Below are 72,089 nucleotides of genomic sequence, written 5' to 3'. Positions count from 1 at the left end.
ACCCGGCTTAGAAGTCTAGACCAAATTTGGAATGCTACATTGACCACCGAAGTGACCGTGAGAAAATCTTACAAAACTAGTCATTCTTAATTTGATTTCTGAAATAATTAATATCGTGTATTTTAAAAAAAACTAGAATAATAAAATGATTAAACCTTAAAACAGAATTATACCACAGTGTTAAAACCTTATATTCAAAATTGAATAACCAATAAAAGTTTGAACCCACAAACTAATAACTTATTAGCCTCAAAACTGTCTGAGTCCTCCGCATACTGAGCCCAACATCTAAAATTTCGAGATGTACTTGAAAGGGGAAACAAAAGAGGGGGTAAGCTATACGAGCTTAGTGTGAGATCAAACTAACTAGCTACCAAAGCAGAAATAGATATAGTAAACCTGAAAACAGTTTAGCAGCGGAATATACTTATAGAGCGACTATAACAAAGTAGACCATATGTAACTTTACAGTCATATAACTTTGTTAGACATAATATCAAAAATTCTCAGAAGTCACAAACTGACCTAAGCCTTTTTTCCAGAATCAGAATAAGTTGGGCCTTAGCCCATCACACAAGGTTTCTTTAGACACAGTGCCTTTCAGTCAAATAGTACAATCAGACTTCTCAGTCAATCAGACAGTCAAATAATTCAGTCAGACAATCAAATAGATATTGCAGTCACAAAATCACACAGACACATATGAGTGCAAATGAATTATAAAATAACCCACCCATCCAACCAACACACCATCTCCGTCCAACCCGAAACATCCTATGGGGATTTAATCAACCCATCCATCCTTGCACTCCAAATAGGACCTCGAAAAGCTCATCCAACCTTATACTTAACAGAACGTCATCCCGGGTTGCCCAGCAACGATGATCATCAATATTGTCCTCGACCCTCAGGGAATTGGGACCGCTCACGACCCTCTGGGTATTAGGGCTATCAGTAAGCTATACGGTGCCATGCGGAAGACCGCGATACAAACATGCAGTATAGCTGCCAGATTAGATGTGCTACGCAGCAAGGCTAGCGTATAAGCTGTACCGTGCAATGCAATGAACCGCGGTACAGATGCGTAGTATAATTGCCAGATCAGATAATGGTACGTAGTGTAGCTAACGTACATGCGGTACAGTACAAGGATGTAAACTACTATACCGTTATCAGTAATGTCTACGACCCTTAGGATATTGGGACCGCCCATGACCTTCTGGGTATTATTAAGGGCTTTCAGAATGCAAACAAACTGCCAAATCATAAATCTCCCTTCTCTTCAACATCCCACCCAAAAAGATTTATGCATATGTATGTATTTATGTATGCAGTTAGATGTACACAATTCAGAATATAAATTCAGACAGTCAATCAAATGCAGACACACACATCCGATCAATCAGTTACAGAATCAAACATGTGTACCTTCGTATCTCGAATCCAGTATCAACTTATCTTACAACCAATCATAAATGCACACATATCAAGCCCAAAACAAAGTCATAATTACCCCTAGTAAGGCTTTGTCGGGGGTTGGAACACAGAGTCCCATTTGCACTTGCATTTGACCTAAAACCTAAAGTTTGGTGAGATAAGGCCACACGCTCGTGTGCTCTACCCGTGTGTAGCAGTCAAAGCCGTGTGGGGGTCCAAACGCCCGTGTAAAGGGTAGCACATGGTCGTGTGACAGAGGCACACGCCTGTGTGGTGCAGAGGCACGACCGTGTGATCAGGCCGTGTAAAATACTGTCCTATTTCACTAAGTTCAAGTGTAGAGTAGACATGGTCGTGTGAGGGTCTCACACGCCCGTTTGGCCACCAGACACGGCCGTGTGTTCCAAAACACACGCCTGTGTAGAATCCTTAATTCCCAAGTCAGTCACACGCTCGGGTGGACCAAGGGACACAGCCGTAAAATTTTCGACAAAGATCCTTAAGACAGCTACACGGCCGTGTGGTACCAAAATTGGCTGAAACCCTAATTTCCCAAATCCACACAGTCGTGTGCCACGGTACACGCCCATGTAGCCATCGGGAAAGCCATGAAACCACCTTAGAATAGCCCCGAAAACACCACTTTGGCCACCAAACCGTCCCCAACTTTGGTACTATCGAAACCACATTAGAAAATGGACTATCGCACTTCCTTTCAGCCTTCAAAACTCTGAAACTAGAGAATCAAAGCATTCTCACGAAAATCCGAAATAACACTTGTAAAACAAAATATAAGTAAATTAGTCAGAGTTGAATCCCACACCTGTTTCGATGACGAAAAAAACTACAGAGGAGCAGAAAATCAAGGTCCTTCGACCCCACAACACCATCGATCCCAAAAAGCAAAAAGAAGAACACAAGAACAAAAACCAAGAAGAAACAGAACAGCAAATAACGTGCCAAGTAAAAAAATAAAAATAATTAATAATAACACTAAAGACAAATAAATAAAATAATTATTTTAACTGAAATCAGAAATAACTAAAAATGTTTTCTAAAACGCCCACACAGGGACTTGAACTCAGAACCCTGAGACAAACCAACAAACTCACAACCACTAGACCAGCGGGCCCATTCTGCCACTAAACTGCACAGCTTAATTTATGTGGGCAACCTTTCCACTATCCCGACACTCAAAACCCAGAACTTCTAGGCCCAAAATTCGGGACGTTACATCCACATCCATGAAAGACATCATCATATGCATTTAAACTTAGACTAATGTTAGCCAATTTCAATAGCCATTTAATAAATGTATCATCAACCATATTTGACACTTAAGAATTTGGACATACATTAACATCATACATGCACCACTTAAACATCCGTAGCCATTCCAATGGCTAAGTCACAAAATATTACTTACAAGCCTTCATTTATGCCAAGTAGCTTATACATGCCATTATACCAAAATGAATCATTTAGCTATACCAAAAGGAGATTTGTGGATAGTGTGATCTTGCTCCGACTAAATCCTCTAACCTTCGCAAGCCTTACGAGCACTATAAAACGAGGAAAAGTAAAACAGGGTAAGTATTTTCATGCTTAGTAAGTTCACTTAATGGAAAGAAAACTTACATATCATAATTATTCAAATAAGCATACATACGCATTCATTCCATCAATAATTTTGACAAGTTACCTAAATACATTCACTCATTAAACAAGTTAGTCATATACATCATGAAGTACTAAAACCAACATAGATGAGCACACCATAATATAAACTTTCATACCATTTCACAATTTTTATTTTTTTTTCAAGATTTCCTATCGTTGAACTTTTGTAAATCTCAATGGAGACTCGGGTAGTATACTCGAGGTATACACGCCAATCGTCCGTCAATTTACATCCAGAGTGCTCATTGAGCACATATTCATAGAGCACACTCTCAAGCTACATTTATAAAATAGGATTACTAGTCCAGGCTAAATCCCGTCTTTAGCATTTGCTCATAAGAGCTTATTTAGGATTACTAGTCCACGCTAAATCCCTTCGATAACGTTAGCTCTAATGAGCCTACTATGGATTACCCGTCCGGGCTAAATCCATTTCATGACATTCGCTCAAGCTCAGGATTACCCGTCCGGGCTAAATCTTTTCTATGTTATTTTTGTTCAGTTCAAGGAAATTATTATAATCCATCGAAATACAATGTTCAACCGGGACAATGACATTTTATTCATGTCTTGCATCTTATGATTATTTCATAGTGTATATGATTACATATATATTATCTCAATCACACAATTCAATTAAAACATAATTACATACCAAATTAAATTACACGAAATTACCTTGAGAATGGTTCGTATTCGAACTCAACTATTCTGATACCTTTCGTTTTCCTCGATCTAGTTTTGTAATCGATTGTTTCGGGTCTATATAAGAAAATTCAACTATCAATTCATCATTTTACACATACATTTACATTAATTTGCGTCCTAAACAAAATTATCATTTTGTCCTTAACTTTTTAACATTTTACATTTTAGTCCCTAGGCTCGTAAAATGAAATGTGCTCAATTTCTTGGTAACTCAAGCCTAGCCGAACCATATACATGCTCATATTAGCCTAAATTTTCCATTAAATCAACTTTTACTACCCATTTTACAACTTTGTACAAATAGGTCCTTTTATGCATTTCCATAAAAAATCACCTAGTAAAAGTTGTTTATTATACATCAAACTTTCATTTTCTACCATAAAACATCAAAACACATGAATTTCATGCATTGGTAAAATTTTAAACATGAACCCTACTTCAAAATAGTGGTAGAAATGGAAAGATCGGGTGAATACGACTCCAAAAATGTAAAGAGCATTAAAAACATGGCTAGATACACTTACAATCAAGCTTGAAAGTTGAACAATCCCTAGCTATGGTGAGCTTGAGATTTTCGGGCAAGGGTTGAAGAAGATGGACAAATTTTTGGCTTTATTTTCCCTTTTTATTCTTTTATTAACCAAATGACCAAAATGCCCTTTTTGCCTTTCTTTGAAATTTTATTCTCCATGTCCATTTTTTTCCACTAACTTAACAAATGGAGTAATTACCATCTAAGGGCCTCTAATTTAAAATCTCATAGAAATTGGACACCTTTAACATATAGAACTCAAGTTTTTCACTTTTACGATTTAGTCTTTTTGACTTAATTGAGTGCCCAAACGTCAAAATTTTCGAACGAAATTTTCATGAAATCATTTTGTGAAACTGTATACCATAAAAATTTAATAAAAACAAATTTTAATGCTTTAGATTCATGGCCTCAAAACCACTATTCTGATTAGCCCCAAAATCGGGCTATTACAACTCTCCCCCCTTTAGGGATTTTTGTCCCCAAAAATCTTACCAGAAAAGAGGTTTAGGTACTATTTTCTTATAGCCACCTCAAGTTTCCACGTTGCTTCCCGACTCTATGCCTTTACCACAATATTTTACTAGGGCTGTACTTTTATTTTTCAACTGTTTCACTTCTCGAGCTAAATTTTGATCAGTTCCTCACCATACGTCATATTCGGTCGAATCTCAACCTTTGTCGGAGAAATCACATGTGAAGGGTCAGATCAATACCGCCATAACATAGACACATGAAACACATCATGAATATTTTCCAAATTTGTCTGTAAAGCCAACCGATATGCTACTAGCCCGATTCTTTCAATCACCTCATACGACCCAATAAAGCGTGGATTCAACTTGCCTTTCCAGCCAAATCTGAGATCTTTCTTCCATGGAGATACTTTCAAGAACACTTTATCTCCAATTTGAACTCAATTTCTTTTCTTTTCAAATCGCGTATGACTTTTGTCTATCCGAAGCTGCTTTCAAACAATCACGAATTACTTTCACCTTTTCTTCGATTTCTTTAACTAAGTCAACCCCCATGAATTTGTTTCTCGCTAAACTCTGTCCAATATAGAGGAGTTCGATACTTACAGCCATATAATGCTTCATACAGTGCCATCTTTATGCTTGATGGAAAACTATTATTGTAGGCAAATTCAACCAACGATAGATATTTCTCCCAACTACCTTGAAACTCTAGAACATAACATCGTAGCATGTCCTCAAGAATCTGAATTACTCTTTCGAATTAACTGTCGGTTTGTGGATAGAAAATAGTACTAAAATTTAACTTCTACCTAAGGCTTCTTGCAACTTCTTCCAAAATCGCAAAGTGAATCTTGGATCTCTATCTGAAATAATCGATATAGGCACCCCGTGCAATCTCATAATCTCAGCAATGTACAATTTAGCTAACTTATCAAGTGAGTAGTCAGTACGTACCGGTATAAAATGAGTCGACTTCGTCATTCTATCAATAACGACCCATACGGTATCTTTCTTTTTCGGGGTCAAAGGCAAACCCGTTACCAAGTCCATTGTAATTCTATCTCATTTCCACTCAGAAACCATCACTGGCTGAAGCAGACCTAAAGGTACTTGGTGTTCAACTTTCACTTGTTGGCAAACCAAACATTTCAAAACAAACTCGGAGATATCTCCTTTCATACCCGACCACTAATACATTTTCTTCAAGTCATTATACATTTTTGTACTACTAGGATGAACGGATAAACAACCACTTTGTGCCTCTTGAAGAATTTTCTGAATGAGTTCCTCACCTTTCAGCACACAAATCCTATCTCGGAACATCAAACAGCCATCGAAATCGATACAAAAATCTGAGTCATTGCCCAATTCACATAGAGCTATCTTAGCTTGTAATTCACTATCGCACTTCTAAGCTTCGTAAATCTGTTGAAGAAATGTTATTCTAGCTCTCAACTTGGCTAGAATTAAACCATCATCTGATAAGGTAATCCTCGCGTTCATGGCTCTCAAGGTACACAAAGATTTCCTACTCAGGGCATCTGCGACTACATTCGCCTTACCCGAGTGATAATCAATCACCAAATCATAGTCCTTCAGTAACTCAAGCCATCATCATTGCTACAAATTTAAGTCTTTCTAAGTCATCAAATATTTCAAACTCTTGTGATCAGTGAAAACATGACATTTCTCATCGTACAAATGATGTATCCAAATTTTCAAGGCAAAAACTATGGCAGCCAGTTCCAAATCATATGTTGGGTAATTCTTCTCATGTGGCTTCAATTGTCGCGAAGTATAAGCTATCACTTTGCCCTCTTGCATTAGCACACATCCAAGACCAATCAATGACGCATCATTATAAATCACAAATTTCTTTCCCGGCTCGGGTTGCACTAAAATCGGTGCCTCAGTTAATAAGGCTTTCAATTTCTCAAAAGTTTGCTGACATTTTTCGGACCATTGAAACTTGACATCTTTTTGCAACAATCTCGTCATAGGAGTAGCAATCATCGAAAAACCTTTGATAAACTGGCAGTAGTAACCGGCTAAGCCCAAAAAGCTTTTAACCTCGGATACATTCTTTGGTGGTTTCCACTAAACTATTACCAAAATCTTACTAGGATCAACCTAAATACCATCGCCTGAAATGATATGTCCCAAAAATCCAACTTCTCTGAGCCAAAACTTACTTTTACTGAACTTAGCATATAACTATTTTTCTCTCAAATTCTGTAAAACAGTTCTCAAATGCTTAGCATGCTTGGATTCATCTCTAGAATAAATCAGGATATCATTAATGAACACGACCACAAAACTGTCTAGGTATGGTCTAAAAATTTGGTTCATAAAGTTTATAAAAACTGCAGGAGCATTCGTCAGTCCAAAAGGCATAACAAGAAATTCATAATGCCCGTATCTTGTTCTGAAAGTGATTTTTGGTACATTCGACTCCTTATCTCTCAACTGATAATAGCCCGATCTAAAATCTATCTTTGAAAACACTGTTGCCCCTTTCAACTGATCAAACAAGTCATCAATTCTTAGTAATGGATACTTGTTCTTTATGGTCACTTTGTTGAGATGTCGGTAATCGATGCATAGTCTTATAGAGCCATCTTTCTTCTTTACAAAAAATACTGGTGCACCCTATGGAGAATAACTTGGTTTAGCAAAACCTTTATCTGTCAATTCTTGCAACTGAACTTTCAATTCTTTCAATTCAGTCGAGGCCATCCTATACGGAGCAATTGATATCGGCTAGGCACCAAAGACTAATGCAATACCAAACTCAATTTCTCTAGTCGGAGGTAACCCTAGAAATTCCTCTGGAAATACATCTGAATATTCACAAACTATCGACACTGATTCAATTTTTAGTTCAGACTTTTTTGTATTCAGCACATAAGTTAGATAAGCTTCACAGCCTTTTCTCATATATTTTTGAGCCAACATAGAAGAAATCACAACAGGTAGTGTATCTGACTCATTTGATTCAACCCGAAGAATTTCACCATTTTCACATTTTAATTAAATAATTTTCCGTCTACAATTTACTATAGCATCATGTAGTGTCAACCAATCCATACCCAATATAACATTAAACTCATCAAATGGCAACAACATTAAGTTAGCCAAAAAATAGTGACCTCGAATTATCAAAGGACAATTCTTGCAAACCCTATCAACCAGAACATATTTGCCTAAAGGGTTCGACACTTTAATCACATATTCAGTAGACTCAACAGATAAATCCTTACTAGATACTAACTTCATGCAAATATAAGAATGGGTTGATATAGGATCAATCAACACAACTACATTAGTATCATAGAGAGAAAAAGTATCAGTGACAACATCAGGTTCCGAGACCTCTTCCCTTGCACGTATGACATATGTCCTTACTGGACTCTTACCTCAGATCTGGCTGCTGAATCCTTTGCAGTACCACGACTACTACTAACATTCCCCGGGTGTCATGGAGGTCTACCCCTCAAGGTGAGGTTACTCAATATAGAAGTCTGTTCAGTCTCCTTCTCAGCTCTTTCCGGACATTCTTTAAGAAAGTGATGAAGTGAACCACACCTGAAACATGCCCCACTTTTCATCCGGCATTCACCATAATGTAATTTATTACATACATTACACCGTGGCTTTGGGTTCCCACCACTCTCTACACTAGCTGCTGAGGGAGACGAAGTCCTCGATTTAGAGTGTTTGGAACTTCTTTCCTTTCCTATATGTCCCACTGATGAGGTAAAACGCTCATGATAACTTCTTGATTTCTTTGAAGTAGAGGGTTGTGACTTACTCATGAATCTTTTACTTGGAATCTGGGTTTCCCTTTCGGCTTGCTTCTTTTCTATACTTAAATCGTCAGCCTTCTTGGCCTGACCAGCTAGCATGGCAAACTCTCTTATTTCGAGAATCCTAATCAGTAGTTTAATGTCTTCGTTCAGTCTTTCTTCAAAGTGTTTGCACATCTCAACTTCGGTTTAAACCCATTCCCTGCATATTGGCTCAACCGAACAAAGTCTTAATCATATTATGACACGGTCAAATCTCCCTGTTTCAGCTCTAAAAATTCTTTTCTTTTCTGATCTAAGAACCTTTGGCTGATATACTTCTTTCGAAACTCCTTTTGAAAGAATTCCTACGTGACATTTTCCCTCGGTACAACTGAAGATATAGTTTTCCATCAATAGTATGTTGTGTCTTTCAGTAAAGATATCATACATTTCAAACATTCTGCGGGTGTACATAATAATTCCTTGAAAACCCGAATGGTGTTCTCTAACCGAAAATCGACTTTTTCTGAACCATCATCGGTAGTAGCTCTAAACTCTTTTGCTCCATATTTTCTTATTTTATCAACTGGAGCCTTGTTAATCCTTTCGAGCTCAACACCCCGTGGCATCTCAAGATAAGGTTGCGAGACAGGTGGGGGAGGTCATGGAATAGTGGGGTTTGCTCTCATGTATTCACTAAACCATTCATCCATCATTTCAAAAAAAGCTGCTTTCGCCTCTTTGCGACCCCTATGACATGGGTCTTCTACTACTACTAGTTGCGGCTCGTCGTACAGAAGCTTGAGCAGTGCCCTCAGCTTCTTCAGACTCATCTCGAGCTTGGTTGGAAGACATATACTATATGAAAATACATTTAAAAGTGGTCAGGAGTTATCATACTATCACAATTTATATAATGGCATGTATAGCTAAACTCGTAATGGCTATGTTAGTCCAAGAATCGACTAAACCGTAGCTTTGAGACCACTAAATGTAACACCCCTTATCCGTATTCGACGTTGGAACAGGGTACGAGGCATTACTGGGCTTAAACTCAAACAAACATTTAAAGTCAAGACACAAATTTCCACTCAAATTAAAACTTTTCATAAATATTCATTTCGTCCCTAAAACGAGCCTACAAGACCCAAAACATACATTGAAAGTGGTTCTGGACTAAATCAAGAACTTTAGAAAATTTACAACGTTAGAAAGTTTTTCACCAAAATAGGGGTCACATACCTGTGTGGCTTGGGACACGCCCGTGTGGGCAGGCCATGTGATCTTACACGCCTGTGTCCCTAACCCATGTAACTTTCTATTTATGATGTCATCAAAAAATTGAAGTCACACGGCCAAGCCACACGCCCGTCATCAAATAATTTTTTTTATATTTTTTCATAAAATAGGTGTAGACTTCACACGGCCAGGGCACACGCCCATGTTCGAGGCCGTGCCATCCACACGGCTGAGACACACGCCCGTGTCTCTGCCCGTGTACTCAATACTGAGCATTCTGTTTTGCAACAATTAAGGGGCAGGAGACACACGGCCAGAATACACACTCAAGCGGCAAGCCGTGTGTCACACACGACCTAGACACACGCCTGTGTGTCTACCCGTGTGGACAAAAATAAGGCTATTTACCAAGCCTTTTTGCCACCCTTTCATGCACTACCTACACAACAACATGTAATATCATTCCAAGTATAAACATACAACCAATTCAGCTACAACCAAGGGATCCACACATCATTTACATACTTAAGAATTTGGACATACATTAACATCATACATGCCCCACTTAAACATCCTTAGCCATTCCAATGGCTAAGTCACAAAATATTACTTACAACCCTTCATTTATGTCAAGTAGCTTATACATGCCATTATACCAAAATGAATCATTTAGCTATACCAAAAGGAGATTTGTGGATAGTGTGATCTTGCTCCGACCAAATCCTCTAACCTTCGCAAGCCTTACGAGCACTATAAAACAAGGAAAAGTAAAACGGGGTAAGTATTTTCATGCTTTGTAAGTTCACTTAATGGAAAGAAAACTTATCTATCATAATTATTCAAATAAGCATACATACGCATTCATTCCATCAATAATTTTGACAAGTTACCTAAATACATTCACTCATTAAACAAGTTAGTCATATACATCATGAAGTACTAAAACCAACATAGATGAGCACACCATAATATAAACTTTCATATCATTTCACAATTTTTTTTTTCAAGATTTCCTATCGTTGAACTTTTGTAAATCTCAATGGAGACTCGAGCAGTATACTCGAGGTATACACGTCAATCGTCTGTCAATTTACATCCAGAGTGCTCATTGAGCACATATTCATAGAGCACACTCTCAAGCTACATTTATAAAATAGGATTACCAGTCCAGGCTAAATCCCGTCTTTAGCATTCGCTCATAAGAGCTTATTCAGGATTACTAGTCCACGCTAAATCCCTTCGATAACGTTAGCTCTAATGAGCCTACTATGGATTACCCGTCCGGGCTAAATCCATTTCATGATATTCGCTCAAGCTCAGGATTACCCGTCTGGGCTAAATCTTTTCTATGTTATTTTTGTTCAGTTCAAGGAAATTATTATAATCCATCGAAATACAATGCTCAACCGGGACAATGACATTTTATTCATATCTTGCATCTTATGATTATTTCATAGTGTATATCATTACATATATATTATCTCAATCACTCAATTCAATTAAAACATAGTTACATACCAAATTAAAGTACACGAACTTACCTTGAGAATGGTTCGTATTCGAACTCAACTATTCCGAGACCTTTTCTTTTCCTTGATCTAGTTCCGTAATCGGTTGTTCTTAGTCTATATAAGCAAATTCGACTATCAATTCATCGTTTTACACATACATTTACATTAATGTGCATCCTAGATTAATTACCATTTTGTCCCTAACTTTTTAACATTTTACATTTTAGTCCCTAGGCTCGTAAAATGAAATGTGCTCAATTTCTTGGCAAATCAAGCCTAGCTGAACCATATACATGCTCATATTAGCCCACATTTTCCATTAAATCAACTTTTACTACCTATTTTACAACTTTTTACAAATAGGTCCTTTTATGCTTTTCCATAAAAAATCACCTAGTAAAAATTGTTTATTATACATCAAACTTTCATTTTCTACGATAAAACAACAAAAAACATGCATGTCATGCATGGGTAAAATTTTAAACATGAACCTTTCTTCAAAATAGTGGTAGAAATGGAAAGATCGGGTGAATACCACTTCAAAAATGTAAAGAATATTAAAAACGGGGCTAGGATGCACTTATAATCAAGCTTGAAAGTTGAACAAATCCCTAGCTATGGTGAGCTTGAGATTTTCGGGCAAGGGTTGAAGAAGATGGACAATTTTTTCGCTTTATTTTCCCTTTTTATTCTTTTATTAACCAAATGACTAAAATGTCTTTTTTGCCTTTCTTTGAAATTTTATCTCTCCATGTCCATTTTTGTCCACTAATTTAACAAATGGTCTAATTACCATCTAAGGGACTCTAATTTGAAATCTCATAGTAGTTGGACACCTTTAACATGTAGAACTCAAATTTTTCACTTTTTACGATTTAATCCTTTTGACTAAATTGAGTGCCCAAACGTCAAAATTTTTGAATGAAATTTTCACAAAATCATTCCGTGAAACCGTAGACCATAAAAATATAATAAAAACAAATTTTACTACGTTGGATTCATGGTCTTAAAACCACTGTTTTGATTAGCCCCAAAATCAAGCTGTTACATCAACTCATGCAATGCCATGATTCATATCTTTGATCAATACTTGAATTCATTCAAGTTTCACTTCTCAATTCATCAATTCATATTTCATTTCTCATCTCATAATCATTTCTCATCTTTTCCATTTCTATATTTTCTCATCTCATATTCATTTCTTATCTTTGCTATTTCAATATCGATCACAGAAATTATTATTTTACTTTCCCCTATTAACACGACTCGGACTCGGATGGTTACACGAATCTAACCAATACACCAGTTTGGCACCCAATGCCTTATTGGATAAATTCAAAGTAATTACTGCGCCCAACGCTATATAAATTGACACCTAGTGTCTTATCGGTTAAATCAAAGCAAATTGGCACCTAGTGACTCGTCGACTCGAGGTCGAAGTAATCCCTAAACTCTTCCTATCCTATGGCATGCCATCTATATCCGACTTAGTCCGATACAGTTAATAGGGTTTTATTTCACTTTTCAGTACAACCAATATCTCAATTTCACATATATACACATTATCACATATAAACATATATTCAATTCAATCTCCATATATATATTCAATAAATACAGTTTCAAAGTACAAAAGTACTCACCTCAAATGTTTACCATATGCAACAATTCAAAATGTAATAATTTATAATTTAGTTCGGATTATAGAAATACAAACCATGAATTCCGAGCTATTCGACGTTGATTTTATCCTTCCCATTTTTACTTGAGGATTCCAGTATGACGTTAGCTACGGAATAAAACAATTAAATCACATTAATATTACATATTTCAATTTAACATTAACTTTCAATTTTTACACTATATTTTGCTTATTCTTCAATTCAGTCCTTAAACCGAGACTAATTTTAATCTCCACATTTAAACTCGAATTTTTATACTAATTTCACTCTAAGCTAAATTTGACTTCTTCTTTTCCAATTCGACCGCTTAATTTCAAAATTTTCACAATTTAGTCCCTATTCTCAAAATCAACAATTTATTCCATAATTTAGTCCCTTTTCCATTTCCAACTTAAAAATCTATCTGTTTAATCCCGAATACTTAAACTATTCAACAATGTTAACATCTAAAATTTTGAACAATACTAAAAATTACAACATGGGTCGGGTACCCTTAGCTACCAAGATTACAAAAATATGAAAATTACTAAAAAAAAAAAGAGACTAAATTGCATTAACCAATTTGAGCTTGAACCTCAAAATTTTCTAGCCCGTGCTTTTCCTTGTTATTTCTTTCTTTCTTTTTTCTTTTTATTTGCATGTAACGGAGAATGAAAACATTCTCTTTCTTTTGTTTTGATTTAATTATAACTATTATTATTAACTATCATAACATATATATAAAATAAGTTAACATATATATAAATGTATATGTGTATAATCATCATTAATGCCGTCCACTTTAATGAAACAATGGCACAATTACTTCCTTAGTCCCTTTAATTTATTTCAATCTATAATTTAACTTTTAACTTCGATACGATTTAGTCCTTATACCTAAATAACTCCTAATTCATGCAAAATTACTTATCTAAAATTTAATTAACTACACAACTAACTTCGTAAATGTTTAATAAAAATATTTACAAGACCGGTTTACGGGAACAGAGTCCTGAGATCACGCTTTCTGACACCCCTGACTATTGAGTTGTTACATTCAGAATTTAATAACATTAAAACTTCTTATTATATCTTATTCAATATAACTTAATTCATTACCATTTCCTTTCACTTACACATATATTTGTCATATTGATTATTGCTTTATATTTTTCGTTAATCTTTGATAAATGCCCAATGTAGACTTAACATAACATGCAGGATATGTGAAAATAATGCAGAGTTGCACCAAAGTCCAATAACAAAACAAAGTGGCACCGAAGTGCAATATCAAAACAGAATAGCATTGAAGTGCTTTATCAGAATAGAGTGGCATCGAATGTTTCCTAATGGCATGTCATCTACATCCCATTAGTTTACATTTTGTCTATTTGGGAAAATATGTCAAAATTAGCTTCATTTTTACATCTTAGAACAAAAATTATATACTTTTGAATTCTTTTCAATTCAGTCCTTGTTATAAAAATTCAATAAACACTATAGTAGTATTTCTTTGAAAAACGAATTGACTTATAGTATTCATATCCACTATCGGAATATTGTTACATTTCCTATGTCACTTTTCCACATTTACTACTTAGTCCTTAATTTCATAAAATTCAATATTCATCTCCATGACACTTTAGTTCCACTTAGCATTCAAACTTACTATCATAAACACTTCACTAAAATCCCCCTTAATAATTTACTACACATCAAATTTTTGTCATTTTGCTATCTAGTCTTCTTTGCATAAATTTCACTTCACTTAATTTTCAATCTTTTTTATTTGGTCCCTACTAGCATATTTTCATTAACCACCATACTCTCACTTGATATTCACTTCACTTCTATATATCACTACACTTGAATGTGTTATTCCAAAATCTTACACTTACTCACTTTTGTATATTTTACAATTTGGTCCTTTTGAATATGAAATTCCAAGTATCACTAGAAATTCACTTAAATATCACTTTATAATTAATTTACTAACACTTAACACTTCATTTAAGCTCTTTATCATATTATTTCATTTCACAAATAAACTTTTGTACACTTTTCAATTTATTCCTTTTATTATAATTTTAATATACTTAGTTTATTCACTTTGTTGTTGAAGTCAATTTCATATATTCACTTCTTTCTACAAGAATTTCATAATAAATATTAACATTTTCCTATACATAGATGTAATTAAATCTTAAGAACATTAATATAACAATTAAAATATAATTCACACATAAATTCTAATTTGGTAATGTAAGATTCTTGGTGTAATACCTTTCTTTTATTAAGAATTCACTATTTTTATTTAATTATCTTTCTTTCTCACTTTAGTCACTACCTTTACCTTGTTTCCAATACTGTCATTATTTATTCTCTCTTTCTATTTATGAACACATCAAATACGAATCAAAATTCATACTACAAATTATTTTCTTCTATCTCTACTTCAATTAAATTGAATTTTATAAAAAAAAACCAGAATTTCTTACATTGTCTCTTTAATCTCTTCACTTTCTTCTTAACTTTCTCCATTTCCACTTCTATTTTTTTTTCTTCCAAGATGATAATCTAACTCTCTAAGACCTCTACTTCACTTTTCCTTTTTGGCGGCTATGGAAAGTCTCATAAATTTTGGATAAAAATGGTGAAATTGATGGAAAAGGACTAATTTATAAGAAAAGCAAAGTTTCTCTCCTCTCCCTTTTTCATTATTGTTGGAAGAATGAAAAATGAAAACATTCTTAATTTTTCCTTTCTTATATATTAACTTAAAATGATATAAATATCTTAATAAAATTATTAAGATAATATTATATAATTTCATCTAATCAAAATTTAACATCTAGCCCATAATTATCATGATATTTGAGAAAAGACAATTTTACCCCTTAACATTTTCTACAATTTTTCCATTGAATCACCACCTTATTTGGTAAAATTACTATTTGATCCTCACATTTCTCCATTTATTCAATTTTGGTCATTGTTTACCAATTTTGTGTCACAAGAACTTTTAAGGTATTTACACTTTTATCCTCTAACTTTTCTAAATATACACTTTAACCCCTCAACTTTTGAATATTCACACTTTGACCCATCACTTTTCATTTTTTTAGAATTTAGTCAGTACTTCAGATTTATTTCTCTCAACATACGAGTCTGTTCAATTTCTTCCTATATGCAACTAACTTCTTTATTAACACTAATAATTTCTATTTTATTTCCTTCGAAAATTTTTTCCTCAGATTTTTAGGTTGTTTAGCAACCCTAATTACCCTAATTAGGTCTGAGCATAAACTCTATAAATAGGCATGTTAAGTATCATTTGAGGAAGCTTGACCAAGTGAGTCGTTTTAGTATTTTAGGGTTTTAGTTTAGTTTTTATTTCTTTTCAATTTAGTCTTTTTTATACTTTGTTACTATTTTAACTTGGATTTGATTTCAATCCAAGGATTTTATATATTAGTTTTTCATTATTTTGCTGTTGATTCCAATTGCAATTGAGGTGATCTTCGTGACTGTTAAATGAGATTTCGCTTCTGAGCTCAAATCAATATAAAAAAACAAATTTATTCCTCTACTCCTTGCTTTTATTTAATTTTTTGTTTTGCATGTTAAATATGCGTTTAGAAATTATTGTATTTAGATCCATGAGTAGCTAATTTCCTTAGGAAGATTAAAAAACAGATGTGTAAATCATTAACAAATGAACGAGGGTTGAAATCTGGGTTAGTTGGTTTAAATTATCCGCGATTAAACCCTAGGAAGTGACGCCCTAGGAAGTAAATTAGGATAAACGAGATCGAGAGATAAGTTTATCGAGTACCTTATAATTTATCCCGGTCAAGAGGTAAACATGTATTGGTCGATTAGATAATTAGTTAGAGGTTGAGAGGTAATAACTTGTTAATTAATAGTGAACTCGATAAAACTCGATAAAACTTATTAACATGTATTGGTCAAGACATTCACATTTTGTTGGGTTCGCCATTTTTAGCTACATCTATATTGACCATTAATCTCGAAAAGAACGAATTAATAATGAAGATCAATGTCAAAATAGAAGTATTTAAATGTGGCCATGATTCCCCATGTAACACCCCTAACCCATATCCGTTGCCGGATTGGGGTTATAAGGTATTTCTAGACATAACACAGTTTGATACAATTACTCAATTCAAAAATATTTATATAGAGATCTAATGCTTAACTTATAACCCGATACAATTCATTTCATAATCATTTCACTTCAATGCTAACCAAAATTTGTATATCATTCTCCCAAAACAAGCATATTAAATAATACACATATAAAAAATGAGTTCTAGTCATATGAAAATATAGTCGAATACATTTCAATACCAAAACATGATATAAAATATACTTTTCAAAGATAATTTAATCATCGATTATGGATACATATGTATATTCAAGACACAAATTCCATGAACCATATTTAAAAGAAACATATAATATATCTTCCATCATATTCGGTCATTACAATATATCCTTTATTACCAACTCATTTATAGCACATTAACCTAACATAATAACCTAAATTTCATATATAACTTTTCCTAATATAAACCGCGTCCAAGTTGAGCAAACATATTTATACATGTATTATGACCATTTCATTTATCAACCAATCTCAATATGCACACACACATCACAAGTTCTAATCATCCAAGGCATAAGGCATAATAACTAAAATAGACTCAAACCATTATTTAACCAAAACATACTCGAGCATAGAAATTAAGCCATTTTCGCATGCCTTTATACATAAACCAAAACACAACATTCTAAAACGCATTCTAGCCTATACATGCCATAGTTCCAAAATGTAACTTATAAAATAGCGAAGACGGTTGATAGTGTGATAGACTTTGCTGACGACCCCTGAGCTTATAACTTGAATCCAAAATCTATAAAACAAAATGAACATGAAAACACAAAGTAAGCTATAATAGCTTAGTAAGTCATAAGCAAATAAACATCCCAATGATATAATCAACTCATTTTAAGCTAATCCAAATTTCATTATCATTATCAAGCTTAACCTCAAACTTACAAATGAGATAAGTAACATATTTTCATACACAAAATTTACCTTGGCCGAATACTCACTTAATCAATTTAACCTAATGTTATTCATCTTTCAAAGCCAAAATGTATTAATATGATCAAACATACACATACGCATTTATATAAGCTCAAGAACCATAATATAACATCATGTAAATATACCACTTATATTGCCGAATATACATGATCACATATATGCACATATCCAAGAATCAATTCTACAATATTCATACCATTTATTTACAAGGCCAAATACACATACTAAATTCACATGAAATCTTCATTTGTATCACATATAATTAGTAACAAATATCAAGTTACTTATTTACCTTATCTCAAGTAAACAACAAGCTAACTCATACCTGATCGTTTAGTTCGTTAAACGTATTCAATTACCACATCAGCATAAAGTCTTTTAGGCATAAACTTATAATAATTCACCGGAATAAAGCCTGCTAGGCCTAAGCCTGTATCTCGCACTGGCACAAGGCCTGCTAGACTCAAAGTCTGATTTTATACACCGGTAATAAGCCTGCTAGGCATAAGCCCAATTTAATTCACCAGCACAAGGCTTCCTAGGCTCAAAGCCCGAATATCACTATTATAAAGTTGTCTCATTAACAATTCATATATCAAAAATTCCAGATATTCCATATAGTTCATACAGATTTTCAAATGTTATAACTTAGTCAAATTAAACTCAAATACATTATTTCCAAGCTTAATCATATTCGGCTAACTTTACTACAAATGTATGAATTCTAAATCAGCATTTAAACTAAGTTAAATTCAAAGTTAACGATGTTTAATAGCTTAAAGACTTACCTCGGATATCGACGAACAGTATTAATCGATTATTCGACTATTTTGGTCTTCCCCCGATCCAAATCTGATTTTCTCTTTTCTTGATCTAAATTAATATAAATTAAACTTATTAAATCAAATATTCAATCAAATTCATCCAAAAACACACAAATGGGCAAATTACACTTTTACCCTTGATATTTCACATTTTTCACAATTTAGTCACTATTGCATAAAACACAAAATCTCACAACAACATAGTTAGACCGAATCTTCCTTTTACTCATACTAGTCCATATATTTCATTTATTTTACATTTTAGTCCCTTAATTTATTATTTTTGCAATTTAGTCCTAATTACTCAAAATCATCAAAAACTCCAATACAAAACTTGTTAATCTAAAACATATCTTTCATATTTCATCATCAAACAACAAAAATCACAAGCTCTCATCAATGGCATAACTCAAAATATTCATCAAAATAAAAAATTTAAGCATGGGTCGGATAGTACTCGAAGCAACGATATCAAAAACGTAAAAATTATAAAAAAAAACCGAACAAAAACAAACCTTGATTGAGCTTGAATAAATGTCGAATCCCTAGCTTGTTTTTCTTTTCTTTTTTTTCAGAAAAAAAATAGAAATAAACACATATTTTGGCTTTATTTTATGTTTTATGATATATATTATAGTTTATTATAACTTAAAGTTTAATTCATAATTATAACCTTAATGAATTATTATAAAATCTTTATAACATAAACCTATTACCTTCCAACTAATATACAAATGAGCAATTTACAACTTAAAGACTCCAATTTAGAAAGCCATTAGCACTTAGGTCCCTTTTAGAAATAACCACCAAATTTCCCTTTTACGTGATTAAGTCCTTTTATTTAATTGGATACCTAAACGACAAAATTAAATCATGAAAATTTCACAGATATAAATTCAGACAAAATAAACATAGAAAAGAATTTTTAAACATTTTTCTAACTCGGAAACTACCATTCTGATTAGGGTCTAAACCGGACTGTTACAACTCTCCCCCTCTTAGGGAGTTTTGTCCTCGAAAATCTTACCGGTGAATAGGTTCAGATAACGTTCTCTCATTGCATCCTCTGGTTCCCACATTGCTTCCTCAACTCCGTGTTTATGCCACAGTACTTTAACCAACGGAATTTTCTTATTTCGCAATTCTTTAATCTCACGAGCCAGAATTCGAATCGGTTCTTCCTCGTACATCATATCGGGCTTAATCTCAATCTCAAACGGACTAATCATATGTGAAGGATCAGATCGATATCTACGAAGCATCGAAACATGGAATACATTGTGGATCTTTTCTAGCTCAGGTGGCAACAACAGTCTATACGCAACCGGCCCAATCCGCTCTATAACCTCATACGGCCCAATAAATCTCGGGCTTAATTTTCCTTTACGACCGAATCTGAGTATTTTGTTCCATGGTGAGACTTTCAAAAATACTTTATACCCAATCTGAAACTCTATATCTTTTCATTTCAAGTTCGCATAAGATTTCTGACGATCTGATGCTGCTTTCAGACTTTCACGGATTACTTTCACTTTCTGTTCAGTCTCTCTGATCAAGTCAACCCCGTGTATCTTATTTTGACTTAGCTCGGTCCAATACAATAGTGTACGGCATTTACGACCGTATAAAGCCTCGTAAGGTGCCATTTTGATACTTGATTGGAAACTGTTATTATACGCAAATTCAATCAGAGGTAGATATCATTCCCACATACCTTCGAACTCGAGAATGCAACATCTCAACATATCCTCAAGTATCTAAATGATTCACTCAGACAGACCATTTGTTTGCGGGTGGAAAGCAGTGCTGAAATGCAATCTCGTTTCGTACCTAATGCATCTTGCAGTTTCTTCCAAAATTGTAATGTAAACCTCGAATCTCTATCCAAAACAATAGAAATAGGCACACCATGTAATCTCACAATCTGAGAAACATATAATTCAGCCAACTTATCAAGCGAGTAATTTGTACGTATCAGAACAAAATGAGCCGATTTAGTTAATCTATCAATAATAACCTAGATTGCATCTTTCTTGCTCGGTGTTAACGGTAAACCAGATACAAAATCTATAGTAACTCTGTCCCATTTCCATTCTGGTATCATAATCGGCTGAAGCAATCCAAAAGGTACCTAATGCTCGGCTTTTACTTGTTGACAGATTAAAAATTTTGAAACAAAGTCAGAAATGTCTCGTTTCATACGATGCCACCAATAAAGTTGTTTCAGATCATTATACATTTTCGTACTACCTGGGTGAACAGATAACCGACTACTGTAAGCTTCGTTCAAAATCATCTAAATCAACTCTGAATTCCTCGAGACACATATTCGGTTTCAAAATCTCAAACAGTCATCAGCATCAACTCGAAACTCTAAATCAGTATTTAAATCACATTGAGCTCGTTTTGCTATCAACTCATTATCAACCTTCTGTGCATCACAAATTTGTTGAAAAAATAACAGCCTTGCTTTCAATTCAGCTATTATCTAACCATCATCAGACATAGCCATATGCGCATTCATTGCACGTAAAGCAAACAATGATTTTCGGCTTAAAGCATCAGTAACAACATTAGCCTTTCCCAGGTGGTAGTCAATCACAAGCTCATAGTCTTTTAACAATTTTAACCATCGGTGTTGTCTCAAATTTAGATATTTCTGAGTCATCAAGTATTTCAGACTTTTGTGATCAGAATAGACATGATATTTCTCACCGATAGATAGTGGCGCTATATCTTTAATGCAAACACAATAGCTACCAATTCTAAGTCGTGTGTCGGATAGTTTCTTTCATGTGGCTTCAACTGTCTCGAGGCATAAGCTATAACTCTATCTTCCTGCATCAGAACACAGTCCAAAACATTTAAAGATGCATCACTATAAATAACAAATTCTTTACCCGATTCTGATTGAACTAGTATTAGAGCTTTGGTTAAAAGGGCTTTCAACTGATCAAAACTTTTCTGGCATATTTTTGACCACTTGAAATTAACATCTTTTTGTAGTAGCTTGGTCATCGGGGTTGCAATCATCAAGAACCCTTTCACGAATTGTCTATAATAACCAGCAAGTCCCAGAAAACTTCGGAATTCAAAAACATTCTTAGGAGATTTCCAATCAAGTATAGCTGAAATTTTGCTTGGATCAACCCGAATACCTGATGCTGAAACAACATGTCCCAGAAAGCTAACTTCATGTAACCAGAACTCACATTTACTATACTTTGCATACAACTGTTTTTCTCGTAAAATCTGTAACACAAGTCTCAAATACTCGGCATGTTCGATTTCATCACGAGAATAGATCAATATATCATTAATGAATACAACCACAAACAGATCCAAATACTGTCTGAAGATCCGATTCATCAAATCCATAAAAATAGCAGGTGCATTAGTAAGTCCAAAAGGCATAACCTAAAACTCATAATGTCCGTACCTCGTTCGGAAGGCAGTTTTTGGCACATCTGAGTCTTTAACTCGCAACTGATAGTAGCCAGATCTCAAATCTATCTTCGAAAACACTGTAGCCCCTTTCAGCTAATCAAACAAATCATAAATCAGTGGCAACGGATAGTTATTCTTTATGGTCACCTTATTGAGCTGTCTATAATCGATGCACATTCTCATAGTTCTATCTTTCTTTTTCACAAATAACACAGGCGCACCCTAGAGGGAGAAACTCGGTCGTGCGAAACCTCTATCTATCAACACTTGAACTGAGCTTTCAATTCTTTTAATTCAGTAAGTGTCATTCTGTACGGAGCTATCGATATCGGAGTAGTCCCCGGTACTAATTCAATGCCAAACTCAACCTCTCGAATAGGTGATAAACTCGATAATTCTTTAGGAAACACATCTGGATACTCACACACAATAGGTACTGATTCAATCTTTCTTTCGGATACTTTACTATCAAGCACATATGCAAAGTAAGCTTCACAACCTTTTTTTACATATTTTTGAGCTAACATCGAGGAAATCACTGCCGGTAAACCATTTAGATCATTAGATTCAATCCGAATAATCTCATCATTTTGGCACCGTAAATCAATAATCTTTCTCTTGCAGCTTATAACAGCATTATGCAAAGTCAACCAATCCATACCCAAAATTATGTCAAACTCATCAAATGGCAACAACATCAAATTAGCCGGAAAGTACGAATCTCAAATCATCAGGGGGCAATTCTTACACACTTTGTCAACCATAACACACCGGCCTAAAGGGTTCGACACTTTAATCACAAACTCAGTAGACTCAACAGGCAAAGTCTTACTGAATACTAAAGTCTCACACACATAAGAATGAGTCGAACCAGGATCAATCAATTCAATTACACTAGTATCATAGAGAGTGAATGTACCAGTAATAACATCTGGGGATGAAGCCTCCTCGCGTGCGCGAATAGCATAGGCTCTGGCAGGTGCACGAGCCTCAGATTGAACTGTTGTATCTTTCATCCCTCTCTGGCTGCCACTCACATTACCCGAATGCTTGGGTGGTTTGCCTCGTACTGACATATTACTCGGTCTCGCGTTTTGAACAGTATTTTGCTCGACTAACATCGGACAATCTTGGATAAAATGATCCATCGATCCACATTTAAAACAAGGCCGATCATGCAATCTGCAATCTCCAGAATGCCATTTACCACAATGCTTGCACTCGACTCTATTTTGTTGAACATTGCCAACACTATTGAAGTGGCTCGTGAACTCACAGAGGGTTTATCTCGATCTCGTCTAGAAAAGCCCGTAATATCCTTAAACCGACTAGAGTCATCTCTGAACTTCTTCGATGCTGAGTGAAAAGTCTTACTCGATGATCTTTTACGGGAATCTCTGGCTTCAAAATCAGCTTTTCTTTCTTTTTCTTAAGCTCTTCGACTTTGCAAGCTCACTCAACAAGTACCACGAACTCTTTGATTTCAAGTATGCCAACTAGCAATTTAATGTCTTCGTTCAAACCATATTCAAATCTTTTACACATGATAGCTTCGGTTGAAACACACTCACAGACATATCGACTGAGTCTCACAAATTTCTGCTCATATTCTGTCACAGTCATACGACCCTGTTTTAATGCGAGAAATTCTTTTCGCTTCTGATCAATAACTCTCTGGCTAATATATTTCTTACAGAACTCAGTCTGAAAGAATTCCCTGGTCACCCGCTCTCTCAGAACCAATGTTACTAGGGTATTCCACTAGTGATATGCTGTGTCTCGAAGCAAAGATATGGCACACTTCAAACATTCATCTAGAGTACAGGACAACTCATCAAATGCACGGATAGTATTATCAAAAGAGAACTCAGCCCGCTCAGCATCATCATCATCAGTAGCTTTAAACTCTTCAGCCCCGTGTTTTTTGATTTTATTAACATGTGGCTTATATAATCTCAGTGGATCACTTACTTGAGGTACATCATGTATCGAAGATGGATTAGTCGGGGGTAGAGGTTGTTGGATAGCCGGGTTAGTCCAGATATATTGAGTAAACCAATCATTCATCATTTGATAGAAGGCTTGTTTAGCCTCACTTTCTTGATTACTCGAAGTCGATCGAGAATCAACCGGCATTGTCCCTTGCACGGGAGTGGGCGCTACACTCTCGAAATCATCAGCTACAGCTCTGTCGGGATCCATTTACTATATGCAAACACATTTTCAATTGTCAAAAGTCATCACACTATCACAGTATATATTATGGCATGTATAACTAGACTCACACGCGCTACGTTAGTCCTAGAATTGACTAAACCGTAGCTTTGATACCAATAAAATATAACACCCCTAACCCGTATCAGTCGCTGAATTGGGGTTGTAAGGTATTACCGGACATAACACAGTTTGATACAATTACTCAATTCAAAAATAGTTATATAGAGATCTAATGCTTAACTTATAACCTGATACAATTCATTTCATAATCATTTCACTTCAATGCTAACCAAAATTTGTATATCATTCTCCAAAAACAAGCATATTAAATAATACACATATACCAAAATGAGTTCCAGTCATATGAGAATATAGTCGAATACATTTTAATACCAAAACATGATATAAAATATACTTTTCAAAGACAATTTAATCACCGATTATGGATACATATGTATATTCAAGACACAAATTCCATGAACCATATTTAAAAGAAACATATAATATATCTCCCATCATATTTGGTCATTACAATATATCCTTTATTACCAACTCATTTATAGCATATTAACCTAACATAATAACCTAAATTTCATATATAAATTTTTCTAATATAAACCACGTCCAAGTTGTGCAAACATATTTATACATGTATTATGACCATTTCATTTATCAACCAATCTCAATATCCACACACACATCACAAGTTCTTATCATCCAAGGTATAAGGCATAATAACTAAAATAGACTCAAACCATTATTTAACCAAAACATACTCGAGCAATTTTCGCATGGCCTTTATACATAAACCAAAATACAACATTCCAAAACACATTCCAGCCTATACATGCCATAGTTCCAAAATACATTATTTCCAAGCTTAATCATATTCGACTAACTTTACTATAAATTTATGAATTCTAAATCAGCATATTAAACTAAGTTACATTCAAAATTAATGATGTTTAATAGCTTAAAGACTTACCTCGGATATCGACGAACAATATTAATCGATTATTCGACTATTTTGGTCTTCCCCCGATCCAAATCCGATTTTCTCTTTTCTTGATCTAAATTAATATAAATTAAACCTATTAAATCAAAAAACACACAAATGGGCAAATTACACTTTTACCCTGATATTTCACATTTTTCACAATTTAGTCCCTATTGCATAAAACACAAAATACACAAAATCTCAATCTTCCTTATACTCATACTAGTCCATATATTTCATTTATTTCACATTTTTTCCCTTAATTTATTATTTTTGTAATTTAGTCCTAATTACTCAAAATCATCAAAAACTCTAATACAAAACATGTTAATCTAAAACATATCTTTCATATTTCATTATTGAATAACAAAAATCACAAGCTCTCATCAATGGCATAACTCAAAATATTCATCAAAATCAAAAATTTAAGCATGGGTCGGATAGTACTCGAAGCAACGATCTCAAAAATGTAAAAATTATCAAAAACCTAACAAAAACAGACCTTGATTGAGCTTGAATAAATGCTGAATCCCTAGCTTGTTTCTCTTTTCTTTTGTTTCGACAAAACATAGAAGTAAACACATATTTTGGCTTTATTTTATGTTTTATGATATATATTATAGTTTATTATAACTTAAAGTTTAATTTACAATTATAACCTTAATGAATTATTATAAAATCTTTATAACATAAACCTATTACCTTCCAAATAATATACAAATGGGAAATTTACAACTTAAAGACTCCAATTTAGAAAGCCATTAGCACTTAGGTCCCTTTTAGAAATAACCACAAATTTCCCTTTTACGCGATTAAGTCATTTTATTTAATCGGATACCTAAACGCCAAAATTAAATCACGAAAATTTCACAGATATGAATTCACACAAAATAAACACAAAAAATAATTTTTAAATATTTTTCTGACTCGGATTCATGGTCCCGAAACCACCGTTCCGATTAAGGTCTAAATCGGGCTGTTACACACCAAATGTGGAAAGACCCCTAACGACATTGGCCAAAGGTACATTTCTAGTTTGATGTGTGTAGATAACAAAAGATCGAGGGAATGCGACAAGTGGAAAGACCCCGAACATAAATTTGATTATTGGACAAACTAAGATAATTGCCAAACGAGCAAAATGGTGATGCATGGAATGCTAGAGCTACCGAATGGGTTTGGTAGCCATACTTAAATTCATAATGAAACTTTGAAAATTATTGTAAAATTTTGTACATTTGAATTTTGATTTTATTTTTGACTTTAATTAGGTTAGGATGTTTTAATTAGAGTAAGATTTCAGCCTTAGTAACTAGAAGGAGTTTATTAAGGACCTATTTGAAATTAGGGATAAAACGGAGGGACCGTTGTAAACTTGAAATTATATATGGTTTTTCTATATATTTTTACCACATTTTTACTTAATAAATGTGTTTATCTCGAGTAATTATGAAATGACCCGAATTTTTCAGTTATTGAAAAAGTACATTTTAGTCTTTATTTCGAAAAATGGATTCGTAAATATTTATTTAAAAATATGTACGAAGTTAAGTGAATAGTTAATTAAAGCTTAATTAAGATAATTTAGCTTAATTAAGAATAATTAAGTATAAGGATTAAATTGAATAAAGAATAAAAGTTTAATTATAGAATAAAGAAAAGTGAAGGGACTAAATAGGCAAATAAGCCAAAAATGGGTGATAAATGTATGGTTAAAATAAGTTAAATGTGTTCAAATATAAATGATACACATGTATTATACATGTGTATTTACTTATTATATAAGTAAAGTAATAATAATTAAAGTTTATTATATTAATATTATTTTATATTAAATAAATAAATAAATAAAAGTTATGACAAGTGTAAGGTGATAAATGAATACATGTGTATTAATAAATATACACATGTATAAATAATAAATATTATAATAGTTTAATAAAAAAACAAAGAAATAAATGAAATAAAAGAAATGAAAAAGAGAAATAAAGCAAACGAAACAGAGAAGAATAGGAGAGAAACAAAGGAAAGAAAGAAAGAAAGGGAGAAAAGGGAAAATCAAGGTTTTGAAGCTTTAAACTTTAATAGGTAAGTCAATCAAGCAATTTTTACTTAATTTTGATGTTTTAAAAGCCTTGGAACAAGGTTTTGATGAAATTAAGTTAAGATTTTAAAAGTTAGTAGATTTCTAGATATTGTTTCTATTAAATAAAATGATGAATTAAGAGCTAAATTGATAGAAATTCAAGTTAGAAATGAAATAAGGATTGAATTGTAAAGTAATTCATAAGTTTTATGTTGTAGGGGTTAATTTGAGGAAATTTCGAAATTAATGAAGTAAGCTGAAATTTTAATAGTTAAATTTGAGTTTGAATGGAATTTTAATAGAAATGGAGAATGAATTAAGTTAGTAAAGTGAATGAATTAGTTAGGACCTAATTGAAAATAAGGTGTAAATTGAATAGAAATTCAATTAATTGTTATAATGAGTGTTGAAAGTTAATGGTATAATTATTTTAATTTTCGTAGCTAATGTTGTCTCGGGAAATCTCGGCTAAGCAAAGACAAGACAAAGACAACGGGAGTTAGCTTGGAAATTATGGTTTCTGTTTCTATAATCCGAACTTAATATTTAATTGTTGAATTTATTATTTAATGTATAGGCTGATGCATTAAAAAGTGAAATTTAATTGTTAATTATTATATTTTGATTGAATGTTATGGTAAGTAATTAATTTAAGCATTATTGTGTTTTATGATTATTGAAATGAATGAAAATGTATATTGTATTACAACTGAATTGTATGTAGATTGATATGGAAAAATGTATTAAATTGAATTGAAATTAAATTACGAATGAAATTGAAAATTTGAAAGTTTACTGAATACCCTATTAACAGTGTCAGGCTAGTCGGATATAATTGGCATACCATAGGATTGGAAATGTTCAGGGATATTCCGACTGTGTGTCGATGAGACACTATATGTGTCGACTCATGTGACTATTAGGATTCGTTCAAGAGGTACTCCGCATCGATCATTATCGTTCGAATTTGTTCCGATAAGGTACTTTGTGTACCGCCATCGTTATCGCTATCTTTATCGTATATCATTACGGTGTATTTTGGCTTGTACCGATGAAACATCAGATACTATCCCCGTGTGTGGGTTGGATCCGTGTATCCATCAGTCCAAGTCATGTTAATAGGGGTAATGAAAAGTATTAAAGATCGTCACATCAATATTTGATCTTAGAATAAATGACCGATCTTGAATAAATGAATATTCTTGATTAACCGATTATTACTATTGACTAACTGTATTGAACGATAAAGATCAATTGGTTGTTACCAAAGAATATTGACTGTTATGGAAATGAGATAGTACAGAATATTGAATGAAAGGTGAATAATATTATTACTGAAATGAATTGTAAATAAAAGTACTGAAAAACTAATTGTTACTAAATAATGGACTATTACTGAATGTCTGAATAATACTGAACAAGAACACAGGTTATTACTGAATAAATATGAAAAATTGACGGATAATGAATAAACATTGAAACTGTATACATTTAATCGAAAGTGATCAACAAGATCTTAGCATTGTATATCAAAAACAAATGATTGAACTATTAGGAGTAATAGATTGAATTCTCAAAGTTCATTCATATGTGATTTATTATTGACATAAGTATCGGTTTATAGAAATACCATTGAGTTCATACTCAGCGTACGGTTTGTTTCCATGCGCAGGTTAGGTTAAAGATAGATCGTCGAATCAGCATCATAAGCCAATCTCGAACTCAAAAAGGTAAAGCATGTTAATTATCGGTAATGGCATGTACCTAGGATGTCTTAAGTGTGTTATATTGGATTGTGATTATAATAGTGAAATAAGTAAATTGATAATTGATAATGATACATGATAAGTGTTTAAAGTTAAGTATTAGATAATATATAAAATGCGTTTAGATTGGTTTAATATTGGTATTTGTATTAGTTATGGATTGAAATTTACAGGATTGGTAAATTTTTAAAATACAAGGTTCATTTTGAGTTCACATAGTTTGTTAAATGGGCGTGTGCCTTGGTTGCCACGGCCGTGTCATAAAGTCAGTTTAGTACACGGGCAGGCCACGCGGACGTGTGTCATGGTCGTGTTTAATAGTCAGTGTTGCACACGGGTTGAGGACACGGGCGTGTCCCATACCGTACGGGCATGTTAAACTAGCCACACAGGCTTGTGGTACTGTTTAAAGGACGAAAAATTTACTAAGCTTTAGGATCGAATCCTGGTTTGTTTTAATTACACTTGTAAAGTACTGTGGACCCATTAAAATTATATTTAGATGGATATATTGCATTTATACTTGTTTATGTGCAAATGTACTGTAATGAATGGTAATACTCTGTAATCCTGTTTCAATAAAGGGATGGGGTTAAGGGTGTTACAAATTATTATTAAAATAAGTGAATTTTACTTAATTAGTAATTTTAGACATGAATTTAGAAAGTATGTGAAATTATGCTTAATTACATGATTTTTATGCATATTTTATATTCATTCATGTTAATTTATTAATGTATGTATTTTTCATAGAAACTTTTTTAATATTTATATTAAATATTTACGAACTTGATTCATAGAAATAAGATCCCGATACCTCATTTTCTAAAACCAGTTGACTTTAGGGATAACCTACTTGTACCTAACTAATTATCCACTTAAATAAAATTATTAAATAATAATATTTTTGTACTCACTCATCAAAATTGTGGTCCTGAAACCACTATTTCCAACGCCACTAAAAAACAGGCTATTATAGTTAGTTTAAATTATGTGTGATTAACCTAGGAAGTAGACATGTACCGAAGGCTCGTCTGAAAAGTGAGAGGGTTTTGGTAAAATTATAGGCTCAAAAAATGGGTTTGGAAAAAAAAAAGACCCGTTTAGAAAACGAGTTGGGGCCTTAGGTAAGGTTTTTTTAGGCCGAGCCCGGCTCGGCCCGAATATGAAAACAGAAAAAAAAACTACTATTTTTTATTATTTTCTTGCTATTTTCTTATTGTTTTTTAACTATTTTGCTACCATTTCACAATTATGTTGCTACTATTTTGTTGTTATTATTTGAATATTATATAACTCTTGTTTTATTTTTTAACTTTGTTACTATTTTTCACATTTGCTTGTTAAGTTACATTTATCTTAGTGTTATTTAAGTATACATATTTTTTTAATGTATTTTCAATTTGTTGGGAAATATTTATTTTAATGTTTTTAATATTTTTGATGTATTATATATATTTTAAAAATTATATAAAAAATTAATACGGGCGGGTCGGGCTAGGCTTGAGTTTTAGTATTTTTATCCGAGTCAGGCTTAGGCAAAATTTCAAGCCCATTTTTAGGCCCGGCCCTTAGACACCTCTACTAGGAAGTGACGCCCTTATAAAGTAATTTAGGACAAACGAGATCAAGAGATAAGTTTACCGAGTACTTCATAATTTATCCCGGTTAAAAAAGTGAAGCCAAGAGCTAATAGCCAGCTAATTAATAGCTAAATCGATAAAACCCTAGTTCTGAAGTTAATTACGATCACTGAAGTCAGTTGGTCTCCTGCCTATTTTATTGGATTATTTTCAATTGTTAAATTGTTCGATTTTTACTGTAAATAATTTTTGGGTTAATTTGATTAATTAATGTTAATTTGATTATTTGTAATATAATTTTAAATCGGTACCATTTAGACTTATTATTGTAAAGAATTAAGTTAGGTTTAATTCAACCTCCTTGGGTATGATCCTCGACATGCTTCCTGAAGTGTTTCGTTGTAACACTAATCTATATTACAATTTGACCAATATGCTTGCAAATATCGCTGCTTAATCTTATATTTTTTTGGTTATAATATTTCCAGTCTAGACGTTCACACGTCTGGTGGAGGTCAGGTCCCTTGAGCATATTGAACTCACATTTTCCACTTGCGACACAACAGCCGAGGATTAATCTCAATTCTAACATACTGCTATTAGCTACATTTCTAACTAAGATCAATTCACCCAGCATAACATTATCACATTCTAATTCTAATTGTACAAAACCAACTTTCCATACTATTTGGAGACCTTCTAAGACAACATATGCTTCTATTTTTGATATCATATCCTTACCAAGCCTCGTTGCAAAACCTTACAGCTTGTGGTCTTTAAACACTCCCCCAACCGATGCATTACTAGTAGAATTTGGGATAGCACCATCTGTATTTAGCTTTACCCATATTGTTTTTAGTGGCGACCAATTCTTGAGGGTAACTTTTGGGTGTTGTAGAAGTTCCTCAGTTCTTGGATTTGTCATACTCCTAGTCCAAGCAACACATGTGTAAATAATATCCTCAATACAACTATGACTCCCCTTAAAAACATAGTTATTTCGCTTTTCCATATAAGCCAACATAGGATAGAAAAAAAGTTGGTCAATCTTCCCTTATGATACTAATCCCCCTCTTATTAGACAAGTTCAGCACTAACCATTCATTGATATCCTTTAAGAAAAAGATGCTACGAAAATTAACTAGAACAACAATATGCCAGATAGCTTTAACCAAAGTAAAATCTCAAATAGCACGTATACCTAACTCGAATATATGGCCGCAACAAGGATAATGAATTTCATCAGCCATATGCTGACCTGTTTTTTATCGCTAGTCAATAAACGGTTCTGCCAAAACAACCACAAGAATGTCTTAACACGCTGTGGAGCTTTCAACTTCCAAACTAGGTTCTAATTCATAGTGGAAACCAAATTAACAGGTGAGTAAAAACTTCTATAGGTTTTAAAAGCAGAAAATGAATCACTACTCAACCATTTCTAAGATATTCTATCAGGCCCTACACTAGGAATAGGAGAATGAGTTGTAGCAACATGAAGAAGTATTTGATTTGGAAAGATTTACTGTAGTCGACTCCAATCCCCATTGCCATATTCATCCATCATATCACAAACTCTGAAAGTCTCATCTAGATGGCTAGCACCTGCATAGAATAATTTAAGAGGGCCAACCTGTCTGATCCATACATCATTCTAGAAATTAACTAACCGACCATCACCAACAGACCGATAAACATTATTGAGTACCTTTGGCCAGAATTTTATAATAGACCGCCAAATAAAGGAATAATTACTCCTTGAAGTAAATATTAGAAGTAGCCCCTGAACATTATATTTCCCCCTCAGAACTTGTACCTACAGTGCTTCTGGATGTGTAATGATATTGTAGCCCAATTTTAGAAAAAAAACCTTATTTTGATCAGCGAGTTTTTTGATTCCAAGACTCCTATTATCTATTCGTCTACAACAGTCCGACCAACTCGGAAGAACAAGTTTCATTGAATCGCTTTTTGATCCTCAAATAAAGCTCTGAGCAAGCTTTTCAATTTCATTACAAGTTGATTAGGGAATATGTGTCATAGCTGCATAGTAGATTGGAATAGTTAGAAGAATTTATTTGACCAACGTAATCATTCCTGCCATTGAAAAATTCATTGTTTCCCATCCATTAAGCTTGCTACGTACCTTGTCCATGACAAAACCAACAGTCTCTGATGTGACTTTTTTGTGAAAGATGGGCATACCGAGGTATTTCTGAAGGTCCTCCACTCTTGAAACTCCAAGAATACCATAAATTTCATTGGCTAACTCCTCTAGAATGTTGTGAGAGAAAAAAGCCTGAGTTTTGTTTTTGTTGATTTTCTTACTAGAAAACCTACAGAAAGTGTTTAAAATCTATTAATAAGTATGACTTGGTCCCTGTCTGCCTTACAAAACAAAATTAGGTCATTGGTCCCTGTCTGCCTTGCAAAACAAAATTAGGTCATCTGTGAAGAAGAAATGTGAAATTGTTGGTCCATGCCTTAACTTCAATAGAGTTTCCTGGTCTTTCTACTTAACATCCATGTCAATAAGATGACCAAGTCTTTCCATGCATAAAACGAACAAATACGGTGAAAATGGATCACCTTGCCATAGACCTCATGTAGGACAAAACGAGTCAGTGGTAACTCTATTCCATAAGATCTATAATGAAGATGAAGACACATAGTTCATAATAACATTAACCATTAGGATGGGAACCCAGCATCAAACAAAGCATCTTCCAAGAAATCTCATCTAATCCTATCATATGCCTTTTCCAAATCTATATTTAGCGTCATTCAACATTTTTGCCCTATAACCATCCTCATGGTATGTATTGTCGCTTGTGTAATGATACTGTTATCTGAGATGTTCCTCTCAATGATGAAGGTTGATTGATTCTGCTTTACAAGATTCATCATTAGTGGTTTCAGTCGGTTAACAATTGCCTTCGTGATGGTTTTATACAAGATAGTACATAAGCCGACAGGGCAGAATTGAAAGATAGTCTCTACTCTTTGAATATTTGAAATTAACACCAATAAAGGTTTGTTAATATTAGGATCTAGTCCATACCTTTCCATCACCTTTCAAACCAAAGAACAAACTAAGCTACCAACAATTCTCCACTGAGACTAATAGAACTTTGCATGGAATTCATCAATTCCTAGTGGTTTGAAAGGTGCCATACTAAAAATTACTTTGTAAATTTCTTCATTTGTAGCTGAGCTTACTATCATGTCACAATCATGAGTTGATAAGTTTGGAAATCTATTGCGACAAAGGACATAACTGTCCATAGTATAAATATTCTGGAAGAAATCAACAACATATTTTTGCAATATACCCTGATCATAACACCATCTTGAATTACCAATTTTAAGGCCTTGAATTTTATTCCTTTGTCACCTTATTAAAGTGCAACAATGGAAATATTTAGTGTTTATACCTCCGTTTGCAAGCCAATTGTCTGTGACTTCTGAAACCAAAGCATTTCCTCATGTTTCAAAGCATTATCTATTTCCTGGCGTAGCTCCAATTCACGAGTTTAAAGCCTTGAGGATGATCGAAGTTCCAAGATTATTTGAACAGGTTTGAATTCCTCAATTAACTCTTTCTTTCGAGCAAAAATGTTACCATAAACTGTCTTATTCCAATCTTGAACTACTGACTAAAGTTGCTCTAGATTCAAAACAATATTACTGCCTTGACTCCAGTGGTTACAAATTAATTCTCCAAATTATGGGTGTAGTAACTTGACCGCGATTTTCGTGTGACAAGTTTTAAATATTTATAAAGAATCGTTCTTGAAACTAACTATTATCACGATGTATGCAAGTGTACCTATCGAACAGTAGTATAGTTTTAGCAAGACCGGATTGTCGAACCCAAAGGAACTAAAAGTACAAGTAATGACTGTCTTTTTATTATCTAGCCTAAGAATAAGAGGTTTTGTTTTAACTAACTAATTATCTAAACTAAGAATTCACAGAAAGTAGAATTGGGGGATTACTTTTGGAAAACGATTGAATTAAGACAATACCTAAGGAAAAATCCACCTAGACTTTACTTGTTATTCTAGCTCCGAATCAGAAGATTTATTCATTTAACTTGTCCCGTAGAGATCCCTAAGTTATGTTATTATCCCTATTCAGGACTAATAACGTCTAATCCCTAGATTGAATAATTGAGACTTTTCTCTAATTAACACCCTAGGGTTGTATTAACTCAATCTATGGATCCCCTTATTAGGTTTCACCTTAATCCGGCAAAATCTTGTCACCCTATGTCTAGGCGCGCAATCAACTCCGCTTAATTATGACAAATGTACTCTTAGACAGGGTCTATTCCTTCTCTAAATAAGACCTTATCTTGAATTAGTATCCTGGGATATCAAAATAAGAATTAAGAACACATAATTAAGAACAAGTTAAATATTTATCATACAATTCAAAAAATAATAACAAGATTCATCTTAGGTTTCATTCCCCTTAGGTATTTAGGGGATTTAGTTCATAACTAAAAAGGAAAACATCTCAGAAGAATAATGAATACAAAACATAAAGAAAACCCAAAACTCTTGAAGGGAAATTGAGGGGAGATCTTCAGTCTTGATGGTAACTCCGGCTTCTGAGATGGATCAATCAGCTTCCCTTGAGCAGTTCCCTGCCTCCTTCTCTCTGTCTCTTTTCTCCTCTTCCTTTAGGGCGTATTTATAGGCTTTAGAATGCCTAAAAACCCTCAAAATTAGCCTTTTTCGAATTGGACTCAACTTGGGCTCGGTAGGGACTCGCCCGTGTGACACACCCGTGTGCGATTACTTCAAGCCATGGTCAAGCCTATTAAATAGGCACGGTGTGTGGTCTACCCGTGTGAATCGTGCTTCGATTCTGCCAAATTGACACAGCCGTGTGGTCTGCCCGTGTGAGGAAGTCCAAGCCGTGTTGATTTTGTACTTTAGCCCATTTTCTCTGTTTTTGGCTCGTTTCTCGTTCCTTTCGCTCTCCTATACTCACCTAAGTATAAAACATGAAATTAAGGCATTAGGAGCATTGAATTCACCAATTCTAAGGAAAAATCATCCATAAAATGCGTTAAGCATGGGGTAAAAATATGTATAAATTACAGTTTATTATAACTGGCTTACTAAGAAACAAAAAGGCCAATATGCATTGTTGGGGGAGTTTTGAATATTAAGCCTCAAAGACACCAGAAGTGGCCTATGATCAGATTTCAATATGTGCAGGTGACGGACACAATTGTTAGGAGCAAAGTTATCCTAGTATGAATTACAGATTACCTTATTGAGTATTTTGAACCCTCTATTCCAGGTAAATCGAGGACCCAAGAAACCCATATCTTACATCTTATTTTTGAATATGAATGATCTGAAGAGTTTACACTCGGTTTTAGTATTACTAGATTCACTAGTCCGTTCCGAATTATCTAGAATTAAATTGAAATCACCCTCTAGAATCCAAGGTTCAAAAATAAACTTGCAAGTGACTCTAGAAAACTCCAAATGGAGTGTCTTTTGTTTGGTTGCGGATTGTTATAAATAGTTGAACATAAGAAACTTGAATGCCCTTGTTTACTATAGATCCTTATATGAATCAATAAAGGATGTAAATCTAAAATATCATCTTCAATATTGCCATTCCATAGAATCCAAATTACCTTAATAAAGCCCATAGCTTCAATTCTGAAAGAATGATGAAAACCTAATTTCTCGATAATAGCATCAGCTTTTGAGTTACTAATATGAGTCTCTAACAAACCCATTAAATTAGGGGAGAAATCTCTTTTATACTCTACAAAGTTGTGAAAACGAGGATGACCAGTCTCTTGACAATTCCAAAAGAATTATTCTATGTCTATACAGAAATAAATTAAAAATAAACAGTATAGCCATACCCGATTGTTACTACCCATCAGCATCAAGACTTCCTACAAGGTCAGAGCACCAGCATGGAATTCCTCACCGTCCCTATGTAAAATGACTAAATCTTGATCAATTCCATGCAAAATCCCCTCCATCATTGGTGACATATCCACTAAAAGTTATTCTGGTCTTAAATTTTTATCATCTAGGGGCTTTGGTGGGCATGTCTTTTCTATGGGTCTTGAAATCAAAATTTCACCTGCCCTAATAACCTTAGCCAGAGGTTCCAATCTCATGCTCGTCCCCCCATCATTCATCTCTTTATTTTCCTTCCCATATCTTGATTTAGACATTCTATTTTCAAAAATCCTTATAGCTTTATTTTTTCAACGATTCAAAGGGCTTTTAATTTACACTGATTGAAAATTGAAGGGCCTGTTGTTATTAGTCAAAACTTGTTGGCCCATTTTTGAACCATCGTCAGAAGGTTGTTGCCCATACATAGATGATGGCCCAGTAGAACCATTTATAAGCTTTAAAGCATTTATATTTGGTCTAAGCCCACTAGAGACTAAAATGACTTTCCTTTTATTCTTAACACCGTTCTTTTTTGCATAAGTACCAAAGTTGGAATTCTTGGTAAGATTCTCATTCTTTTTCTCCGTATTTCTCTCCTGGAAATGATCGGTCCTTGATTTCTTTCCAATCTGAGTATTATCCCTCAAATCATTCCCTCATTGATTATTGATAAGGACATTGAAATTGGAATCGCCACCATTATTGCCTTGATTATTATTTCCCTCATTACCTGTGCTTTGTCCTCTTCATCGCTGCTGATGTTTAACCAATATTCACGGCCCATAGTTTTCCTCTTCAACCTTCCATTGAATTTCATAGGCTTTCGATGGTAACGAATTACGAGATCACTTATCCAGTGGTTGTGCATTCTACAAATTGGGACATGAATCATTGCTATGCCCATAAAGTCCACACCCAAAACAAACATTGGGTAATGATTCATACTCAATCCTTTGTACTTTCCCATTAATCTTTGGTATATATAGCTTCCAGAGATCTAAACAGATAGGCAATCGAGCGAAACGACCATTCTTGGCATTATCGGTGTTTTCGTCAATCTTCAAGACCGGTCCAATTATTTGGCCAATTGCATTCAGAAGAAATTCAAAATAATAGCCTTCCGATATGCCAGGAAATTAGACTCAAACAACTTGAGTGTCCACTTCAGTCTAAATCGTCGAGAAGGTCAATGACCATAGGTGAACAATTAGATATTATCCAAGAATCACCCATGGACCACTAGTTAGCACTTTGTTGTCATCCTCTTCATCATTGAATCACATTAGGTAAAAAGTCATTCTCCAAATCCATAAGTTGAAAATAATGATTACAATTCCATAGAGTTGTGACTTTGTTTAACAAGGCGTTGAAAGCAATCCATTACCCTAAAAGTTTAACAACTATAGTATGTGCCATTTTCCTCTCGATGAACTTATGGACTCTTTTTGAGAAAGTGATCGACGAGATCCCATCCACCAGTTTCGTCATCACATCTCCTTCATGCAGTTCAAAATCCTCTCATTCGCAAATGAAGCAATAGCAGATTGGGAGCCTTTTTGGACACAATGGGCTCTGGTATTTTCCTACCATTTCTGTCAACTGTTGGGCCATCTGAATCCGGTGGTAAATCTGGCTAACTTCTCCCTTTTTAGTAGCACGACCAATACCAAAATTTGAAGACGCGGGACTGGCCCTGACCACAAACTCTGCCACAGACAAGGTTTCACTCATTTTCCCCTAGTGTGATTTTTGCTTCATATACGAATGAAAAATTATACCTTTATAAAAACAATTATATAATTAAGTTGGAATTTATAAAATAATGAAGTGATTTTTAATAGAATGATTATTTATAATCGTAGCCAATTGTTAAAATTTAAAAGTTTCAAATACTTTTATTGAGTTAATTCAACTAAATATCTTAAATTATGACTTTTATTTTAAACTTTAAAATATTTTAATTACATTTTAAACTAACGATGTTATATTAAAGTCCTTTTGTTATTAAAATTGTTAATTTAACTATTAAATGAGAGTTAGATTTTATGTGACATAATTTAAAATTAACAATTTAAAGAAAAATGAATATTGTAAAAATATTGATTTTGATGTTTTCAAAGCTTTTGCAAAAATTATTGCTCACTCTTTCTTTTTTTAGTTTTACTTTATTTTTAATTTTTAATTTTAAAAGTTATGCAACAACATTTTACTTTTATTTAAAATTTTGATTTTAAATTAGGTCATATAAAATTTTACATGCTATTTAATGGTTAAATTAACAATTTCAATAATGGAAGGACTTAATTAATATAACATTGATAATTTAGGATATAATTATAGCATTTTGAAATTTAGGGATGAATTTAAAATAAATGTCATAATTTTGGGATGTTTGATGGAATTATCTCACTTTTTTTCCTTATAAATTTTATTTCATGTAATCTTTTTGATTGAGTTGGGCAAAACTAATATATAATTAATTAATTTGTACATATAATTAGAATAAAAAGGAAATACAGGAAAAATAAAAGTAATTATACCCGTAGATTTTAGAAATATTTTAGAAGAGTGAAATAAGGGATGAGGGTGAATAAGAAATAAATTATTTATTATATAATTTAGTTTTTATGTATTTTTCTAACAAAGTTAGTATCACTAGGATTAGTGGCGCGATATTCAATGAAGAATTCATGTGAAATGATGTCTCTAGGTTGATTTAATTTACTTTGGTGATTATTTTATAATTTTTTGAAATTAAGTGATTGTAATGTAAATTTAATAAAAGTTAGTGAACTTAGTCGTAGTTTATCCAAAAGTTTAAAATATGTAAAATTTTACCCAGTGGTCAATACACACCGTTTTAAAGGATTGAAAAATCTAAAAGACCAGCAACCCTAAATGGCTAAATCCCTAACATTTTCTCTATTTCCAAGTTTTTGATTCTCCCTATTTCCCCCTGTTTTATATCAGTCTTTCACCACCAGCAGCGGCGGAAGCGGCAGCACCTCAGCTCAGATTCCTGAGTCCTCACCACTACACCAGCGGCCTTCTTCTCCAAACCAGAACCAGATCACCGGTCGTCCCTTTTTACTCAATACTCACCGGAACCAGAACTTCCCTTTCTATAATCAACAAAGGAAAGGGCTCTTGAATCTTGGTTTTCTTAGCCCCCCTCTTGAATCGTAGGTAATGTTGTTCAACTCTTCTCTTTCTCTCTCTTTTTTTCTTATTGCTTTTGATGTTTCAGCTCTCTTTTTTTTCAATCGAGTTTATGATGTGTTGAGCCTTTTCAACTCTTTTTGTTTCTGTTGGCTCGCGTCGTGTCCGTAATGGGCTTGAATGAACACGCTGAACCCCGGTTTTATAGTTTGATAAAGTCCTGGATAAAAGACCCCAGTTTTATATTATAAAACTCTTTGTTCAATATATGTATATCTAGAATGCTGATACGGTAATTCATAAGCAATCAAAATTTAACATGACATTAGGTCTTTATGCTTTGAAGGAAGATAATAGCTTATAGTTTTGCTAGTGAGCTTTCAAATGCTTCAATGCCATAAATCAGCCTAACCAAGAGAGAGGAAAACGGAGTGCTTAATGAATGTATCAGTTATGGTTGTAATTGAACACTCTGTTTTTTTCCTTATTTATAGTCTATGAAATTTAATTGAATTTTAACTGTTATTTCTTTGTTGCTTTTAATACCCTTTCACTGTTCATCGATCTTTCTTTCATTATTTGTTTCTTGGAATCGAATGTTGTTCTGGCTAAAACAGTGTAGTTCTTTTTTTGGTGAAAAAACAGCGTAGCTTAAGATAAAGTGATTTCTTTCTTTTTTACTGTTAACTTTTTAGTTTTTCTTATTACAAGGGATCTAGAATTGGTGAAGAGTAAATGGCGTCAGGGGAGGGATTTCTTACAGATGAACAAAGGGAAATGCTTAAAATAGCAAGTCAGAATGTGGAGACTGCTTTACCATCCCCAAGATTGTCCTCATCCCCAAAGTCCCCGACTTCTTTACTTTCTGATCATCAATTAAAGGTTCCTGCTGGTAGCAAGGCGCCAACTGGTGGTATTGCAGTGAGACATGTCCGTCGGTCTCACTCAGGGAAATCCATTCGTGTAAAGAAGGGTGAGCCTTGTTATTCTATGAATTGTTCAAATCAATGCAATTTTTCTTCTTCTCACCTCTTTGGATATTTGGTTTGTAACTTGCTAGCCTTGCAAATTCTATTTGCTTTATAACTGGCTTGCTCATCTTGGGCCACCTGTGAATAAAAATGGTCAGCCAGACATCAAAGGTTCTTAAAAAGGAAAGCGATTTTTATTCGATCATATATTACTATTATAATTATATTATCTTTAACCAATATCACCTCCTTGCTCTACTGATTTCTTTTGCTTTGTAATTTTCTGAGGCTTAGCACAATCAAATTGTCAGGTTCTTAATTTTAATGTACTTATAATCTATTTTTCATTTAGATAAGATGATGGGATCATAATACTGAAATGCTTGCTGTAAACTATAACCCTGTTAACTTCTAACTGATATAAGATCAGTGGTAGGTCGATTGATTTTGGGTTTGAGATCTTTTATAGTTGGTCTTTTGCTTTAGATTGGTCAACAGCATTATATTCTAATTCTTTATGCATTATTTAATTGATTGTAATAACATAATTGCCGCAGTCATGTTTCTGAAGTACTTGCTTTGTAAGTCACAGGGTACATGTATAATGTTATTAAGAATGTGAAAAGAACTGGACCAGGGATTAAGCCGGTCATTCTCTAGTTCCTGGTTCATCAGATTGGAGTATATGTATAATGTTATTAATAATGTTAAAGAACCGAAGATTGAACCGATCCTGCCTCCGGTTCAACTATATGAATATATGTTCGGTTTTAATTAAAAATAATTTTATATTTTAAAATATACAATTGTAACCCATTTACACCTGTTTTGGGGCTGAAGAGAAGGGCTTTTGACATGATATGACCCACTTCTTATATTTCCAAAATTTGTCCCTTCATCTCTGTTGCCATCTGAGAAATCAAATTTTATTTTCTTCCTCTTCCATTGCCTCTGCTGGTGCATCAGGCCAACGAAACATGTCCAAGATTGCCATTGTAAGAAGCCATGGCATCTGCCCTGCTCAGTCTTTGCTCTTCACTCTGACTACCTTATCTAAGAGTTATCTCCTTTTTTCTCCTTTTTTTTATGTGATAACATATAGTTATATTTTTTATTTGGTTTCACTTTCCCCCTAGATTGGAAATTTTTTAAATTTGAAATTTTGTGATTTGTGATAGTATGGCCTTTAGACAGCACAAGAAACTGAAGAGAAGATGAAGATGAAGCCTGATATATTTCTTGGGTTCTTGCTGGTTTTTTGGATTCTGATTTTCAGTTCCTTGCTGATTCTTTCTGGTTTTTTCCAGCTCAACAAATTTCTCGGTATATATAGGATGTTAAACCATCAGACCTGCTGATTCCTGGCGGAACCAGTTGAATTGGCTGGACCTATTTTCTGATCTCTTGTTATTAATCTGTGGCAATAGGTTGTACGTAAACCTATTCAATGGATAATTAAAAAATAAAAGCGATCATATTATCATTTATTTTTACTGCTTCTGGTTTTGGGCTTTAAATTAGCTGATGATGCTATGCTTGTTTGCATCTTTTTTTGTCAAAAAGCTTGTCTTTAAATATGGAGGGCATTACAGAGCTGTTATCTGCCTTTTTCTTGGTAATTAGTTATTTTCTTATTTATTAATTGTAAACAGATGGTGCTGGTGGTAAGGGTACATGGGGAAAACTTCTTGATACTGACGGGGAATCACATATAGATCGAAATGATCCTAACTATGACAGTGGAGAGGTACTTGCAACCTTTTTTTTCCTGGAAAACCATTCTTGTTTATAGGGTTTCTGAATGCCACTTATGCTTATGGCATACTTGGCTTATAATAAATTTATTCATGCTTAATTTCTTTTCCCTTGCTTTTGCTAGGAACCATATCAACTTGTTGGGTCAACTATTTCTGATCCACTAGATGAGTATAAAAAAGCTGTTGTTTCGATTATAGAAGAATATTTTAGCACTAGTGATGTGGAAGTGGCTGCATCAGACCTCAAAGATCTTGGCTCAAGTGAATATCATCCTTATTTTATTAAAAGGCTTGTCTCCATGGCCATGGACAGGCATGATAAAGAGAAGGAAATGGCATCAGTTCTGCTTTCTTCACTCTATGCTGATGTCATCAGCCCACCCCAGATTCGGGATGGTTTTGTGATGCTTCTTGAGTCTGCTGATGACCTTGCTGTGGATATACTAGATGCAGTTGATATCCTCGCTCTGTTTGTATCTCGTGCTGTGGTTGATGAGATACTGCCTCCAGCTTTCATCACAAGGGCAAAGAAAACACTTCCTGAATCTTCCAAGGGATATCAGGTTCTCCAAACTGCCGAGAAGAGCTATCTCTCAGCTCCTCACCATGCTGAACTCTTGGAGAGGAGGTGGGGAGGTAGCACCCATGTTACAGTTGAGGAAATGAAGAAAAAGATTTCTGATCTTTTGAGGGAGTATGTGGAGAGTGGTGATACATTTGAGGCCTGTAGGTGTATTAGGGAGTTAGGCGTTTCATTCTTTCATCATGAGGTTGTTAAGAGGGCTTTGGTTCTTGCTATGGAAATTCAAACAGCTGAACCACTTATGCTGAAACTCTTGAAGGAAGCAGCTGAGGAAGGGTTGATAAGTTCGAGTCAAATGGTGAAAGGGTTTGCTCGGTTAGCAGAGAGTCTCGATGATCTTGCCCTAGACATTCCATCTGCAAAAACCTTGTTTCAATTGATTGTCCCCAAAGCTATTTTGCAAGGGTGGCTTGACGCATCATTCATGAAATCCTCATGTACTGATGGAGAGGCTCAAAATGAAGACAAAAAGTTAAACCAGTACAAGAAGGAGATTGTAACTATAATTCACGAGTATTTTCTATCGGATGATATTCCTGAACTCATTCGAAGTCTTGAAGATCTAGGGTTGCCTGAATATAATCCAGTTTTCCTAAAGAAACTTATCACTCTTGCCATGGACAGGAAGAACAGGGAGAAAGAAATGGCATCTGTTTTGCTCTCTGCTCTTCATATCGAGATCTTTTCTACTGAAGATATCGTGAATGGCTTTGTCATGCTTCTGGAATCTGCAGAAGATACTGCTTTGGATATTCTGGATGCCTCCAATGAGCTTGCCCTTTTCTTGGCTAGAGCTGTCATTGATGATGTGTTAGTTCCTTTGAATCTTGAAGAGATAACCAGCAAGTTGCCACCGAACTGCAGTGGAAGTGAGACTGTGCGAATGGCTCGATCACTTATAACTGCACGCCATGCTGGTGAGAGGCTCCTCAGGTGCTGGGGAGGTGGAACTGGCTGGGCTGTGGAGGATGCAAAGGACAAGATAATGAAGCTTCTGGAGGAGTACGAAAGTGGGGGTGTTGTGGCTGAAGCTTGTCAATGTATCCGTGACCTCGGAATGCCATTCTTCAACCATGAGGTTGTGAAGAAAGCGCTGGTGATGGCCATGGAGAAGAAAAACGATAGGATGCTAGACCTGCTGCAGGTGTGTTTCAACGAAGGTCTAATCACTATCAACCAGATGACCAAAGGCTTCACCAGGGTCAAAGATGGACTCGACGACCTAGCTCTCGACTTTCCAAATGCAAAGGATAAGTTCATTTTCTATACGGAGTATGCCCAGAAGAAGGGTTGGCTTCTGCCATCCTTTGGTTCATCTGCAACAGAAGCTCTGCCCACTGCAGCAGCCTCTTGAAAAGGAAAACATATTCATGTCTCTAGTTTCTCATGTATGATGTTGACGTTCCAGTACCTGTGTTCTTAGCAGTCATCCATGGCAGATCAGATTAATAGGATTAGATGTGGGATGTTCGGATTCCTTCTGATGTTGTCTTGTTTTTAATGGTGTCATCTGATGGAGATTCTTATGATCCCAGTCCAAGCTAAGCTAGCCATTGTGTAAAGTTGGTTATATTTTCTTCTATATTGAAATAGCTTCAAGCTCATGTCACAACCAGCGGCATATTAGGTATTGCCTGCTGGTACTTGCAATATATGATGGTTAGAATGACGCTGTTTACTTCCAAAGGCTCAAATATTTTTGCTCTTTTGTTGTAGCAATTCCAGTTTGATTTTTTCTTTTTACATAGTTATGTTGTAGTTTGATGAGAGGTCAGATATTTTGTAATTTTTGTATTATCTGATTTTGGATTTACTTTAAAATCCGTTTATTATTCGCATTAAATCCAGATATGCATGCTAGGGGCATCTGGATAACATAGGTTCAGGTGTATGCCAGTTCACTACCTTCTCATCTAATGAGGTTGTCAGTACCACTTATGAAAGCGAATAAACAAATGAGCTTATTCCAATTCAGTAAGGGAAGCAAAGGGAAAGCCCCTGTTGAACCAAAACCATTAGGCATCGTACTGCGAGGAGGCCTCTGAAAATTTCTTCCAACTGCTATTCCTATTACTATACAATTTCGGATTTGATTTGAGTAACATTTATCACTCCACTATTCGGGTTGGGGAGGAATTTTTTAGTTTATTTTATTTTAATAATATGGTGATGTGAGCTTGTAATGATAAGAAAGTGAAAGTGATTTTCATAGGTTCACTCCAAAACCAGGAGAAAATCCACGCTAGTGGTCACATGGTGGTCATTACAATATTCACTGACTATCAAGGCTTTCATTCTTCCCATTGGTTCTCCCATAGCTTTGCTAGCCCAGCCATGGCCGTCTGCCCCTTTCTCTGCCTTCAATAATATTTCACCATTTGTTCAAGAAAACAGAGCAAAAAAGCCCACTTGTCAGAACATAGCAACAAAGCAAATGGAAGCTTAGAAGAATCTATGTACTTTATTTTCTCTGGGTTTTTTCCCCCTTCATAAAATGAATTCTCAATGATTACCCAACAAAATTTATTGTTCTTTTTATGGTTGCTGCTTCCAGTCTTTCACCTGAGCCTAGTCATGAAGTGTTTTCATGGCTGAAATCTCTGCCTTTAGCACCAGAGTACAGGCCTACTCTGTATGAGTTTCAAGATCCAATTGCTTACATTTTCAAGATCGAAAAAGAGGCTTCCCAGTGTGGAATTTGCAAAATCATACCGCCGGTACCGCCTAAGTTTTTTCTGAAGTTGAGAATTCAGATTTAAGAGCCTAATTTTTTTCTGAAGTTTCCAAACCCTAGAAAATCCAATTTTGTACCTCTTTTTTCTGGCTATTTTTTTTTCACCGCCCCTTTCAATTAAGTCACAATCCAATCTCTGGCGAAGCCTCAAAACCCAGTGCCCAAACTCCCTGCGTGTGGCCCTCACGCCACCCATGCCTTCAGCATCCTTGCCCACGTGCCGGCGTATGCAGCCCACCTCCATTGAATTTGATTCTCCGGCCACCACTGTTGGTTTTGTTGGTGTTTCTTCGGTATCCTTTGCTGTTATTGGCTCTAGTGGTTTCTTTTTTTTTTTGAAGAGAAAAAAAATAACCGACGCAAAAAAGTTATTTATGATAACCCCTCGTTGCAAGTCAGTCCAGTAAAACTTCATTGGCACAATTATCTCGCATGGTCACGATCGTGCTTATTGTTTACCAAAGCTAGAGGATTGTAGGGGTATATTATTGGTGATTCGGAAAAACCCGATGTGAATGATTCGTCTGATAACTCTCTTGTTATGTCTTGGCTTATCAACTCTATGCAACCCCCAAATTTTCAGAACATACGTATTACTTAACTCTGCAAAAGAAATATGGCATGCAACGACTCTCACCTACTCACAAGTTGGGAATGATGCTCAAAATTTTCAAATCAGCAATAAAGTTTACAACACTAAGCAAGGTGAGATGTCAATTTCTCGGTATTTTTCTGGATTGAACAGTTTATGGCAGGAGCTATTACCAAGATTTCCAAGCCAACTGTACTGGAGATGCAGTAGTAAAGTTTTAGAAGCTTGTAGAAAAAAGAGGGTTTACAACTTTTTGGCCAGGTTAAATAGGGTTCACTGTAATAGAATCTGGTTCACTGTAATACAATAAAACTGTAATTAAATAGAATTGTAATGAAATAGAGTTGTAATCAGTAATTTAATTGTTTGGTTGAATAGAATAGAATAAAACTGTAATAGTATTCTTGTGTTTGATTGAATAAAATACTGTTGTAATAGCATAAGGAAAAAATTAAAATGATCAAAATACTCTTAGTAAAATTTTTTAGATAGATGATTATTGTTATTGTTATTAAATTTTAATAAAATTATTATTAAAAATAATTTAATAAAAATAATAAATAATGTAATCATATTTTAACATAATTATTATTAAATATAATTTAATAAAATAAAACATAATTTAATAAAATTCTTAATATAATTATTATATGAATTAAAAAGATCATAATATATGATACTGTAAAAATAATATAATCTATTTTATTATTTTTAAAATGAAATACATATTTAGTGTACTAAAATATCATTAGTAAAACAAATAATTTAATTATTCTAGAATAAAAATAAAATATTAGAAGTAATATATAACTTGAGAATTATATTTCACATCCAAACATAATATTCATATATTAGCAAAAGTTACATGATTTTATTAGTTTATATGTCATAATCCATATGTTATAAAATTTTACAACATTAAAAATTATAACATTGTAATGACATTCTATCATGTCATTATACCATCCAAATATTACAAACACAAAAAATTAACAAAATGAAAGTTCATATGCATTGACTTGTCCACTTTAGAGTGTTTCCTCTGAGATGGTCAATATGTATGAAATTTTAATTGACAAATCCTGTCTTATTTCTCTTCTCTGAAAAACCATTAGATGAGACAAGTCTATAAGTTCCAAAATCATATATGGTCACCTGAAAGTGAAGTAGACTTTCACTCCCCAAAATCAACGTGTTAACTTCCGTCTCTGCATTTGAAGCTATAGCATCAAGTTGAGCAAGAAACCATGCCTGAAGAAGACATTCTAAGCCCTTTTTATTGTCTTGATGATTGCAGTCTTCAGCTTCTTGGCAAGGAAATTCAGAAGAAAGTGCAGCAACAACATTCTCATGAGTTGACCAATTTACTAACACCAATAGACATTGAATAAAGTAAAGCAATGAGAAGAAACACATTAAACAGAAGGTGAATCCTTAAGTTGGAGAAAGAAGCACCCATCAAAGTATTTAGCAACAACAAATTTGCATCTACATTTTGCATCTACTAAAAGAAACCTAAATGCTATATTCATTCAATAACTCAGGCTAATAAGCACCAAGTTGATACCAACGCACTAATAACTCAGGCTTAGGATTGCCAAAAAATCCACCAACATCAGCCCCTGTGAAAGTTTATCTAACATCAAAAGGGAGAAGGTGCAAAAGTTTTTAACTTTTTTCATTTAAATGGCATGCATACCAGAGAATGTCATTCCAGAACCAAGCGTCAAAACCATTGGGACTGAAACCCTGAGCTGATCCCAATCCAAGAATTATCACTAGTCCAAACTGCTCCATACCTTTGACTTCCAGCAAAGAATGCTCTGGACCAGACAAAAGGTCCGACCTTACCATCCCTATGCTTTAGAAGGCCTTCAGCTGTTGCCATGTGGAAGTAATATCCATAGGCATTATATAACTCCCGATGTTCCACTCCACCAAGATGTAAAGCATCTCTGGGCATTGTCATCTAACCACAACAAAGTTTAGTCATTTGTGCTATTTTGCCTGCTAATATGCAATTTTTACAAGTTCACATACACATCCACATATAAGAACAAGGTATGACTGCTTTTTTGCAAAAAAAATACTATAGAATTTCCATGGTTTTCGCAGTGCAGCCACCGTAGATAAACAATACTCAGAAATAACTTCACCTCCATCTTCATGGAAATGCAGTTTTGCAAGTGAAATGCATAAATCACAATTTGAGCTAGTGCCTTTATCTAGGGGTCAACTTGCCTGTGTTAAACTTGTTGCATCAGCAATGACAAATGGTACATTCACAATGCGTGCTAGTGTCTTTACAAGTAATGTTTTTCCTGTCCTCATAATTAAGGTTTAAAAATTTAAACAAAAAAAAAAAAAACAAGAGAATAATCAATAGAAGCAGCAAGAAGTTATTCAGCATATAAGACTGTACCTGAACTAGTGGGACCTATTAACAGTACATTGCTCTTTTCCAGCTCAACAAAATCATTGGCAACATGTTTATCATTGTCACCCAATTCAGATGCCCTGGCAATGAGATGCAAGTATTCAGTCTAGGAAGGTAAACCAAATAGACAAGCAATCTGTTATAAAGCATTCATAATTAAGTTAACATAAATCAGACATGAAACTGAAAGAAATTATATAAACCACTAATTGAGGACTCATTGGTTACTGAACTGATTAAAAAAGAAGACCAGAAAGCACTAACTCGTTTTTCTTGAAGGAATGGTATATCCTTTATAGTGGTTGTAAACTGCCACAGCTAACACCTGTTAAGATATGTAGAACTTCAATAAAACAATGAAACTATGAATGAAAACTGCTGTTGAAAATTTGAACAATGCTAGGGCATTTTTTTTCCAAAAATTCTAAAAGTTCTCATAAAAAATGTTATAATAACAATTACAGGCCATAAAAGTTTAATAAATTAGTGCATAAAGGATTTCAACTTAGAAGGAAGTTTAGGGGGATGGCAGGAGGGGAAAGAAAAAGGTGCTATCTTTTTCATTGTTAGTGTAGAAATCAAAAGTGTTTGGATGTACTGCTTCCATCTCCTTGGGAAATCAATCTTTCCGGCAATATGAGGAAAGTAGATGCGAATCAAACATTCAACAAAAGAATAGTTATTTTATTTAGGATTTTAAGATTAACTTTTTCTTTCATTCAATTATCCATATCTTGTACAAAACATGTGTAGCTAAAAACAAAAATCCCCTTTCTTTCCTTCCCTCCATTGTCCTCCCTTCCATTCTAACAAATACAGAGAAGGAAGCCTTGAAAAACCTTTCTAAGACAAAAAGGCTTCCTTACCCGCATTCATTGTGTAATCTCTCTTGCGTTGAAGCAAAGTTAAGATTTATTTGTTCAAAATTCAGAACATACTTAACCAGAAAAGTCAATGAATTCAATTAAAAACAGGCATCGGAAGTAGAAGGAAGGGTTTACCTTCTTTGCCTTTTGTTGGCCGATGACAAATTTTGCAAGTTTTTTTGACTGAAGAAAAAAAAGAAAAAACAAAGAATAGATTGACCTAGGTCTTTTCTGCAATCAAAAGAAAAAAAGGGAAACATAAAGATAAGAAGAAAAAAAAATTTACCAGTGAACCGAGGGAGAAGATGATAGTTCTAGTACTTCTTCATTCTATAGGGAGATTCTATAGGGAGAGGTAAAGGGCAAAAATTGAAAAAGGGAATTTTTTTTTTACTTTGCACTGGAATGAATAGCTATTCAATGGTAAGAGAAGAGAATCACTATTCAGCCTTTTCTCGTAATAGATCTTGAATAGATTCGGGCAATAATAATATTATAGCCAACTAAACTAATGTTTAGTGGTGGACTCGCAGAATTGGGCTGGAATCTATTCTTAAGCCTATCAACCAAACATGCTTTAAGTATCATCAAATTTGAGTTCAAGTTCTCGAAAAAATTCCTAGTGGCTCTCAAGAGCTAAAGAAAGATGAAAACCTTGACAAAGATAATCTGCACTGTGATTATTGTGGGAAGCCACATACTAGAGATAAGTGCTAAAAATTACATGGTCGACCCATTAGGGTTTTTTTACCCCAATATATTAATATGTATATATATATACAAAAATAGATTGTCAGCTAGATTAATTACGAAAATGGTATACTTTTTTGGGTCGCGCCTACCTGACAAGCCCAACCCATTTTTTTTAATATTAAATTTTTTTTGTTTAAAATTTTTTTTCGGATCAATATAAAACCCGTGTATATGTTCGAGAATAATATACATACAGGTTGCGCCTACCTGACAGGCTCAACTAGTTGAGCCTATCTGACAAGAGCAACTAGTGGGGCCCACAAGCTTTATTTTTCTCTTATATATTCCCCGAAAATCAGATGAGCAACATAAAGAAAATTTAGCAGAGCAATAGACACAAAATTTAGCAGAATAAAAGTAAGAAGAGAGGGAGAAAAAGGAAAGAAAGGAAAAAAAAGAAGGATAAAGTATTTTAGTTTATTTATTTTTAAATAGAATATAGAATTTTGTTAGAAATTTTATTATTTAAAAGTTATTTGGTTAGATTATTAATTTTTTAGCTTCGAATGAAAAATTTTGCATTAAAATTTTATGTAACTTTTTGCTATTCAAACTATTTTGAGAATTTTGAAATTTTTTTAACAGGTCTAGTATTGAATATGGAGAATCAGTTTTTCGTATGAGTTTATTTCGATGGAAAAATTTTGACAACAAGCGTGGGATTAGAGGTGTGCATGAACCCGGCCCGGCCCACAGAAAATTTTAGGCCTATTTTCCAGGCCCGGGCCCGGCCCGGCCCGAAATATGGGCCTAGAATTTTGTCCAAGCCCTACCAGAAAAAAAATGGTAGGCTGAGAGCCCAAATTTCATCATATTTTTTGGATTTTTTATTAAATAAAAACTTTTAAAATACAATAAATCAAATACATTTAAAAACATAAAACAAATATTAAAACAAAAACAAATAAAAATAAGACACAAACAATTCTTAAAATAACACATAAATTGAAAATATAATAAAAAGTAGTTATATTAAAATTGAAACAAATTAGAACTAAAATAATAACCAAATTAATAACAAAACAAAAGTTTTACAATATCAAAATAATATTAAAAACGATAACAGATAACATAATAAATAGCATAAAAGAACAATAAAACATGACAAAAAGCAAGAAGAACCAAAGACTAAAACAAAGAAACAAAACAAAGACCAAACAACAACAAAACAGCACAAAAAACAACATCACCAACAACACCAAAAACCTACAAAATATAATCAACCAACCAAAATATCTCTACATTAACCAATCAACATATTTAATTTTATAACAAAATATAAATTGTAAGCTAAATTAAATTGTCAACAATTACAAAGGAAGGTAACCTAAAAAGCAATCGAAGAAACATCGTCCTCAGCGTCCTCATCATTTTTGGAACCAATTTCTAACATGAAATAAGAATAAATAATTAGATAATCAAATTGATAAAAAAAATTATAAAATTACAACAATAAAACGAGAATAATAATTACCTGCTGAAAATCCCTTAGCTCGCATCCAATCATCCAAGCAAACAACGGCTTGAACCGTTTTTGGCTTAAGTGAACTCCTCAAAGGTGTGATAACTTTCTTACCCATGCTAAAAGCCGATTCGGAAGCTACAGTTGATATTGGAATAGCCAAAAGATCACGAGCCAATAATGAAAGCTCATTATATCGAACTGAACTTTTACTCCAATAATCCAAAACATCTATTTGACTATTCAACTCAAGCTCGGTTCTTCCAAATAAATCTCCAACTGTGACTTTTCACTTCTAGTGCTAGATTCATTTAAATACCGTATATAATCATCACTCTCATCAAAATCTCCCCCAAAATCAACACTATTAACATTGTGTTCATCCAAACTAGAATCAACATGATTTTTATTCGAAACATTAGAACTCCCAGCCAAAGAGGAAGACGTGGATTTGGATTTCTTAACATACTCGTCAAACAAGAGTCTAAGATGGCTAAGAATGATTTCAACAAAATCTGAAGCATGAATACCATAGATTGTAGTAAAATAATACTGCACATAATTCAACTTGTAACGAGGATCTAAAATTGTAGCACATGACAATATCAACGAATACCCAGCCTAATATTTATTAAATTTCTCTTGCATTTGCTTAACCATTGGAGTTAAAAATGAATAAGGACCTTTAACTGTATCAAGCAGGACCTTGTGAACCTTCTAAACCCCTCTAAAATAAAGATTAGCTGTTAGATAATTAGAACCAGAAAAAACACAAGTCACATCATAAAAGACTTTCAAAAATTTGCAAAGGATAGCAACATTTCTCCACTCCTCGTTAGAAAGTGCAAATATTTGATAATCTTTATCCCGTTGGCCCCAATAATCTAGCACATCTTTATAGTAAAGAGAAGATTCAAGCATCAAATAAGTAGAATTCCATCTCACACAGACATCTTGACGCAAATTTTTGGTCACATTCAAATGAAAACTTTTGTCGGCCACATCATAAAATATTTTCCTACGAGTTCCCGACTTTTTTATGTACTTAATTCCATTTCAAATCTTACCAACAACATCATCAGCAAGTTCCAAACCAGTTTTAACTATAAGATTCAATATATGTGCACAACATCTAACTTGAAAAAAAGCACCATCACACAAAATAGCTCGGTTTGCACGAAAACGATTTTTAAGACAAGAAACCATAACATCATTATAAGAAGCATTATCCAAAGTGATGCTAAAAATTTTCTTGTCTATACCCCATTGAGATAAACATAAAACAAGTTCATTCGCTATGTTCAAACAATCATACGCAGAAAATAAAGCTCTAAACCTTATGATTCTCTTTTTTAGCTTCCAATTTTCATCAACCCAATGAGCAGTAATGCAAATATATTCATCATTAGTATGCTCCGAGTTCCAATTATCAGAGGTTAGACAAATTAAACCAGGTGCTTTAGCCAACTCTTCTTTAACATGATCTCTCTCTTTTGCATAATACATTAGGACATCCCTAGCAGCTGTATATCTACTTATGTTCTTAAAATTAGGACTAGCAATACTCATCATGTATCTAAATCTCGGTTCTTCAACTGTCCTAAATGAATGTTTGCCACATACAAGAAAAGTAGAAATAGCTTTACGACACTCATCAGCATCAAACTTGTAGTTTTTTATGAATGGAACACCTCCTAACAATGGTTGAGTGGCTATGGTGTATTGACTGATGTCCTTATTAACTTTTTTCAAACAGATATTTAGATGACGTCTTAAATGAGAGGTTCCACTAGAAGATTTAGCAGAGAAGATAGTCTTACAATGATTACATTGTGCCTTCAATTCATTTTTGTTCTCGCATTCAAGCTTTGTCATTTCATCCCACACCTTTGAAGTGGTAGACTTTTGACGTTTGGCAGCACTTTCATACTCATTAAAGCCATCATCCACATGTATAAGACTGTTCGAACTAGCCATAGTCATAAAAACTCAAGTCCCGAAATCCAAATAAACCAAAAGATTATTAATTTCCATACTAAAAAATATCTAATAATTATGATACAATTTATAATTGAGACAAAATGATTTCATCTTATTTAAATATCTACCACAAGCCTAACAAAATCAACTATAGTTTGGTAATAATTAAACAGTCATTGAAACCCCAACCAATCAGTTCAGTTCAACCAAAAAACAGATCAAGAAATTATAAAACACAAAAAAAGAGAGCATAAAATCAACTAAATCAAAATTATTATAGTATGAAACACGAATATTTTATATTCTCTGAAAAATATAAATATTCTTAATTAGATATAATATTTTGAATTTTCCTTGGTTTTCGACTAAATTTGTTATAAGGTTTTCGTCTCTTTCAGCTTTAATGTAGTTTAAGTGAAAAAAAATTGTTGTTATTGAACTTGTTTTCGATAGTTTAATAACGAGAAATCAGAATTCATGGTCAAATAACAAAGAATGAGTTATCTAAAAATTTTGCTTAGATTCAATAAGTTTGAAGCATTTTGGAGTGAAAAAAGTTCCGTTGAGCTATCCAATTATTTCCTGTAACCTTTAGTTATGATATGAGTTTTAAGGATCATGAAAACCATATGAACGTCCTATGGTGTTTTTATCATAGGCATTTGGTTTAGCCTATATGTTCTTTGGTATTTATGTTAGGATGGGTTTTAGGCCTTTCAATGAAGGTTTTATTGAGCATATGGTCTTCGTACTGATTTTAATTATAGTGACAAAGCTATGTATCTGTTTGATTTGTGTCTAATTTTTGTAGGTGGATTAGAATTGGAGACTTCTAATATTGAATATGAGCCTATGGTCTGGACCCAGTGCAATAGTTGTCTTCGAATTAGACTTTGAATTATATCAATTTTTATTTATTTACTTTGTTATTAATTTATAGAAAAGACCAGATTATTTTTGAATTAAAAGCTACCATTTAAGTTTAAGAATAATTTTTAAACAAAATAAAATGAAAATGATAAATTAAGAAATAAGTATAAGATTAAAATGTGAGAGATGAAAGAAGTGGAGAATGTGCTAAACCTACAGAGATATAGTTTTTCTTGCTTTGAACGTAATATTACTTAATGGTCTCTTGGGGTACAAAAAATTGTAGAAATATCAAGGGCACTAAGGCACACTTTATGTGCTAAAAGTAGATTAGTCTGCTTAAGGAACTAAATCCCATGTTTGCCTACCTTTGTGTGTGTCCAGTAACTTGAATAGCATGTGTATATATATTTTTGCTTTTAGTTACCATTATTTCGTTCTTACTTTACTGCAACATTTTGTAGTGGAAATCAACTTTTCCAGATTAGATAAGTCCCATTTTCTGTTCATTATTTATTTCATTTTATCTATTTTCCTTCAGTATTTTCATCAAGAAAATTACAGTAAGAAACACGGCAGCAGTGAAGAAGAAGAAAAAGAAGCTTACCTTGAAGAAGACAGCAAATGAAGAAGCTGAAAGATAGCTAGATTGGCTACCGAGACTGCAAATGAAGAAGCAAAAATGAAGAAGCTGCTGAGCTGAGCTTGAGGCTAGGAGGTGGATCGGCCGACGGACAACTGGACGGTGGAAGTGGTGGTGAGCTAGGGATTTGAGTTTTGGAAATAGAAATAGAAATAAGAGGAGCAGCAACAGCAACTAAACAAAAATATCAAAGAGTAAAGTTACTTAAAAAATTTAAAAAAATAAAAATAAAAATAATTTAATTGTAAAATCGGGCCGGGCAGGGCCCGGGCCAAAAAAATCATACTTGAGGCCCGGCCCATTTTTTAAACAGGCTTCTTTTTTTACCCAAGCCCATTTTTCGGGCCTATATTTTTACCCAAACCCTCCCATTTTTCGGGCGGGCCGCCCGGCCCAGCCCATGCACACCTCTACGTGGGATGTATATTTGAAGGTCACAAACAAGTAGCAATGAGATTCAATAGAAATATCTCGTTTGATGATATGAAGGAAAAAAATTAGTGAAAAAATTTATAGACGTTGTGGGAGAAGGATCTCGAAACTTTTCTACAAGTTTTCAGTTTCGACGGATCCCATAAAATTCACTGAAATGGAACTTGTAAACGATGAAGACGTGGAGATAATGGTTGCTCTTTATTGTGGGACTTGGAGCAACCAAAATGCACCGATTCAGTTATTTGCTAAATTAGCTGGTATTGAGGCAACTGAAGATCCCATTGCATTGGGTGAAGAAGCTAGAGCTCAAGAACCGTGTATGATGGTTCCGGTATCATACATTGGTAATCAATCAACTATACATGGGATTGACATCGATCTTAATGCTACACCCGATACTGTTGTGGTTGGTGATGATGTATACCATAGTAGTGATCCTTCTGATCATGAAGTCGATAGTGATAGTGATCCCGACGTGGATGAGGTCCCGGATGATATTGACGATAAAGGCGTGAATAAGAATGGAAATGTTAATATGTCTTTATTCGGGAACCAGATTCGTCGTATTGTGATACACAATAATCCTGGGGCACACATGTCTCGAATAGACCCCGATGCGGCGCATCCAGCCGAGTTCCCAGAGTACCCTGAAATACTACTTACTCACTGGATGGTAATATATTCTTATTCTGAGGAGTTGTTCATGGGCCAGAGATTCGAAAGTAAGGAAGAGTGCTTATTTGCCATTAAGCAGTATAGTATGAATATATCAGTAGGCTACAAAGTCGCCGTGTTTAAACTGACATTATATATTGGAGAGTGTTGGAAGTCGACCGAAGGCTGCAATTAGAGGATATGAGCTGCATTTATCCAGAAGTCGCAGATGTGAGAAATACGAAAATTTGTTGGGCCTCACACATGTACTTCAACACGTATGACAGAAGATTATCGGAAACTTGATTCCGAAACTATCTGTACATGCATCATGCCAATGGTTGAAGACATGCCGACCATTAAAGTTTCGGTACTGGTTGCCGAGATGCAGGCGTAATTCTAGTATCAAGTATCATACCGAAAGGCATGGATAGCTAAACAGATGGCAATGGAGCAATTGTACGGAGATTTCGATGCATCATACAATGAGTTGTAGGGATGGATTGCCGCTATGAGGGAGTACGTACCATGGACTATCATTGAGTTGCAGACACGACCTTATTACGGCCTAGATGAGCAACTACAACTGAGAAAAAGAATTTTCCAATGGATGTTCTGGACGTTTGATCCAGGTGTGCGTACATTTCCCCACTACAAGCTGTTTGTACAAGTAGATGGGACATGGCTATAGGGTAAATATACACAGATCTTACTTCTTGCAATTGCTCAGAACGGGAATAAGAACGTGTTCCCAATTGCGTTTGCCATCATAGATAAAGAGAACATGGAGTTGTGGGAATTCTTCCTTACAAACCTGCGGAGGTATGTTATTAGTAAATATAATATTTACATCATCTCCAATAGAGGGAAATGATTAATTGCCGCCATTAGGCGTTCCGGTGTGCCATAGAGATCCGTTTACTACATACAGCACATCGCGGCTAACTTCCATTGAGATTATAAGAATGCAGACTGGAAGAGACAATTTTTGAAAATGGGTAAAGAATAACCTTATCTTTTCAATATATAACCTAATATTTTGTGGCGAAACTGTAACTTATATTTTCTTAATACATACACAGCGTACGAGCTTGAGCCACACATTTTTCGGCAAAAGATGACTTGACTTGAGAGTGACATGGAAGGTTAGACGAACACATCTTTCTGACAATTGTTGGGTATTATGGAGCCGTGGCAATAGGCTCAAAGTTTTGACGAGAGCTTTCGTTATGGTCAAATGACCACAAACTTGGTGGAAGACATCAACGTTATGTTGTTGAAAAGACGACATCTTCCGATTTCATCTGTCTTTTCAGCTACATTCTACAGGTTGACTATCTTGATGCCAAGAATAGGTCAGCAACAAGTCAACCAGATGGAGGCAGACACATGTTTGTCGAAGATGTCAAGGATGCAATGGTTGCAAACCGTCAGATGGTGAGGTCGATAAATGTAGAAGTATATTCATAATGTAATGAAACGTTTCAAGTTACAGAGACCATTGATCGTCAACCCGGTATACCACCTAGGTCCTATGGAGTTGATCTCCGAAATAGACAGTGCGATTGCAGGAGGTTCCAGACACTTCATTATCCTTGTGCACATGTCGTGGCAGCTTGTGCTAAAGTCTCGCTCAATGTAGATTAATTTATCGATGAAGTGTATACCCTTGAACGCACGTTCTGTGTACAGGAGAATGAGTTTCCCGTGCTTCCTGACCTATCTACTTGGGAGGCTCTTCCGACGACCTTCGAGCTTGTCCTAGACAAAGGGTTGCGTAGGAACCCGAAAGGTCATCCACAGTCATCCAAAATCCGTAACGAAATGGACATTAGAGAGAAATCTGATGGGAAGCTGTGTAGAGTATGCAGATTAGCCAGTCATAATCGGAGTAAATGCCCGCTTCGAAACTATCATATTGGACAATCATCGCGGTCAGATAGAAATTGAGATGTTGTTCATTAAATGGATTGATTGATTGGTTTGCATTTTTGTCATTCTATTTAATTTTTAAGTATTTTAAAATTGATTGTTTTTAATACTCATTCTCTTTTTTTCTATTATGTACTTTAACCCAAGCGATTCCAAAATTCGCTTTCAAAGTACATGTTTACGTACAATTTACATACTTACTCCGGGTGAAGCATGACTATTCGTGTTCATACATACTTAACCCGGATTTATTATGTATTTCATTTATTATTATAATTACGTTCTTCAACCGGGGGAAGGATGACTATCCTTTGTAATAAAATGGCAAAAAACTCATTACATAAATAGTCATCGTTGACTATTTAATTTTCCAAAAAAATAAATTAAATTGATAAATAAAATGAAAAAAATATTATTACATAAAAATGAAGTTATTTATATTACAAAACCCCCTAAAACTGATGGTTTGATGGTGTGGTCCTAGGGTATATTTTTGTGGAGCTTGTCGTTCACGTTACGGGCAACTGCAGTGATTAACGTTCTCTTCATATGTATGTGGGGGTATGCAAAACATAGACGAAAAATCATATGTTTCAAACGCCATCGATGAAATTGAGCCGAGGGAGTAGAATACGACGGCAGATACGGGCCGGGAGGAGTAGAGTACGGCGATAGATACAGCTCTGCAAGAGTGGAGTACGGTGGTGGATACGGGCCAGAGTACTGATGTAGATATGAGTCGGGATGACTGGAGTACTGTAACACCCCGTACCCGAGACCGTTTCCGGAGTCGAACACGAGGTGTTAACGGACTTAATTCATTAATTAAACAGCTCATACAATTCATTTTAAAATTTCCAGACAAGCTGGCTAACTGCATCACAGTCGCTTTAAAAATCATATCTCGAGTTATGAAACTCGAAATCCAATTCCGTAAATTTTTCCTGAAACTAGACTCATATATATATCTACTAATTTTTTTCTAGAATTTTTGGTTGGGCCAATTAGTACAGTTTATTAGTTAAAGTCTCCCCTGTTTCAGGGTTCAACTACTCTGACCTCTGTGTATTACGAACCAGATATCTCCCTATACAGACCTTCAATGACTATGTCGTTTGTCTCTAATAAAACTAGACTCAATAAGGAATCTGTACATATAAAGCGTGACTTCTAATTATCTTTGTAAAATTTATGGTGAATTTCCAAAGTCAGAACAGGGGATCCAGAAATCGCTCTGGCCCTGTTTCACAAAAATTTAAACATCTCATAAAATATAGCTCATATACCTGTTTCGCTTATTCCATATGAAAATAGACTCATCAAGCTTCGATTCCATAACTTATTCATTATTTAATTCCATTTCTAATATTTTTAGTGATTTTTCAAACTCACGTCACTGCTGCTGTCTGAATCTATTTTATGGTAATTTTACCTATTTCATGGTTTCCATGGATTAGCTAGCAATTTGACATACATAATACCAAATATGATCATGATTAGCCATTCCAATGGCTAATCATTACCAAGCATTTCTATTTCCATACCACTCAATAACCATATCATAAGACCATACATATAAAATGATTATAATGCTATACATGCCATACTCAAAATATACAAGCCATTATGCCAAGATGGTATACGGATAGTGTGAGCGTGCCTCCGACCGCTTCCGATTTCGAGCTGGCTTGTCAACACTACAAGGAATGAAAAGGAGGAGTAAGCATAAATGCTTAGTAAGCTCACATGCAAATAGCAAGTAACATAACCATATAAGCAAACATAAAACATCATTTGCATAATCATCACCAAGACATTCATATCACCTTTTCATTTATCATCTTACCATATTGTTGTTATATCGAGTTTTCAACCCGAGGGTTAAGTACATACCTGTTCAAAGTATCCATTTCACAACACTTACCAATACGTCCCTTTCATCTTGAGTATTCCTCCATTTGAGTAGAACTTTACCCGTTGAACACATCGGAATATAATTCGGATACATGGAAAGTTTGCACATAAGTGCCACATATGTAGCCAAGCTACCATGTAACCCGCCCATAAGTGAACTCGGACTCAACTCAACGAGCTCGGGCGTTCGATCCATAAGTGAACTCGGACTCAACTCAACGAGTTCGGATGCCTAGTTACATCTCACGAACTCGGACTCAACTCAACGAGTTCGGACGCTCGATCCATAAGTGAACTCGGACTCAACTCAACGAGTTCGGATGCCCAAATATCCCAGTGACATGTCACTTGTATCCTAATCCATTCCCGAGGTTCAACGGACCTTTTTCCCAATCATGTGTCTCAACCATCTTCTACGGAATGCCGATACCGATACTCGGTAGTATTTCACATTTTCCAAGTATATCACATAATTTGACATATTATCAAACAATTATCACAAGTATAATATTTCATAATAATTATCATATCATTTAAAAACATTAAAACATTTAAAATAATAACTATGTTACCAACATTTACATATGAACTTACCTCGTATGCGAAAATGGCTATTTTACCATTTCGTCCACAACTTGGTATTTTCCCCATTTTAGCCCAATTTCAGTTTTCCTTGCTCTATCATTTAAAATATAGTCTAATTAGGACTCACATTATTCAAATTGACCCAAAATCATATTTTGGAAAAATTACAATTTTGCCCCTAAACTTTTGCATATTTACACTTTTGCCCCAAAGCTCGTAAATTAAAATTCAGCCTATTTTCTTATGTTTTATGACATGATGATCATTTTTCCCTTCTATGGCAACATCAAATTCTCACTCTAACATGTACTTATGACTATTAGGTATTTTTACCGATTAAGCCCTTTTGCTCGTTTTCACTTAAAACCGAGTAGCACAAGTTGTCTAACATACTTTAAAACCTCACACTCTATCATAAAACACCAAAATACACAAATTTCACCTATGGGTATTTTTCCAAATATAAACCCTAGGTTAAATTATTGCTAGCATAAGCTAAATCGAGCTACCGGGACTCCAAAAACGTAAAAATCATTAAAAACGAGGCTAGAACGGACTTACAATCGAGCTTGGAAGCTTGAAAAACCCTAGACATGGTTTCTCCTTGCTATATTCGGCCATGGGGTTGAAGATGAGCAAAATTGGCTTTTAATTTTGTATTTTAATTCATTTTACCCCTAAATGACCAAAATGCCCTTACTACTAAACTTTCCAAAATTCCTTCCATGTCCTAATTTTTGTCCATAGACTTAGAAATTGGTAAAATTACTCTTTAAGGACCTCTAATTAATAATCTAATTCAATTTTATGCAAAATACTTCTAGAACACAAGTTTTGCAATTTATTCAATTTAGTCCCAAATTTCAAATTAAGCACTTTATGCATAAAATTTCTTCACGAAATTTTCACACAATCATGCAATCATATCATAGACCTTAAAATAATCATAAAATAATTATTTCTATCTCGGATTTTGTGGTCACGAAACCACTATTCCGACTAGGCCCAAAATCAGGATATTACAAGTACTGAGGTGGTAGTGGGCTGAAGATATCAAACTCTGAATGATATCTGTGGCTTAAGGAGCCTGGGAAATAGTTATCGCCCCCCCAAATCTGGATGATAAGAATTACCCCCAGAGTGTAGTTCCGGTTCTAGCTCCTGCTCTGGCACCGGCTCTGATGCATGATGCGGATCTGGAAGATGTTGCCCAATTCGTGTCGTATGCGGAGGGACTACCATCGATCGCCCACCAAACAAAAATGGTTTCCCTATCTCACAGTACCACTGTAGGTACTCTAATGATCGCGTGATTTCATGATAGGTTTTAAATATTTATAATTACTCGTTCTTGAACTAACTATCATCGCGATGTAAGCAAGTGTACCTATCGAACAGTAGTATAGTTTTAGCAAAACCGGATTATCGAACCCAAAGGAACTAAAAGTACTAGTGATGACTGTCTTTTTATTATCTAGTCTAAGAATAAATAGGTTTTTGTTTTAACTAACTAATTTTCTAAACTAAGAATGCACAGAGAATAAAATTGGGGAATTTCTTTTGGAAAAATCGATTGAATGAAGACAATACCTAAGGAAAAATCCACCTAGACTGTACTTGTTATTCTGGCTCCGAATCGGATGATTTATTCATTTAACTTGTTCCGTAGATATCCCTAAGTTATGTTACTATCCCTATTCAAGACTAATAACGTCTAATCCCTAGATTGAATAACTGAGACCTTTCTCTAATTAACACTCTAGGGTTGCATTAACTCGATCTATGGATCCCCTTATTAGGTTTCACCCTAATCCGAAAAAATCTTGTTACCCTATGTCTAGGCGCGTAATCAACTCTGCTTAATTATGATAAATGTACTCTTAAACAGGGTCTATTCCTCCTTTGAATAAGAGCTTATCTTGAATCTGTATCCTGGGATATCAAAACAAGAATTAAGAACACATAATTAAGAAAAATTCAAATATTTATCATACAATTCAGAAAATAATAACAAGATTCGTCTTAGGTTTCATTCCCCTTAGGTATTTAGGGGATTTAGTTCATAACTAAATAGGAAAACATCTCAGAATAATAAAGAAAACAAAACATAAAGAAAACCCAAAACTCCTGAAGGGGAATTGAGTAGAGATCTTCAGTTTTGATGATGAATTCGGCTTCTGAGATAAATCAATCGGCTTTCTTGGATTAATTCCTTACCCCCTATTCTCCTCTCCTTTCTTCCTTCTCTAGGGTGTATTTATAGGCTTTGGAATGGCTAAAAGCCCTCAAAATTAGCCTTTTCCGGATTGGACTCAACTTGGGCTTGGCAGGGACACACCCGTGTGTGATTACTTTAGGTTATGCTCGAGCCTGGCAAATTGACACGGCCGTGTGGTCTGCCTGTATGAGGAGGTCCAAGCCGTGTTGATTTCGTACTTTGGCCCATTTTCTCCGTTTTTGGCTCGTTTCTTGTTCCTTTCGCTCTCCGATGCTCTCCTAAGTGTAAAACATGAAATTAAAGCATTAGGAGTATCGAATTCACCAATTCTAATGGAAAATCATCCATAAAATGCGTTAAACCTGAGGTAAAAATATGTATAAATTATGGTTTATCAAATACCCCCACACTTAAGCATTTGTTTGTCCTCAAGCAAAATTCTCAACTCATAATCAAAATAAATTCTTCTCAACTTATAATTTCTATCGATAATATCTCAGAATAATCCAGAGATAATCATACATTGAGAATTCAACTAAAAGAACATAAAAGTTTCAAACATTCCAAGTTGAGTATTTAATCATGCAAACATAGGTGTCTCTCATCATTTAAGTAATTACCTTTGATGCAGAATATCACAGAGTTTCATATCCTCACTACAGATTCACTCAAATCACTCGAGGTGTTTAAGGACAATAAATAAAGCACTCAATAGTCAATAATGAAAAGTCATTACCATAGGCTTGCATGAAAATCAAATCTCCACCACTATAATTTAAGATAATACATCAATCAAAAGGTCCTTAGAGGGTTGTAATGAGGTTTGGTTAGGGGGTGTGGTCATAAGCTGAAAGAGAGGGTTAAAATCGAGATTGAATTGAAAAATTATCTAACTAAAAAAAGAGTTAACCATCACTTGCGTACAACAGAGCTTCTTCTCAGACTAAGGAGGAATTTAACTTCTGAAGCTTACAAACAAAAGATCACTACTAATATGTATACATATTTTTTTTTAAGAACACATTAAATTACAGAGTAGAATAAAACATAGCTAAACAACTATTTCAATTTAAATCTCGACAAAAATGGGGCTTAAATTAATTTAGGGGATTTCAACAATAATGGGTTAAAGGTTAATATTAAGGATAATACAAGAAATGGCTTGTTAGGCTCAAGGGGGTTCACTAGGGTTAATTGTGGAGGTAGGCTTTTCATGGCATGAGTGGGTTAATGCTAAGTGCCTTAATCATTTTGAAATATCAAATCAAATGGTGTGGTCTCAACATGAATAATCAAGCAAGTTCTAGAATAACAATTCACTACTGACGCACTCAAAGCAATAATAAAAGTGAGCATGAAAGAATTAATAGATGCTCAAAAGGCTCAAAAATCTCACAAAAATTATGGCTTTTTGATGTTTAAAACTTGTGAATCCCAATTCAAAGTAATAACTAAACTTTGGGGAAACAACCTAAGATTTAAATTCTTAAAAATCAACTTATCATGCTTGATTCTCTAATGTCTTAAAGTTTAAACAATCAATACATAAATGCCTATGTTTTAATTCAAGATATATCAATCAAAATCATAAATCAATCAAAATTTATCCTAAATATGATATGAGAGCTTTTCAAGAGAACAAGGCAGTCATTCAGGGATTTTTCTAATAATGACATAAATACCCTCCCACACTTAAGATGTACATTACCCTTAATGTACAAAGATAGATATTAGAGTATAAAAATAAGATAGGGAGAGAAGTGAAACTTCCTGTATGATGAATTCCTCGAACTGGAGTTCTAGAGAGTAATCGGTTCGAGAGTGGAAGAGGATACTTCGGTGGTCGTAGAGGTTCATTAGGCCATAAGTCCTGCGTCAAAAAGATATTATCTCTAGTGGTAGCTATGGTCGTGGGCGAGCAGGACATGGCAATCGTGGAGAACCTTTCCCGGTGGAGTTTTAGTTCCTATGTGATGATAAGCTTAAAAGCTCTATATAACTGTGATAAAATCAGAAACTTTTTAGGGGATATTAGGAAGAATAATTACTTAAAAAGAAATAACCGAAATTAATAATTAGAAATAAAATTTCTAAAATTTAATAAAAATAAAAAGTAGTTTTAATAAAAATTAAAAACATAAAATAATAAATATATATTTTTAAACATCTTCATCGCTGGATGGTTCGCGAGGTGGGACTAGCGATGAGATGTGGAAGTGCTAACAAATCTGCTGTAGAGTAGTATCAATGTTGTCAAATCGTTAAAAACACTGCTGTTCGAATCAAGTGAAGCGCTCAGAGACGTCAGCATATGAAGCCGCCGCATGAACTGGACGAGAGGGTGGTGGTGGCTGAGTCGGTGGGTCCTCGTGCTATGAAGGGACATCCTCCTCGGTGGATTGGGCGAGACAATATTGAGGAGGGTAGGTTCCTCGGTGCCTCCCAATCATCCTCATGCTAAGCATGCTCGAGATGCCTTGTGGAAACATCTGGCTAATGAGGGTCAAGGACGATTCTTGGGTCGCGGTGTCGAGGAGCCCAAAGTGTCAAGCCAATCGCGTCACATAGGGGCCAATGGAGATGATCCCCTTCCTATGCCGCTCCGTCTGGTGCTGAATCGCGAGGGTGATAAAATAGGCAAGGTCGATGACGTGCCTGTGCGACATACACCATAAGAAGTAGGCGTCGTGAGTGTTGACGACGCCAGTGCTCTCTCGCCTCCCTGTAATCGTGTGAGCCAAAATGGCTTGTAGGTACCTCAGGGATGGTGGAAGAACTAATTCCTTGGAGCGGCTAGGATTGTAGGAGGCTACAACAGGGACCAAAGTGTGCCAGCACTTTGAGGGAAATAAATGTATGTGGCGAATGAGAGCATCTAAGTCATTCTTTTCCTTGAACTCCTCCGTATATAAACCCAATGCCGTACCGAATTCTGGGACATTGAGCTGGCGGACTAACCCGCCTAGGCACAACTGGACCGTGTCGGGATCATCGTAATTTGTCATTACTGTCTGAAGATGGAACGTTGAACATAGTTCTATCATGAGCTCGAGGTATGTTGGTTCGATGATCCTAAAGAACAACTCCCAAGGGTCGATGGTTAGGAGGGCTCGAATCACATCAGCCATCTGAACTTGTTCTACGATAGCCCAGTCAATACAGCGGCCTACAATTAAGGGTCGGGCCTGAAGTATTTGGAAAAGCTCTTATTAGGACCCTCGAGGGAACTGCAAGAGAGGGTGACGAATTTCCGTGGTTGGACCCGCGAAAGATGACACTCCCTTCCTCTTCTTTAAGGTAGGTACGACGATTTTCTTTTCTCGTGAAGACGACATTAAAAGCCTGTAATATAAAGAAGAAGAATAATAGGTAAATGAATTCAAAGAAGTAAAAGGCATGAATTTGAACTAACTATTTCAGCCAAGACTACTAATATGAAGCAAACTCAACCACAATAACAATGAGAATAAGAATAAAAATGTAATGGGTTTGAGGTTTTCCTAATCTCAATTTAACATAGAATGTATGATAACTAACCTAGGAATGCAAATTAAATGATAGACATTGGCATGGTAATAACATGAGAATAAGCATAGTAATGTCATAGGTATGGGTTGTTCCTAATAACTTGATTTAACACGAAATGTATGATAACTAACCTAAGAATGCAAATTAAATGATAGAAAAATGAAAAATAGTTCAAAAGATATGAAGATTATGTTGATAATAAGTATTAGAGATAAGTAAAATAGAAGTGAAATGAGTAAACAAACGCTAACGGAAAGAGATTGAGCGTCAAAAATAAAGTGGAAAGTGGTGCACGGGCATGGCAGGGAGGCCGTGTGGAGTTGCAGCGGCTAGGGTTAGGGTTTTTGAACGAGAAAAAAGTGAATAGTGCAGGGTATTTATAGATTTTGGGCCACACAGCTAGGGCACACGCCCGTGTTCCCCAATTTCAGCCCGTATGATTTGCGAATTTTGAATTTGGGCGCGTCTGACATTTAGTACACGCCCGTGTTCCTTGGGCGTGTGGGTGCACACGGCTGTGTCGCACGGTCGTGTCTGGCATTGTTCACTTCTCCCACGCCCATGTCAATCTAACAGGTTCGTCCACGGGTGTTAGATAGTTTCTCAGTTTCAAGCACGGGTCTTCTACACGGGCATGTCACACGCCCGTGTTGTTTTGGCAGGCTCGACCACGGCCATGCCGTATGGCCATGGCATTTTATCGTAGCCCGTGTTTGGGGAAATCCTTACCCTATTTTCACACGACCATAAGCACGCCCGTGTGCTTGGCCGTGTCTCTATGGAAAACCTATATTCAAGAGCTCCGTTAGTAAGTTAGATGTTGAAGACTAAATTTTTAAAGAAGTTAATACAGTTAATGCTCGGGTTGCCTCCCGAGAAGCGCTTATTTATAGTCTAAGCTTGACTTACCTATCTGTTGAATAATCATGGTGGTTTGAGGTGTTTATACTCCTCATTCCTGTCATCAATCTCATTAAAATAAGATTTTAACCAGGTGTTGTTTACCTTAAAAGTGCCGAACTTGGGGTGCCTTACCTCGACCGTACCGAATGGAAAGATACTAAGTACCGTAAGAGGGATTTCTTCATTCGGTGTGGTAGTGACAATGTGGGGATTTGCGGCATCTAATAAGACTCTATCTCTAATCTTAAGTTGATTTGGAAATGTATTGAGGTCGTTCTGTCGTAGATTCGGTTTGTCGGGTGTTCTTGGTTTATGCGTCCGCCATTCATTGAGTTCCTTGATTTGTAATCTTCGATCTTCATGAACAGGTCCTTTACTATTGCTTGAGAATGACTCGTGTGCTTTCTTCAAACTCATTTCCTGTAAAGTAGGTTGTACCATATTGTCAGTTCTAAGAGAATAGGTTAAACGATCACCTTCAATTCCCGATGTGTTGCCAGAATTGTGAGCTTGAAGGGTAACTATTTCGTCTCCCACATGGAGTTTGAGTTCACCTGTGCCAACATCAATAATCGTTTTAGCAGTTGCTAAAAAAGGACCTGTGCCAACATCAATAATCGTTTTAGCAGTTGCTAAAAAGGGCCTTCCCAGAATTAAAGGAGTGTTGCTATCCTCCTCTATATCTAGAACAATAAAGTCAACAGGAAATATAAATTTATTGATTTTAACTAGTACATCTTCAATAATACCCCTAGGAAACCTTATAGTTTTATCTGCTAATTGAATGCTCATCCTAGTTTGTTTGGGTTTCCCGAGACCTAATTGCTTAGACATTTTGTAGGGCATGACGTTAATACTAGCCCCTAAATTAACTAATTCATTATTAACATCTAAACTACCAATTAAGCAAGGAATTGTAAAACTCCCTGGATCTTTTAGTTTGTTTGGTAGTCTATTTTGGAGAATAGCTGAGCAAACTGCGTTTAGCTCCACGTGCGACGCCTCGTCCAACTTCCGCTTATTTGCTAAAAGTTCCTTCAAAAATTTCATTGTGTTTGGCATCTACAATAGGGCTTCAATAAACGGTAAGTTAATATGTAATTTTTTTAAGAGTTTAAGGAATTTACCAAATTATTCATCTGAGCGGTCTTTCCTTGTCGCGTTGGGGTATGGCACACGAGGTTTATATTCGACATTCACTGTTTTGTTTTTATTGTTATCTACATCACCTTAATCTTTGCTTATCACAGTTTCTTGCCTTGGTTCTGGTTCAGGCTCAACAACTCCTTCTTCATCTTGAATATTAATTGCGTTGAGCTGTTCCCTTGGGTTGGGTTCAGTATTACTTGGCAAGCTACCTTGTGGTCATTCGGAAATTAGTTTGGAAAGCTGGCCTATCTGAGTTTCGATCCCTTGGATCGACGCTTGTTGATTTTTAAATGCTGTCTTGGAGTTCTAGAAATGAGTTTCTGACACCGAAATAAACTTTGAGAGCATCTCTTCAAGGTTCGGCTTCTTTTCTTGTTGGTAGGGTGGTTGTTGGTAGCTTAGAGGTGGTTGTGGTCTTTGATTTCCTTGACCGCTCCATGAGAAATTGGGGTAGTTCCTCCAACCTGCATTGTAGGTGTTACTATATGGATTGTTTTGAGGTCGAGGATTATTACCCATGGTTTAATTGCTCGTTATCCATGTTGTGGCCATAAGGTTGGTATTCCAAATGGCTTGTTCCACCTCCACTTGCTTCGCACTGCATTACTGGTTGAACTGTGAAGAACTAATAAAACCATCAATCTTTTTATTTAAGAGTTCTACCTGATTAAAAAGCATGGTGACCGAATCGACGTTATAAACGCCGGTTGTTTTCATTGGCTTTGTCCTCATGACTTGCCACTGATAGTTATTCAGTGACATCTCCTCTATAAACTCATAGGCATCTTTAGGTGTTTTATTATTGATGGTTCCGCCAGCAGTTGCGTCAACCATTTGTCGAGTTGAAGGATTCAAGCCATTATGGAACGTTTGAACCTGTAGCCAAAGCGGTAACCCATGGTGAGGGCACCTTCTCAAAAAGGTCCTTGTATCTCTCCCATGCATCGTAGAGTGTTTTTAAATCCATCTGCACAAAAGAAGAGATATCATTACGTAATTTAGCAGTTTTAGCTGGCGGAAAATATTTTAGTAAAAAATTTTCGGTCATTTGTTCTCAAGTAATAATTGACCCTCGTGGTAACGAGTTCAACCACTGTTTAGCTTTGTTCCTCAATGAAAGAGGGAATAACCGAAGACGAATGGCATCATCAGAGACACCATTAATTTTAAATGTATCGCATAGTTCTAAGAAGTTGGCTAAATGAGCGTTGGGATCCTCATCCTGCAAACCATCAAACTGAACAAATTGCTGTATTATTTGAATAGTGTTAGGTTTTAATTCAAAAGTATTTGCAGCTACAGCAGGTCTAACTATGCTCAATTCAGTTCCTATTAAAGAAGGTTTAGCATAATCATACATAGTGCGTGGAGCAGGATTTTGATTAACCGCAATTGCAAGAGGTAGTTGATTGCCTTAGTTTTCAGCCATCTCTTCAGTTGGGGGTTGAGTATCGCCTTCTTGCTCGTCTCTGTGTATCTTAAGCTTCGCCTTATTTCTCTTTGATTTCTGCGAACTGTACGATCGATTTCTTCGTCAAAAAGTAATGCTTCTGACTGATTTCTTCTAGTCATAAACTATAAAAACCTGCCAAGAGAAAGAAAAGTAAATTAATAAATAATAATAATAAATTAAAGTGCACCAAAAATAAATGGCTAAAGTAATAAAAATTGAATGTTCCTAATATTTCAGTTCCCCGGCAACGACGCCAAAAACTTGATCGCGTGATTTCGTGATAGGTTTTAAATATTTATAATTACTCGTTCTTGAACTAACTATTATCGCAATGTAGGCAAGTGTACCTATCGAACAGTAGTATAGTTTTAGCAATACCGGATTGTTGAGCCCAAAGGAACTAAAAGTACTAGTAATGACTGCCTTTTTATTATCTAGCCTAAGAATAAAGAGGTTTTTGTTTTAACTAACTAATTATCTAAATTAAGAACGCACAAAGAATGAAATTGGGGAATTGCTTTTGGAAAAATTGATTGAATGAAGACAATACCTAAGGAAAAATCCACCTAGACTGTACTTATTATTCTGGCTCCGAATCAGACGATTTATTCATTTAACTTGTTCCGTAGATATCCCTAAGTTATTTTACTATCCCTATTCAAGACTAATAACGTCTAATCCTTAGATTGAATAACTGAGACTTTTCTCTAATTAACACTCTAGGGTTGCATTAACTCGATCTATGGATCCCTTTATTAAGTTTCACCCTAATCCGGCAAAATCTTGTCACCCTATGTCCAGGTGCGCAATCAACTCCGTTTAATTATGACAAATGTACTCTTAAACAGGGTCTATTCCTCCTTTGAATAAGAGCTTATCTTGAATCAGTATCCTGGGATATCAAAATAAGAATTAAGAACACATAATTAAGAACAAGTCAAATATTTATCATACAATTCAGAAAATAATAACAAGATTCGTCTTAGGTTTCATTCCCCTTAGGTATTTAGGGGATTTAGTTCATAACTAAATAAGAAAACATCTCAGAATAATAAAGAATACAAAACATAAAGAAAACCCAAAACTCCTGAAAGGGAATTGAGGAGAGATCTTTAGTCTTGATGATAAATTTGGCTTCTGAGATGAATTAATCGGCTTTCTTAGAGTAATTCCTTACCCCCTATTCTCCTCTCCTTTCTTCCTTCTCTAAGGTGTATTTATAGGCTTTGGAATGGCTAAAAGCCCTCAAAATTAGCCTTTTCCGAATTGGACTCAACTTGGGCTCGGCAGGGACATGCCCGTGTGACACGCCCATGTGCAATTACTTCAGGCCGTGCTCGAGCCTGCCAAATTGACACGACCGTGTGGTCTGCCCGTGTGAGGTGATTTTGTACTTTGGCCCATTTTTTCCATTTTTGGGGTAAAAATATGTATAAATTACTGTTTATCATCTAACGAGGGTTGAATATCCAAACCACGA

The 72,089-nt window shown here is 34.8% G+C and overlaps 2 protein-coding genes, 1 long non-coding RNA gene and 1 other non-coding gene across 4 annotated transcripts; 2 read left to right on the top strand and 2 right to left on the bottom strand.

The window, feature by feature from the left end:
• Positions 1-8,312: 8,312 nt before the first annotated feature.
• Positions 8,313-8,819, bottom strand: LOC108481070 (uncharacterized). Its single transcript, XM_017784245.1, has one exon. It carries the CDS (start codon positions 8,817-8,819, stop codon positions 8,313-8,315), a length of 507 nt encoding a protein of 168 aa, XP_017639734.1.
• Positions 8,820-39,865: 31,046 nt separating this feature from the next.
• LOC108483114 (MA3 DOMAIN-CONTAINING TRANSLATION REGULATORY FACTOR 1) lies at positions 39,866-45,322 on the top strand. The gene is made up of 4 exons (XM_017786334.2): positions 39,866-40,217; positions 40,902-41,163; positions 42,814-42,908; positions 43,041-45,322. Exons 2-4 carry the CDS (start codon positions 40,926-40,928, stop codon positions 44,853-44,855), a joined length of 2,148 nt encoding a protein of 715 aa, XP_017641823.1. The 5' UTR covers positions 39,866-40,217; positions 40,902-40,925; the 3' UTR covers positions 44,856-45,322.
• Positions 45,323-47,645: 2,323 nt separating this feature from the next.
• LOC108480606 (uncharacterized) lies at positions 47,646-50,761 on the bottom strand. The gene is made up of 6 exons (XR_001870656.2): positions 50,417-50,761; positions 50,266-50,313; positions 49,529-49,589; positions 49,250-49,344; positions 48,527-48,796; positions 47,646-48,449 (listed from the first exon to the last, which is right to left on the bottom strand). It is a non-coding gene; the product is annotated as an uncharacterized LOC108480606 (long non-coding RNA).
• A 19,287-nt stretch (positions 50,762-70,048) lies between these two features.
• Positions 70,049-70,156, top strand: LOC128281490 (small nucleolar RNA R71). Its single transcript, XR_008271708.1, has one exon. It is a non-coding gene; the product is annotated as a small nucleolar RNA R71 (small nucleolar RNA).
• The last annotated feature ends 1,933 nt before the right edge of the window (positions 70,157-72,089 follow it).

Source organism: Gossypium arboreum, chromosome 1, assembly GCF_025698485.1.
Source record: "Gossypium arboreum isolate Shixiya-1 chromosome 1, ASM2569848v2, whole genome shotgun sequence".
NCBI classification, from domain to species: domain Eukaryota; kingdom Viridiplantae; phylum Streptophyta; class Magnoliopsida; order Malvales; family Malvaceae; genus Gossypium; species Gossypium arboreum.
The sequence above is the reverse complement of the archived record's forward strand: the minus strand, read 5'-3'. Positions and strand labels throughout refer to the sequence as shown.

Excerpts from the sequence above, each read along its gene's own strand:
- LOC108483114 (XM_017786334.2), top strand. The coding sequence starts at position 40,926 with ATGGCGTCAGGGGAGGGATTTCTTACAGATGAACAAAGGGAAATGCTT. Across the intron at positions 41,164-42,813 it reads ATCCATTCGTGTAAAGAAGG|ATGGTGCTGGTGGTAAGGGT; the intron begins GTGAGCCTTGTT and ends AATTGTAAACAG. Across the intron at positions 42,909-43,040 it reads CTAACTATGACAGTGGAGAG|GAACCATATCAACTTGTTGG; the intron begins GTACTTGCAACC and ends TGCTTTTGCTAG.
- LOC108481070 (XM_017784245.1), bottom strand. The coding sequence starts at position 8,819 with ATGTGCAAACACTTTGAAGAAAGACTGAACGAAGACATTAAACTACTG.